Source organism: Dromaius novaehollandiae, chromosome Z (assembly GCF_036370855.1).
Source record: "Dromaius novaehollandiae isolate bDroNov1 chromosome Z, bDroNov1.hap1, whole genome shotgun sequence".
Lineage (NCBI taxonomy): Eukaryota > Metazoa > Chordata > Aves > Casuariiformes > Dromaiidae > Dromaius > Dromaius novaehollandiae.
In genome coordinates, this window is record NC_088132.1 from 71,933,189 (window position 1) to 72,005,277 (window position 72,089).

At 41.4% G+C, this 72,089-nt stretch overlaps 1 protein-coding gene across 2 annotated transcripts; it reads left to right on the top strand.

Moving 5' to 3' along the window:
* The first annotated feature begins 8,925 nt into the window (after positions 1-8,925).
* On the top strand, positions 8,926-58,067 carry LOC135324755 (atrial natriuretic peptide receptor 3-like). Of its 2 annotated transcripts, none has more exons than XM_064501633.1 (8): positions 8,926-9,720; positions 15,201-15,323; positions 19,993-20,159; positions 38,510-38,645; positions 42,586-42,680; positions 45,395-45,530; positions 47,109-47,193; positions 50,244-58,067. In XM_064501633.1, exons 1-8 carry the CDS (start codon positions 9,009-9,011, stop codon positions 50,353-50,355), a joined length of 1,566 nt encoding a protein of 521 aa, XP_064357703.1. In that variant the 5' UTR covers positions 8,926-9,008; the 3' UTR covers positions 50,356-58,067. The 2 variants fall into 2 exon arrangements, with proteins under 2 accessions (XP_064357703.1, XP_064357702.1); XM_064501632.1 differs by having other exon boundaries at positions 8,927-9,720; positions 47,106-47,193.
* The last annotated feature ends 14,022 nt before the right edge of the window (positions 58,068-72,089 follow it).

Sequence of the window (72,089 nt, forward strand, 5' to 3'; positions counted from 1 at the left end):
TTTTTGTTTTGTTACATCCTCCTCTGCTGAAGCGAGTTTGCAGCAGAGCTAATGTTGTTTTGTCCCTTCAGTTATGATAGGAGCTGTGACTGATTTGGGAGTATCAGTAAAGCAGTAAGGCTCTGACAGCACGATGGGATTTCCGTGAGTGAACAGAGCACCTCTGAGTTGTCCAGAGAAGGGACATCCATCCATGCACAAGGCTTGCAGCAGCTTGGTGAAAAACTTGGCTAGCTGTCATCTCTGGGACAGCAGATATAAACCGGACTCAAACTACTAATTTTCAGCAGTTGTGGTGGCAGAAAAGGTAGCGTTGCTTAAGTGAAAGAGGTGGCCAAAGGAAAACAGAAGAATACCAAGCAGCTTTCTTCAGGAACTGGAGGAATCAGAGGAAATATGAACCTCTGTGAGAGGGAAAAAAGGAAAGAATGCATAGGAGAGATGTTGAAATAGAGAAGAAAGGAGTATGGATCTTTCCAAGGGGGATGTGGAAAGAAACATAAAGCAATTAATCAGACTTACATGATAACTGGTTAGGCATTTGCAAGGGAGAACTATGCTGATCTATAAAAGCACTTGATGTGTGAAAAGCACAGAAGAGGAGGAATTAATTATGTTTTTTTCTCAGAGACAGGGGTAAGGAATGGTATCTAGCAACAGTAAAACTCAGACCTACTGTTAGAATAATCTTTTTGACTGAGATAAATGAATGAAGCATCTCAAGGAAAGTAATAGCTGACCAGTTGCTAAAGCCTGTTGAAACTACCTTGAATTATAGCAGATAGGGCCTTCTTCAGATCCAGCCTGCACTGTCCGGAAGAGTATCTGGATGTTTGAAATATGCCTGTTCCATTTATAGTTTCTATTTCTGTATGAATTCAGTTTAGATCTTAGCAGAAGCAGTTACACTGCACATCTGAGCTGTAGGTGGCTAACGATGACTTGAAAAAGTCACTTACAGTCATCTCTGATGTCAATTCTGAGTTGTATGCCTTTTGTAGGAAAGAAGATATATGTAAACATAAATACAATGTCAATAAGCAGTAAGAAAAAAAGATGAAAAATAAATATATAAACCTCAGTGACTTGGGGTTTTTTTTACATAATTTAGTCAGGAACTCACCAAATTAAAAATCGTCTGAGATTTATGTTGTCCTTCATGATGTCTAAGCCTGTAATGTATTCTGCTGCTATAATCTTCAAAATTGAGTTAGTAGTTTATCTAGGCAATAAATTAAATAGGAAGTTAAATTAGGGAAAATCCTTTAAATAGGAAACATTTTTTATAGTGTTAGCACTTTAATAAACTGGAAATGACAAAACTCCTACAGCACATATTTTTATTTAATTAAATATTTGGAATCAGTATTTGTTGTTTTAGAAGAAAACTTTACTTCTGACAATGCAAGCTATTTTATTTCATGCTTTCATGCCTAGGTAGTAATAGTATCCAAATCTTGGGTGCAAATTTCTGAATTAGAATTTGGATGCTTTCATGGAGATTTTTCAAGTATTTTCCATTCATTGAACAGGGCTCTGACCAGACAGTGGACCACTGCATGGCTATCTGTTGGACCCAGATCTTAACACGTTTTAAATAAGTCCTTCATCTGAGTCTTATATCATAGCTGACAGTAGCACAAGAGCAGTCTCATCTGCCTAGCTTCAGCTCTTCAAGCTGCCAACCTGGCTAGAAACCAGAGTCTGACTGTTTCACTAAGTTGTGCTACTAATAACAGTGGTAGACACCATGAAGCTTTCCTTATCCTGACTCAGTTTGGTGTTCCCACATTAATCTGTTGAAACTTTACAGAAAAAAAGGCCAAACAACTGCTACCCCTTCCCACATAGAGGTATATGAAATGACTTCTTACTGTGTCTGGATTGATATCTGATAAAATATTCTACAGCACATGTACCCAACAATTAAGGAGGTATTTTTCAGCTGTAGGGTGAAAAGTGACCTGGTTCCTTTTTCATTTTCTTATGAATTGAATTTAAGGACTGTCCCTAGTGCTCTACTACAGAACACCCTTCCAAAAGAAGAAAGGGGTGGTCAACACTGGAACTAGTTTTAAAACAGAGTGATATCCATCTGTAAAAGCATTGATTACTGCATTTTTTCCAGATAGGAGCATATGACTGCTGCTGATAGCAAAGAATGAGCTTGGAGAACTTTTTCAAATCTATGTTCCCAAAAAAGACTCTGACTCATTCATTCATTCATTCTCTCTCTCTCTCTCTCTCTCTCCCTCTCCCTCTCCCTCTCCCTCTCCCCCCGCACCTCCTTTCTCATTTTGGGAAGGGACAACATAAGTAAAGGGTGCTTTATAAGATTATACTTTTTAAAATAATGGAATTTAATGTTTGCTTTCTAAATACTTCTCTCATCTCTGAAAGTACTTGGAAAATCAAAAGAAGTGTAGGGATGCTTTGCTTGAATTGAAAAAATACAAAAACTTTTTATTCTTAGAAGTAGAAGGTATATCTGAGGTCCTGCTGTCAACTTGTGAGCAGTACTTTCTGCCACAGAGCTTGGTGGAACCATGCATGTGCTGTAAAGAAAAATGAGTAATGTAAGTAATATCTACTGTGTTTAAAGTTGCATTTCACCCCATGTTATACGTTGTCTAGGATAGCGGGCAGAGGACAAGAAGTATTATTCTTTGCACTCCTTGAACAGCCATCACAGCAAGTTTAATCTTTATGGAAGAGAAAGGAAAGATAGCTTTTGCTCCGTGAAAATCCAGTGCTTCTGAGGAGTAAACTTGTAGAGCTCAAGTAAAGTCAGTGGAGTCTGGCAATCTGACCTCTTTTATCTGTGTAGCTACAGTTTGTTTACTGGAGGCACCTCTTCCAGCTGTTTAGGATATGGGTCCCCTTCTTATAGAAAAACAATGAGAGTGCGGTTGTCCACTTGTGACGTGGGTTATGATCAGCCAGTCCTTCATTACAGATTTCCTTTTGGTCTTTGAGTGGAGCTTGCAAGCATTGAACTGCTTCTAAGTGCTCGTCCACGTTGTCTGGCTGGACGTTGGCACCGGTTCAACACTGTGCAATCTCTTCTGTAGCGCAGCACCGACACACCAGAGCCACATGCCAAATTTTGTGGTGAGAATTCAGTGAGTCGCGTCTGAATGGCGTTCCTGCCTTTTATTGGCAGCTAATTACCTTCCAAGTCAATGCTGACAACCGAAGCTCAGCTGGTTCTTTTTAATAAGGACATGTTAACAAATCAGTCTGTGTTTTCAAGCTGGCCTCTGAACTCTTACACCTTTATTTGCTCTGCTACATATTGTCAGTATAATTTCTGAGCCTATAGTTTGTGGATGTTGGAATGAGATTATCTGACCTCAATAGTTATACATATAAATCTTATAATAAGACTAAATTCTCCCTAGCACAGTCTTATAATTTAAATACCATGCAAGCATAGCATACTTTCTTATTATTAATCATAAAATATTAATCATTTAAAATATTAATCATTTTAAAAAATTGTCCAGGGTTTTTTTTTCAGTGAAGCAAGTGAAATGCTTTTGGAAATCTATGGTCGGGCACGGACAAGAATCACAATGCCCAGCTGACTCTGGAGCATGTCTCGGAGAACTGCCAGCACCATGATGTCTCAGGAGGAGGCAGAAGAATCCGTCCAGCTTTCCTCTGGGCTATACAGAGAAAACAAAAGGATCAGACTTTCCAGTGTTATTTCCGATGCCTTCACCCAGCACAGTCTGGAGCAGCTGGAGTCCCTCAAAGTCCAGGGCTGAAGCAAGTACCTTCATCCCTGTGAAGCTGCGTACGTGCAGCTGGGTCACAGCTAAGCTAGAGGGTCAGAGTGGAAATAAGGCTTGGTCGCTCTGGGTGGACCGTGCAGGTACCAGGTGATAAGCAAGCTGCAAGGGGATGGCGCATACACAGGGCAGATGAAATCTTCTTGGATGTAAGCTGTTATCCTTTTGCAGGCCTTTGCTCTGCTTGTAGGAACATCAGTCTTCCAAACCTTAGAATTTGCATCTGGTTAAATGCAAACACATTTTCATGTGCCTGTCCCTCACGCACAGGTGACCCTGCTGCCCACACACACCTATTTGAAGGGCTGAATTCAAAACAAAGTTGCCAAGATTTTTTGTGTGGGTAAAACAATGACTGTTTCCTTAATCTCTTGAGAAATGGCCAAGATTTTCTGCCTAAATTTAGAAGAACAAAAAGCAGCCTAGGGTAGACCCACATCATGGAAACTTGAGCCCAAAGAGTTAATATTCGGCTAAAATTACAAGCAACTGAAAACAGTGTCATTTTATGCATAATGATCATACATAATGCTATTACATAACTGGCAATATCAAACAGGCTGATTGACGGGTAGAGCTAACACCACTATAACAGCTAAGGTATGTTATACTTATTGCTGCATTTGTTGAACACTATGGCCTTTTTTGTAGTAACGTCTCTTCTAATCTTCCTTCATTTTGGAGATGAAAGGTGTAGGTGTGGCAAAGTTACTGCTGCAGCTGCAGACATGCCTTGACTGCAGAAGTATGGGACATTATTTTTCTCATGAATATTAGTCATAAGAGGGAAAAGAAAAATGTGCTTTGCAATAATCCCTAAAGCAACTATTTCAGTTTGGAACTACTGAAGAGAAATTAACTTCAAGTAGAATTGTGTGCACATTGTTCTCTCTTATTTCAAAATGCTCGAAAAGATGATTTGGTCTATTCCTCTTTGAATTGGCAGTGTTTCTTCCTGCATTTAGTAGACGATAACCTTCCTGAGACAGGTGATGAGTTATTGGAAACTGAAAAATACTATGTAGAATTCCTGGCAATTTTAGTAGCATCATAGAAATGAAAAACTATTTCCCCATCTTTTAAAATTGACATGACTCTTTCTGAGCTAGGCCTACAGTACCTTGGCAATGTATCATGTATTTAGATGCATTTAGGCAGACAATTTATTGTCCACACAGACTAGGGTAGTGATTGGAAAGGCAACACAGAATATAATTCAGATATGTCTTGATGTCTACTAGTGTAAAATAAAGTTACTCTCGTAACTTCAGCAACCGCAAGCTATTGCATATCTTCACAATTCTTTTATATGAAATATGTCAGGGCTGATTCATCCCTGCCATAATGTCAGATGGTTCGATGTGAAAAGGAAGGGGAGAAGAAATGAGGCCACTGAAAAGTGTTTCATGGAAGTGCTAAGGACACATCTCCAGTTTAAGGTCGTTAGAGCTGTTCCCGCGTGCAGCGAGGGGCAACGCATCAGGGAGTCTCCAAAGTCTTCGGACGGAAACGAAGACACAGATCTGGTTCCTGTGCTGCAGCTGCACAGGGCACAGAACTGAGCCTGTCACAAGACACACTTGTGGACTAGGATTTATACCCAAGGTCAGTCACAAGGGATTATTTAGGACCATCCTGAAGCTGCTGTAACTCATACTAGTTGCCAATAATCAAATTTTGATAAATTCGGATACGTCCCTAACATGCATATAAAAAATACACAATCTTGTCTCTGTAATAATTCTCCTAAGCACAGAGCAGAGCCTCCTAAGACAACTCTGAGAGCAGGGTTTTTCCCTAAGCCATGGCAGCTCTCCAGCATTTTGCCTTGAATGTCAAATCTCTGCAAAGATTTCTTGATTTATTGTCTTTCACCGTATTGCCTCACATTCAATATTACCCTGTAGGTGTGAGGAAACACAGCAAGTACCAATGTTTGGGTTTAACCTCCTAATTTTTATGCCGTAGAAGAGTGTGTGCTTTTGAAATACTCCTCAGAAACACAAGCACAATCTGGGAGAACATCAACTAGATGAGTTGGGCAGTCTCCAGCTGTGAAGATAGCAAGCAAAATGTGTTCTGCAAACTTTCTAGAATCTGCATAGTATTACTACTGCACGCTCATGTTTTCTGTGTGCATTTTTAATCTGTCATTTTCTAGTTCTTAGAAACATATCTACACAGAAGGTGGTGTCAATTAAAAAACAGAACGAATAAATAGATTTTATATGACCCCTTCCCATTCACTTTTTTGAGGATCAGATCTGCCCATCTTGAGTTTTCATGCTGCGGTATTTTCACCTAAAAGCTGTGCAGCATTTTAGTGGAACATGAGAAAGATAAGACCACAAAATGCAAAAAGAGACAGCAAGATGTGTCACGTAGCAGTAAGAACTCCATTATGTGTGCTCCAGAAAAATAGAGATTTCTTGAAATGAAAACAGAATACATTTCTAGAAAAACAAGGAAAGATTTTGAAAGTCTGAATGGCAGGATATATTTGCAGTCCAGATGATATTAAAATATTTCACCTTTTCCACCTCTAGGGGGGACTATGTTTTCAGCAAACCTGTCTGTGAAGAATTTTCTTAATCTACAGCAGGCAGTTCAGACTGTTAATGCTCGTTGGAGCGAGTCAAGTGATTCTGGCTTTGTGCATGTGTTATTTCGGAGGGGGAAACAGCCGATGTCTGAAATGACCTTAGCCCTAAAGGGCCAGTCTGGGATCTTTGCTCTCGCTGCAGTCCACAGGCAGTCTGCCTGCTACTGATTCAGGACTGCAGGATTTGCTCCTATTAAAAAGCATTTATGTAGCTGGAAAAAAAAAAAAAAAAAAGGTCTGTGGAGAAATGTTGGATTTATAGCTATGGAAAATCCTGCAACTGAACTAATGATGAGGTGGATTAAGAGATATTTTGAATTGGGATTAACAAGTCCATTTTCATACATAATTTTTTGGCTCAGAAGAACGAATGAATCACAGGCTGGAGTTATTCTTTATAAAATCTCTTTAAGGTGAAGGAGAACAACTGAGAAGTTCATGATGCCTCGGGGCCTGCAGAGGCAGGGTTACTCCCGGGAGGCTGAATGCAACTGCTCATGCAGGTGAGGGCCACATACTGTGGGCCAGATCCTTTTCTAAAAGCATCAAAATCACTCTTTACACTTCTACTGCTAAATGATGCTGGCTCAATGCCCTTTCCCCGTGTGCTGGCCCTGCTGCTCCCACTCCCATGCGGTCCCGCAGTGCTTCACCTCGCAAGGAGCAGCCAGCGTGAAGGACGGCAGCCTCGCGGTTCCTGCGCTTGCTATCTCTGCCTCGGTGCTTACACAGCTTACACGCCAGCGAGACAGCGAGGACAGCATGGAGCTCACACGTAAAATGAAGAAGATCCTCTGGTGGGGGAAGGAGGGAATCAAAAGAGATGTTTCCAGATTTCAGTGTTGTAAACATCTGTAGGGTCACCATAAAGCAGTGACTGCAAAGGTCAGCATTTCAAAACGTGTCTTAAGAAAATGTTTTTGCAAGCTCTGTGGTGAAGATGGCTGACGCGTTGTATATGGTAACATTCTGCTTAATCTCGACTATGTTATACGCAGTCATTTACAGCAAAAAATGCCTGACATAACTTACAGTACAGGAACACACAAAACGAGCTGCACCAGGGTGGATGTTTATGTGATCTCCAAGAACACTCTGAAGTTCAATTCAGTAAGCAAATAAAAGTACTTTGAAGGCACATTTCTTAGAGAAGCTACCCATCTCTGAATTTCTGAGCTTTATTATTTTACTGAGCTGTATCAGATAAATGATCCCCCCGCCCCAAAAAAAGACTTTTTTGATGCTTATTTTTGCACACAGTATTATCCGGTGTTTTCATTCCACTTTGCAGCTGTAATTGCAGCTTCCAGCTTGCTTTTCCTTTCAATCAAGCGATGGCAAAGGTGAGCAGACAGGTCGCCCCGGGAGCCCAGGTTCCCCTCTCCGAGGCTGCTCGGCGAAGGCAGCAACAAATTAAGTTTACGCACAGCTGCCCTGACAGCGACCTCGGCGCTGAAGGAAACAAACCCCCTCTGTAAGGCGAGGAGCAGCTCACTCACCTCCCTAACTCAAACCTGGGGCACCGAGTAATCGCAGAACGTGCAGCGAGCCGCCCTGCCCGGTGCGAGGATGCCGCCGTTACGGGACGCAGAGGCATCCACTGAGGGATGCCCCTCAGGATCGCACCGTCAGAGCCATCGGACATCCAGAGGCTCTTTCACAAAGCGTTTCACGTGTTTCATGCTGGCACTGCTCCTTATTCCAAGAAACGAGCGTCCGTTTTCAATGGATAAAACCAAAATCTAAGCGTAGGAGTTTTACAACTGGTGAAGAGAGCGGATCGGGGATGCAGTTAACACGCTGCTGCCAGGCAGCGTTGTCAGGGTAATTTAAAAAGTTATTTTCCTTTTTTTTTTTTTCTCCCCCCCCCCCCCCCCCCCGGAAAGCATCCCAGAGCAGCACTTGTCTCCCCCTTTCCCCGGGAAGCCTTTGCTCCTGGCGGCACGGCGAGCAGGGGAAGGGGCGGGAGCGGCGGCCGCGGGGGGCTGCGGGCAGCGGGGGCGCCCCCGAGGGCTGCGCGGCCGCGGGGCGGCTGCGGTCGCCCCCTTCGCCCGCGATGAAGGTAAAAAAATCGCAGTAAAAGGCAGCGGGTCCCTTTACCGCCGGCGCGGTCCCGCGGCTCAGCAAGGCAGCAGCCGAGCGGGGATAAACCCCACGTAGGTACAACGCGCGTATGAAGACATACATCAGCGCTACCCCCGGGTTCCGCCCGGCGCGGGGGTGCGCGGGGGCCGGGCCGGGGCGGCCGGGGCGGCTCCGCCCTGCGCGCAAGCCCGGCCTCGCCGCGCCGTGTGCGCCCGCGCTCCCACACTATTTAAACGGGCGGGCGGCCGCCGCGGAGCGGCACGGGGCACCCCGGGGGGGCGGCGGGGGCGATGCTCCGGCCGTAGCGCCAGCCGGCGGGGGCAGGTTGTTAATTTAATTCTAAAAATATTTAAAATTTTTAAAATTTTTTAATTTTTTTTGCGAAGCACCTGAGCAATAAAAGCACGAAGGGGCGACTCGAGAGGGGAGGGAGGGAGGGGGCACCCGCGGCGCTCGGCCCCCGCCGCACCGCACCGCACCGCACCGCACCGCGTGGCCGTGGGGGCTCGCGGCCGGGGGGGGCCGCGATGCCGCCCTGGCTGCTCGGCGGGCTCTGGTGCGTGCTGGCGGCGCTGGGCGGCGGCCCCGCGGGCGCGGAGCCGGCGGCGGCGGAGGAGGCGGCGGAGGAGAAGCTGATCCGGGTGCTGGTGCTGCTGCCGCAGGACGACGCCTACCTCTTCTCGCTGGCGCGGGTGCGGCCGGCCATCGAGTACGCGGTGCGCAGCCTGCGCGAGAGCGGCTCGGGGCTGCCGCCGGGCTACGCCTTCCAGCTCACCTACGAGGACTCGGCGTGCGGCAACCGCGCGCTCTTCAGCCTGGTCGACATGGTGGCCCTGCAGCGCCGCCGCCCCGACCTGCTGCTGGGCCCCGTCTGCGAGTACGCGGCGGCGCCGGTGGCGCGGCTGGCGGCGCACTGGGACGTGCCCATGCTGTCGGCGGGCGCCCTGGCGGCCGGCTTCGGCGCCAAGGGCGGCGAGTACTCGCACCTCACCCGCGTGGCGCCCGCCTACGCCAAGATGGGCGAGATGCTGCTGGCCCTCTTCCGGCACCACCAGTGGAGCCGCGCCACGCTGCTCTACAGCGACAGCAACCCCGAGCGCAGCTGCTACTTCGCCATGGAGGGCGTCCACGTGGTCTTCCAGGAGGAGGCCTTCCACATGGCCGTGCACAGCTTCGACGAGGGCAGCCGCCACCTCGACCTCGACGACGTGGTCCGCACCCTGCAGGCCGGCGAGCGGGGTGAGTCCGCGGGGGCGGCGTGGGCATGGGGGGGGCCTCGCCCCCGATCCCGCTTCGCGTTGGCGAGAGGCCGGCTGCGCTCTGGTCTGCTCCCACCCGCTTCACGTTGGCGAGAGGCCGGCTGCGCTCTGGTCTGCTCCCACCCGCGGGTCTCCTGGGGCAGTGCCAGGGCATGCCGAGCTCGGCCTTGTGCCCAAAAAGAGTTCCCACCACCGGTCTGGATCGATGCTGGGACACCGGGCAGGGAGGGATGTCACTTCTCCACCTGTTGGAGAAGGTGGCCGCCAGCGCAAGACCAGCCACACATGAGCTCGGCCCCCAAAATCTTGCCCTTGCGGATGGGGAGGGAGTTGCCCTTGGTGGTTTTTATTAGGATGGTTTCATCGCCATCACAGCTCGCCAGGGGAAAGCTGATTTCTTGTGATACCACAAGGCTGAAATCGCATGCGTCCACCCGCAGATGCGGAGCAGCAAATCTGTTGCTCGTTCTGCGAGATTTTTTTAAGTGACTCCGTGTAAGTTCAAAGGCTGAGCGGAGATGTTTTCCTCTCACCCTGCTGTGTCTTGCCGTGGCGATCTCTTTCCCCACTCCTGCCATTAGGAGCCCCGTCGAGTGCTTCATAAATAACAAATGCGTTTTGTGAAGCGGTCATATCGGGGAATGTGCGAACTCTAAACCCTCAAGTGCGTGCAGTAATATTGCCACCAACTGTTAGCAAAACACTGTGGAGATAAATGGCTTGTAAAACATGTTGGAAAATCACCCCTGGGCTGGATGCATAAAGTAGTAAAAGGCTTGAAGTACTTTGGAACGTTTAAAATACATTTAATTACAAATTTGAAATGAGATCTTGCCAACTGATGCACAGATATTGGGGGGGTCATCAAAAAGGTATGTTCCGTTAGAGGCTTTACCAGCCATAGATTTCTTTAAGTTGTTGCAAAGAAAGAAAAGGTGTATTTTGTCAGCGGACTCTTAGGAATCAAGTTAGAGAAAGTTCTTAGCTGTGTTTCAGTAGAGACACAAACGCTGAAAATATTTTATGCTATTTTTACATCCTCAGTTGTAGCATCTTACAATAGTATAAAAATTGAGCAGATATAAATCCTGCTCTATGTGGCTGACACAACCTATGTCACCGTGCTGTAGGCTGGAGTGCTTTAACAGTCCAGCCTTGCACTAGTGATGTAGTTAATGTTGGTGTGAAATTCCTTAATATGCACAAGACCATATTTGTCTAATAACAAATGGACCTTTAATCTTCTTTTTGTGAAAATACCTAAGCAGGTGCTTGAAATGGAGCTTTCCTGTAAGTACTGTTTGGGACAATGTAGTGAATGAAGACAAAGAAACTTGTAAGTGCTAGAGGAAACTGCTAAGTATGGAAAGATTTTTCTTTTTCAAATCAACCTAAGTTATGTGCATATTTGCCTTTCCTCATGCTAAGAGCATAAAAATAAGATTACGTCAAGAAAAGATAAGTGTTAACCCTTAGGCAAAGGGAGCTCTGGCTGTGCTGTTGGATCGTGAGCAATGGCTAAAGGCAAGCTCTGCTCTCTATCCCCGTGCCAAGAGCCAGGGCAGAGAGGCTTGCTTTTTACTAAACTTAAATGCTTTGTTGAGCTGGGACCTTGTTGAGCTTGGTCTTGCGTTTCAGTTTCATTCTTTAACTTGCTAATAACTGGGTTAAAGCAGCCCTCTGTGTTACTTCTTTGTGCGTGTGGGATCCTCTCCCTCTGTCTCACCTGTTTCCATTTGTCCTTTGCTCCATGCGGCTACTGCTCAATGCAGTAGGTGCGACCCTTCCGCCTCCGTTTGTGCATTTCTGACTTTACGGGCTGACCGCATGGCTTGCCTTGTATGTCCCTTTTGTCCTAAGTCGTGTTTCTGCTGCCCACAATGCTAAGACCATCAAAATATATTTGAAGTCGTTTATCATGAAAGGATTCACCATGCACCTTAGCTTACCAGCTGAGGTCTTCATTTCTCCTTGGGACTCCTTGGAGGTCGCCTGATGGGGTAGCGTGGCTGGTGGGCAAGGTATTTGGGTGGTACTGTCCAAATCACTTCCTCTCTACTTCTTTTAACCAGCTTTTAGGGGCTACTGTATCACACCTATGACAAGATCGTCCCACGCTCTTGACTCTACACCCTCTCCCTTGCCTGTACAAATGCACAGGGAAGATGTCACCTCATATCCCTGCTGGTGGTGATCCCACCTGGACGGTGGCTTTTCCTTTAGCAGCAAGGAGTAGGAGCAGGCTTTAAAACGGATATGGGGTGCATGCTAGAAACTATCTTACGGCTGAAAAAGAAGTTGCACCATCAAATACGAATCTTGCAGCTTTGCTAGCCATCTTCTAGGGTGTCTGACTGGAAGAGTCTTAAGGTGTTACGTGCTCAGTGTGGCCTGCCATCAACCCTGGCTGGAGCTGCCAGGTCTGCGAGTGGCCCAGGCTGGCCCAGGAGGTTAAATCCCCACCAGACGGGGCTTTGCACTGAGCTATTGGGGCTGGAGCCCAGGATTGGGAGCTAGGGCCGCACCTGGCCGCACAAAGTGTTTGCTAGCAGATACCTGTCTGGACCCTGGAGCCTTTTCAAGAGCCTTGAGCCTTGGAGGCTCAACAAAATTGTGATGAAAAATATGGTGATAAAAGTTCACCGCCTGTCTTTAATGGATGTCATTAGTAGCTGAAGCTCACTTTTGAAGGCTCAGGCTAGCCATGATGGTCATGAACCCCATACTGCACTTAAACACACTTACACTTTGTGTAAGGAGGCAGGTGTGTAGCCAAAGGGACGCTTACTCCTTTAAGACTCTTTTCTTACTGGAATTAAACACTAAATATTTGCAGAACCAGTCGATCTTTGTCAATAAATTCAAAATATTAGTATTAGAATTACTTTGTGTATACTATACCAGAGGGAAAACATTTTGTGTGTGTGTGCATGTGTACATTTGTGTGTTTACAGCAGTAATGTACAGATGCAGATTAAGTAAACATAACCTACATTTTTGGAACATTGCAAGAGATCTGCCCAGAGCTAATTTGCCTCAAAATCTTGAAATATATAATCTTCGCTCTCCTGCTAGGTTAAAAACCACATCCAAATAGCTAATATCAATTTCCTTACATTCCTTTAGAGGTTTACAAAATATGACTTGGTGTATTTTAAAGCAGATTTTTTTCCTCCACTTTTCTTTATTCCTTTTTGCTCAAGATCTTTTACTGGTGTTATGGGAATTGCTTTGATTTCCATCTACAGATTATAATTTTATGATAGGTATGAATTATAAAGGCAAAGTCAAAGGAGAATTGGGAGGACAGCAAGGAAACATTTCAAAAGGAAATCTCTCACCTATACTGAAACTAGGAACAGGGAGACAAATCCATTCCTGATGTGAGTTTGGAAAAATTTTGATCCAAATTTTATTGTAAGAATTATTTTTTTCTTCCTTCGTGTTGATACCTCACAACAGTCATGAAATATGCCTTGCTCTGTTGCTCTGGAAATTATTATTATTACTCTGCAATAATCAGTTGGACAGAGGTATGCATGGTATAACTCTCCTGAAGTGTGTGGATTTAGCAGAATGTGATTTACACCAGGGCTGCATCTGGAACTTTAAGCCTATGATGGCATAAAACCAGAAGAGTAATGGGAGAAGATTCATTGTGTGAGAAGATTTGGCCTGTTTGGCCTTTTCTTTTTTCTTTTTCTTTTTTTATAATAACAAACACTTCTAACCAGAGAAGCTGAATGTGGTTTTGATTGAGTTTTATTGTTTGGGTGAAAATATTTGCGTACATTATTGTAGTTTTTAAGTCCTGCCATGCATGACAGCGTTCCTGGAAATGTGTGCGCAGTTGGTTTTGAATTGCTGTTCTGACGAGCTCTCTTATGACGAGGCTGTAGGATATAGTCACATGCATCGATACAATACTTCACTGCGCTCTCTGATGTTAGTAGCTTCATACGCATAGTCCTGTGAATGCACATAAAAGTTTATGATGTAGGGTGTTCAGTGTAGGAGGTATCTACCCACTGCTGAAGGTCTAGCTTGAGACTCTCCTTTCTCCTTGCAGAGGGAAGAGGTAACACGAGGTAGCTTGTCATGCCCAGCACACTGGGGAAGTGACGTCTCAAAGTACATCCTTAGATTAATGTGGAAGAACACATTAGAGGTCTGCTGCCTTGTGGAGGGGTCTTGCACAGACCAGCTTGCTGGAGTGGATGTGGTAGGGCAGCAGTGGGATGCTGGGCTGTGCAGAGCCCTCAGCCTTTGCGTGGCAGAGAGCAGACCATCCCGACTTCCCGAGTCCCCGCTGTAGCATCTTTCGGGATAGGACATGGTGAATTTGGCTTGCATGCTTGAGACTCATGGCTCAGGTGCCAGGCAGGCTTTTCTAGTTGGGTTGTCTGAAGCTCTTTGCACCCCTGAGAATCACTGGTGGCTGTTTGAGCACCTCATAACAATATGTAGGGCTGTGACTGCATGGTCTCCTCTCTCCTGCCAGGCAGAAAGTGAGCTGGGCTGCTGTGCTAGAGATCTGCAGTGACGTGGAAGCTGCTGGGAGGGTATCTGGAGGCTTTGTCACCTAAGCTTTGAGTTGTCATCGTGTGGATCACACTCCTGCACAGAGCACATCTGCAGGCTTGTAGATCCCATTGCAAGACCAAAGCCCCTGTTTAGTGTTTGGTCCATGACAAACAAAGCCCTGTGGCATTTAATCTTCTAACCATGTTTTGTTGTCTTGCATGAAAGGTGGCACTCTTCTCCCCTCCCCCCCCCCCCCCCCCCCCCCATTTGTAGCTACCGGACAAGCGTCCAGTCAAAGGTAGTTGCCTAAGCTCATCGTATTGTTGGAGAGAAAGTCATCTGCTGGAGAGATTCATATCATTGACCTTATACAATTGCCTTAGGATGGAGTAAATAAATTGCAGAGAGATTGCTTTCCATTGACTGTGGGGGACTCCGGACAAGAAATTTTACACTAGATGTCTACACTTCAGGCAGCTAAGGTGTAGGTGAGATGAATCAACACCAAACTGCTCAATGGACTGGGAATTACAATGGTAGTATCATTTTATCATCTTCATTCCTCATCTTCAGATTGTCTTATCTTCACTATGAAGCCACCAGTGGCTTATTGTTGCAGTTAACTTCATGAATATATGCAGCTGAACAAATTCAAAGCCAGAAATTCATTGCATGTTGCAGGAGTAAGATATTATATCTTTTTTTCTTTTTTAAAAAACTCCTTTTTGGAGGAGATAAGGGAATATGAAGTCGCTCTGTTTGGTACCTGTCTTCCATGGACTCTTCAGGAAATCAGTTTTATTTGCTAGCTGAGTCGTTTGTTGCAACATTAGGAGGACGGTTTGGGTCACTGTCTCTGGCAGAGTACACGCTTAAGACTGTTCTCAAAAGTTCTTGAACTGCTTCTTATCTGTGTTTTCCATTTTTCTCCACCAGTTGTAATCATGTGTGCCAGCGGTGACACAATCAGGAACATCATGTTAGCTGCTCATCGACAAGGAATGACCAATGGGGACTATGCTTTCTTCAATATTGAGCTCTTCAACAGCTCATCATATGGTAATGTTTTTCCTTCTGGAGTATGTTGCAAGGTCTTCTGTAAATCTGGTAATATTTTTAGATCTGTTAGCCTCAAAATATGCGCTACTGAATCTCAGAATACACTACCATCTCTCCCTGTTATTGTAATTACCTTCCACTTGGGTTATGATATTGCAGGAAAGAAAATAGACGTTAGTTTTTGTTTAGCTATAGTTACCACTGGGTGGATCACAAGATGTAGTATGACTACGGTATGGGCTAGTTAGTTCTGGTCTATGCTGGGGATTCACCCATCTCATTTCTTTTAGCTTTTGATCGCCAACTGTTTCTGCAAAAATATTCAGCATTGAAAGAGAGATTCTGGATGGTACATGGGCAGTCCAAATATCTTAGAGTAGGCTGGGTGGATAAAAGTGGCTGACTTCACCCCTCATTTTCTAAGGAAAAATGATCAGATTTGTGAAGTTAAAACGGGACTTTAAAAATGTAAATTAAATTCATTTGATTTTTGAACTCTACCCACATTTGATATTATGGCAGTATGTGGCAGAGACTAAACCTGCTGTCAGCTGTTAACAGCTGTCTCAGTTAATTTAAAGTTAGTACTTGAACAACGTGTTTGCTGACAGCTTTAAACAATGTCAGACTGCTGAAGCTGAGGGAAGTGCCTGCCTGAGAACTGGATTTTACTGAAGTGCCAAAATGGCTTTTGAAAGAGCAGTCTCTTTTGCAGGTGCAGGGAAAATAACTTCCCCCCTGCAGGCTGCCTTAACTAATCCAGTACAATAACAAATTCATTTAAAATTGAAGACCAAGTGGGAGTTGAAAAAGAAAGAAAACTTGTTTTCTTCTTTTAAGCCTTAAAAAACTTGAACAGAAATAATTGAATTCACAAAAGGATGACGTGTTTTGTTTAACAGATAAGTTATTCTTAAGTGAAAATCTTTTAAATAAACTTTTGATTATCCATCTAGGACCTCTGAGATTGTTTTACAATAAATAGCCCGCTTTGTTGACAAGCTCTATGATAAACATCCGTTGTTTAAATTCAGAGGTACAGATACATACAGAAGTACAGATACAGCTATATATCTCTTCCAGGTTAGCTAAAGAAGTGCCAAGTTCCACTAGCTAATAAGGAAATTACTGAAATAACTAAAAGGTAAAATTACAGAACAAGATCAAAACCAATAGTTCAAATCAAGGTTTTGTGTTTGCTGATTTAAATTTGCAGTGATTTCATCCCTTGTGACATAAAGTGAAACCGTTTGGTATTGCAACCCTAATCAGGACCAGGGTAAAAGCTGAAGGTTTTATCCATGTCATCAGTCACAACACCCTGAAGTTTCAGCCCTTCTGTAGAGTATGTATGGGAGTTTGGCAGACTTGATTTTTACCTGTGCCACTGATCAAATAACTGCTTCAGTTTCTGGGGTGTCTCATTACAGCTGAGCTACTGCCGCGTTTCATCCCATGGAATGAAAATGTCAGATGTGATTCATCTGACCTCAGATACAAGTCTGCCTCTGAGCTGGGCTCCCTTTAGAGTCACAGGAGAGAAACAGGCACTCCTGTACAGTGATTCACCTCAACCTTAGATGTCTGAAATGGCTCAGATGAATCATTCCCTGAAGCTCACTGCTTCCTTGCCTTGGCTGTGAGCAGAGCCTGAAATGACTAGCTCAGCTCTGGAGCTCTACCAGGGAAGTGCCGAAGCTGGCTGGGACAGATGTTACCCAAAGTTGTCTTTGAGCACGGAGATGCTCAATGAGTGCAGGGGCTGCAGGAGGTGGGACACTGCATTTTGCAATCCATTCACATTTCAGGACGGTATTTGCTAGGAGGCAGTGGTGGTTGCAGGAGGCAGTGTTGCACTGGGATGAGTGTCTGCAGTGACGCAGCCACTGGTGGACGGCACTTGTTCAGCCATTTACTGGGCAGTGCTGTGCTGCCCTGGTGGGGGACCTCCACACGGTGCTGTGCTGGGCGGTGGTACCCGTTTGGCGTGTGGTTGTGTGGGGATCTCAGCATTGTCCTCCTTGGGTCATGGGAAGTCCAATCTACTTGTAGTTTTTCCAAGTAAATAGTTAAAACTGTCTACCCTCTGATGTTAAATTGTGGCATTTCCTAACACTTAAAATTCTTTAGAAACAGTTTTTCTGTTTCTTTTTTAATGTGTTTTCTGTGAGGAGCAAAATGACTTTCTCTCAGAAGCTGACTTCTTTGCAGATGGTCATCACATGCAAAAAGCAAGCATATAGAGAAACACAGAGAAATCCTTTCCCCCCCCCCCCCCAAAAAAACCCTTCCTCTTCCCAGTGCCTTGAGATTTTGAAATTACAAAAGGTACAAAATCTAAGACTGGATGCGATTGACAAATTAACATTCCCCCAAGCCAAGTCCATATGACTGTGTTTTGTTATTGCCCTCTGTTCTGAATGCTTTTAATTTTTCAGAAGAGCAGACTTACTAAATGTCAAGGCCGCAACAACTGCAGTTAAGTACTGGAGCAGGACTACATCCTGTAAGATTATCCATGGATGAATTTAAATATGTAAATTATTTTAGGAACTTTGTTATGCAAGTTTAGCTACCCTGTTCCCACTGTCAGTTTGTTTAAAAAAATAAGTACGTACAGTGTACAGGACAGAAATTCATTCATGTTCTGAGCTTCAGCGCTCTGGCAAGGCTTGTGTCCTCTCGAAAGGAAGCCACCCCTAGTTACACTGCTAGCTCGGGGGCCTTCCTTCTGTTTCCATGCACAGACTGAGCTCTTCAGGTGTTAGCTCTGTCTCTTGAGCTAGGAAACTGTTGCTGGACGTGCATGTCTGTCTTTTGGAAAGCAGGAACAAGGACAGAGTGCACGTATTGAAAAGAAGAGTGCTACTGCTGACTGCAGTCATGTTAGCGTGTTAGGCTGCGGGATGTTGTCCAGTGTCAGGTCTGATGAGTGGAGTCCCAGCATAAGTATTTCTTGACCAGTTTATCTTTGAATTGGGAAAGAAATCCCTAGATCAAGGCAGAAGTATGTAGAATTTCATCATAAGAGAGCAAAAGAGCTCCAAAAATAGCTGGCAAAAAAAAAAAAAAAAAAAAAAAAAGAATGACTAAGGTCATGTATGCATTTTGTAAAGATTGCAATCCTTGCCAGTGCTGACCTATGGTAAATAAGGTTTTCTTGGTGAGGGGAAAGAGAGCTAAAGGGAGTTTCCATTTAACAGGAATCTTTTTCAGGGCTTAACTGGGACTCTGCCTTACTCCTTGTGTTGAGAGTGACAGGAGCTGCCATAGAGGCAAAAGCAGCATGAGGAAAGTGTTTCTCCCTTGAAGAGCACAGTTCCTTCTGTATTTCTGCTGTGCTCTCTGAGGAAGGGAAGCAATTCCCTAATTGTCTTTGGTATCCAAAAAAAAAAAAAAAAGTCCTATCAGCACTGTCTGGGTACCAGAGGGGGTGAAACAAAGGCTCTGTATTCTGCTTTGGGAGGGCTTGGGGGTCTGTCCATGAAGTCTTGCTCTCACAGACACCCAGGTGCAGCCTGGAGTCCAGTGCAAGGAGCACTGAAGGTTTGGTGCCTGGGCTCTGTTTCCATTAGCATCTCCTCCCCTAAACCATTCACTTTTTTTGGTCCAGACAGCGATATGATTAAGGTCCTTTAACCAAGAAGGGTAGCCACATCCTCCCTCATCTCTTAGTCCTGCAGGTCACCCTTCAGAATTGAGCATATTCCACAGTCTTCACTTTTGCACACTTAGCCATGAATTTTTGTTGTTGTTGTTCCAAAAATAAAACAACTGTCTAGCTTTTAATTGTTTGTAAGTATTTAAAAGCACACTGTTTAGGGCTACTACTTTTCTACTCCTACTCTAGGCTCCTCTACTTATCATTTAAATAGAATAGCACAAAACCTGATCCAGGTCGATGCGTATCTTTCCACTGATCTCATGAAGCATTGGATCAGGGTCTCAGGACCTGTTAGGGTCAGGCCTTGTTAGGCAGAAGGGCTTCTTCTATCAATTAACAACCAGTCAGCTGTTCTGCTTTTTCAAAATCTGATTACTCTATTGGTGTTTTGAGTTGAATCACTTCCCTGCTGTGACGCAGAACACATGTAAATACAGCATAGGCAGAATCTCACTTATTTGTAAGTGTTTCTTTTCCATTGGGAGCAGGCCTCATCTGGCAGCCACTGCACATGTGGCTTTCTACTTGACTGCTATGGGAGAAGTAGCTGTACCATCTGCCTCTCACGCAGGATGATGATCATGCTATTGTATTTTCTGAAGCCTTTCTGACTGCTGAAGACTGAGAAGAGGGTCACTGATGGGGGCGATATGGAGAAAAAGCTTTGTGGTCAGACCCTCCCTCACTTGTTCTAAGTTAAATATCTCTGTGTCTGAGATCTGGCGTGTTTTTTGCTGAGAGATATCTTCTCATGCTTAGACTTGAATCCAACCTTTAAAAATAAGCAAGCACAGCATGGGAGTAAAGTTGTCTTTCTGTTTGCACATTTACTTGACAGCTGTCACGTCAGCTGTTCCTTCCTGCCCTTCCTCAAGTGGGTTCAGTTCTCCTCATACTTTTCTGTCTCCCCTAGGCAAAAGAGAGGGGACTTTCTGATGGAAAAGGGAAGATGGTCCTTTAATGGTGCCTGATTTGATGTTGGAAATATGTTTGTTTTCCCCCTAGGAAATGGCTCTTGGAAAAGAGGAGACAAACATGACCTTGAAGCCAAGAAGGCGTACTCATACCTCCAGACCGTCACCCTGCTAAGGACAGTGAAACCTGAGTTTGAGAAGTTTTCCTTGGAGGTGAAAAGTTCTGTTCAGAAGCAAGGGCTGCATGAGGATGATTACGTAAGTACTTGTTTACAGGCTTTAGGTTTTAGCATCTTTAAAAACACTCTGCTAATTAAAGCAAAAACAGCTCTCAGCCCTTCTCAGGTCAGAAACACCTGGTTTCATTTACGAAAACTTACCATTGCCCATGTAATCTCCTTTTGCTTTGTTTGGCAATATGTAGTGCTTTTTTTGGTTTGGTTTTTCTGTGGGTAAAGCAAATACCAGCTAGAATAGACGTATGCACAGTCATCTATGACCAGTTGTCCTGTGTTCAGGACAACCTTTTTTGTCTTCTCCCAATACTCTTCTTCAGTAAAAAGACATCTCAGAAAATACACAGGCTGTGTATTGCATCTGATGATGAAGTTTTTCTTAAACGTAGTGAGAAATATGGTCTTGTTTCCCTAGTAAGCATATTTAACTTGTTATTGTTGTTTATTTTAAACTGTCCAATTATATCACTATAGTCCTTGCAAGCCCTTTTAAACCTAGGGGAGTTCCAGTGTCTTCCAGAGGTGGATGTGGGAAAGTGTACGTCTTTATCTTTTTATCTATCTAAATGTAGGAGGAAGATGCCTCTGAAAATTGGTTTTGAGCTACAGCAAAGCTAGTTCTTCAGGCATATTCATAGAAAAGTTTTCTGTGAAAGCAAGAATTTATAGCACATACCTATTGGGATTTCTGCATGCTGATACAAGTACTTCCCTGATAGTCGGCCCTCCCCAGAATGGAGAGTAAACTTTCCAAATGCACTTAAAGAAAAGAGCTCTGAAAGGGGTTTGGTCACTACTTAGCTGTAGGAAACGAGAGCTGAAATACAAACAATTCCATAATAAAAAGGACAGTCAGGGGGAAAAACTTGAATTTGTTGCAGTTAAGTGTGGCACAAAACTGCTTTTACTATCATACATGCCTACCAATAGAGGAAACAATGAACTAGTGAAGACAGAAGATATTTTGGCTTCATAAAATAAGGTAGTATATTACATTATTTTTTCAAGCTAATTCAAATATTGCTGTGAAATGTATTCTGTGAAATTAAGATGCTGCAGCAAGGGTAGATGTGCTTTGAAAGCTGGCTCTTGGGTGAAAGGACAAGAACTGAGGCAGCCAGAGCACCTGCTTTCTCACCTGAAGTGAGATTTGAGGGGAATTTAGGTCCTAAACTCAAAAAAGCAACCTGAACCCCTGATTTGCCAGCTGCCACTCAGGCACCTACCTCAGCTCTTAGCTTTAAGCATTGTGTCCCCCCAGGTGGAGGCATTGTCTTTGATTCAAAGCAAAAGCCCATGAACTTGAAGGCTGTGCTAATAAGTGACCCCTCCTGCAGTTTATCACATAACCTCAGCTGTCTTCAGAAAACCTGTGCTAGTTAGAACTTTGATATATTTTATTTAAAATGTAATGTTGAATCACATCAGTGGCTTGCATTTTTACTGTAAAGCTTCCAGAGTCTAAGCAGGCAGAAGCAATCTTTTGTTGGCATTCTTTGCCTCAGGCAAGTAGAGACACTCCAACTGACAAGTTCAAGGTGCTGCTCTCTGAAGAACCTGCTAAATGGGTTTTGAACAAGGCAAGGGACTGTGATTTGTGCTGTTTTTCCCCTTTCCCTTTGTGTGCCTCTTTGCAGATGTTACCTTGAAAACCTGCCACCTGCTCTTGACTGTGATTGTTGAAAAAAGTAATTTTGAATATTTAAGATCCAGTCACCCCCAAAGACTTCCAGCTGTAGGGTTTTGTAGCATTTCTGGTTCAGGCAGTGCGAAACTTTCCTGAATGAGGAGCACTGTTAAACTGGCCAAGTGCTCAGGATCCTGTGCACCCAGCTCATGGGTGACGGGCTGTGTTAGGGCAGTTTGAAGCAGGGGGGAGGGATGCTTTGGTCTTCTGTAGGATGCAGACCCACCTCAGACCATGTGCCAATTCAGCATTGGTGCATGCTGAGATACAGCAGTGTCACTGGGTAAATATGAGCCCTGTTATGTTCAAGCAGAATTGGATCTGCGAGAGATCAAATCCCCTGGTGCTGGCAGGGGAAGGTTTTGCTAGCTAACGTGTTTGCTGGGGACATTCCTTGCAAGTCTGTGCACCTGCTGCCAGAAGTCCTCTATTCTCTGTTCAGAGCATGGTTGCTTGTGCAATCAGACTTCTGTGCTGGCAGCGCTCCTGACTGTCCCAGTGTGGCTTCATGGGCGCCTGGCTCCCCGCCGCCTTCCCTTCTTCCCTGGCTGCAAATGCCTCATCCTTTTCCTGCCTGGCTCTGCAGGCTGCTTCCTCCATCTTCCCTTCTACCTGGCTGGGCACCTTTTCTTGCTCCAGAGCTTTTTACCTTGCTCCAAGCACTGCCTCCCTCTAAAAAAGGCTGACATTTCAGGGCCAGGCAGTGACGCTGGATTCCTGCTGGCATTGCCACTGACTTCTGTGCCTGTCACCACTCTTACTTTCCCATCTAGCTTTCTGCACCCTTCTTGGTCTCTTCTCATTGCCTTGGGGCAGAGAGAGAACTTGTGATATATCTATGCCTGCTGTAGTTTCCAGCCATTTGAAAAGGCAGTTCTTGGCTCATGAGATCTTGAATAACTCATGGTGGAGCCCTCAGGGATCTGGGGCTCCCCATTTGGGAACTATAGATCTCAGCTGTTGGGAAAAGAGATTTGGTTTCAAATACAGAATTTCCTGGTATTGCACTGATGCTTAATGCGTATAGGTCTCAGCAGACCCTCCCATACCTGCTTTCTTATAGCCTCCTAACACAATGGGAGTAAAAACCTTTTTTAGAAAGCATATTCTTGGGTTGAGTATAGCAAAATAACTATGTTACTTCATTAACAAAGTGTGATTTTTTTGTTTTGTTTTGTGTAATTTGGCCTGCTTTTCACCGTTTATGATGAATGTTGCATTTCCTCACTTTGGACAATGAGAAAGAGATGGAGCAAATTCCCTTAACTGATTGTCTTGCTGCCACATTCAGAGGAGAAACATTTTGGGGAAGTCTTGAGGCTTAATCTAGCGAGGAGAAATAAAAAGCCAAACTGAGGTCCAGTCCCTTCCTCTGTGAAAGCTGTATGCATAGTGGGCATCTCATTAACAGTACTTCTTTTGGCAGCATGGAAAGAAAGTGGCAATGTTAGCCTCATGGCATGCTGACCATGGCTGTTTTCTCCGGGAGAAGCTTGCTAGGCAGAGGCCGTTCAGCTGAGTGGGCTGGGAAGTGAAAGAGACTGATTTTTCTCTGCTGGATTCTGCTCCTAAAAACAAAACCTATGGGGGAAGACAGTCTTTGGTACAGTCTATCTCAAATCCTGTCTGCGGGTGTTGAAACAATCCTTATCCTTTTCTGCAAGCCATGTCCCTGGAGGACAGAGTCAGAGAAATTTGGATTTGAAGTGTTCAGTGTTTCTGCTACTCTGTGTGGATTTTTCCAGTGTTACGGGAAAATGAGGCCCTGGATGTATGGCCTAAATTATCTCACAGTGACCCTAACTGAAAGAAAAGCAGTTAGTGCTGCCATTTTGTCCTGCCCTCTTGCCAACATTAATCCTAAAGGCATTATTATCTACCAAAAAAAAACATCATAAAGATGGAAAATAACCAGATGACAGAAGAAAAGATAAGAAAGACAAAGGGCAAAGTCCTAAAAGAGCAGCTGTCAAATTGCTGGACTGAAGAGCATGTATGGCCCTTGGAGAAATAACGGGTCAAACAGTGTTGGCCATCTTTGTTTCCAGCTGTGAAATTACACAAAGAAGTGAAATTTGGAGAACATATTCTGGATACTTCTTTCCCAGGTCAGAAATAGCTTTTGTTTCGATAGGGATGTCATATTATGGTGATGGGGAAGGCAGAAGAACCTGCCCCTTGTGAGTGGATAGGAAGGTGTTGGAGAGGCAATTTCTCTGATTTCTCAAGGAATCTCTGCTCTGAAAGAATAAATGTCCTTAAACACCTTTTAAATAACCACCAGCGAGAATAAGAGTGTAAAGGGGTTCAGAGGAGTTCTAAGATGCCTTCTCAGAAGTATTTGGGTAGGCAGTATCTGCACAAGATAGGGCTAAAAAGGATGATGTTCCCTGCCTGCAACATCCCATTGCAACAGTTGCTTGACAGTCAGCAGTGCTGTTAGTAAACACTATTAGTTTGCTTTCTTATCACTTTCCAAGTCTGAAAGTGGTTACTGTCATGTTAATATAAGCCAAAGAACTGGGCTGAAGCATCAGATCTGCTCAGCTCTCACTTCAGTATTTAATAATGACCCGATTACTTTTTCAATAAACATTGTTGTTCTGTAGAAGGTCTGGCCATTTTTTGTACCTTCCTGGAGGCTGACCTCTGATAAAATAGCCCAATGTGGAATTCTTTCCAGAAATCCCTTTAGATTGGGTGTTCAGGCATCGGGACAGTAAAATCACTTTAATGTTGTTACAGAAATTACAGCATTTTTCTTTCCTCTGTAATGTTAATACAGTACTAAGATATTAACAGCAACAGGTCCTGGAATTTACAAAGCAATTGAGATCCTCAGTCTAATAGCAACATACAGGACAAACTCTGCTCACAGATCTATAGCAGAGGTCAGGCAGACAGCAATGGGAATTGCATGCATTTGCTTGAAGGAAGGATCTGAAACTCTCTGAACTGGTGTGTGAATAGATCCCAACAGATGCTCTAGTTAAAAATGTTTATGAATAAATAGCATTTCAGTTAAAGTATATGCATAACGCATTTTTATTAAATAATGCCGAACACTAGATGAATTGGTGGTAGGCTGCAGTTTGAAAGTTCTTAATGCACCTTCTGTTCCTGACTCAGGTCTAGAATTCAATAAATGCTTTTTTTATGTCTGACCCGGTATTCTGAGCGGAGATGATTTTATAGCCCAGGATATTTGCTCTTCTGAGGTTACAGACCACCCATGGCTTGTTTTTTTCTTCTCATTTAAAAACTGAAAATCTAACTAATTAAACAAATATCTCTGCTGTGTTAACTACATGTCAGCATTGTTTGCTAAAGTAGATGCATCGGTTTTATCCTATTCACAGCCTTTTACACAACACTGAAAATGAACAGGAGGAAAAGGGAACTGGAGTCCAATTTGCCTGTGAAGTTATCTCAGTGAAAGAATGTGTGCAGAGTCACAGCTGCACAGATTAATTAGATAGTGAGATGCTATTACCTATTAAAAAGGGCAAGTCTGTTACTTTTAATATTTTCAGCCCTCCTAAATGAGAAATGGCCAGCATAAGAGCAACTGTTCGTGCTCCAACAGTTAACTACAAAAGCTACGTGGGAGGTAGCTGTACTCATAAACTTTATCATCTCATCCATAACATCCGTGCCAGACTCTTCCCTATGTGTATTCCTTACGTCAGCCTTTTAATTAGGATTGTACACCAGCTAAGATAAGGGTTGGGAGAAGCGAGCAATTCAGTAATGTCACTGAGAGAGATGGTAAAAATGTAACATATTCAGCAGCGTATGTCCCACTTGTCTTTTTCAGGCACAGCCTGGCAAGATTAATGACAGTCAGGCTTTTGTGTCTCTTCTAACTACACCAGAATGAGAGAGTTTTCTTGGAGTTTTTTTTTTTTTTAAACTTTGCCAGGGAATAATTTGTTCAAATGAATAGATCTATTCAGCTGCTGGAGTGCTTTGCTAATTGTGTTCGAAAGAATAAAAGCAAACCACAAGCTGCTTTCAGCAGCAGGAAAAAATGGGTTCACATGCCAGCTTATTAATAAGATGAATTCTATTATTAAAACATATTTAGGATTTTTGAGCCCAGCTCCTCACCCTCTGGAATTAATGAGAGTTTATTTAATTTCTGTAAGAGCAAAGTTGAACTCTGGATTGCTGAATTTGGTGAATATAGCAGACATTTGCTAAAGTTAATGCTTTCTCAGTGATATGAAAGACTAGTGTCTTCCACATTGGGGTCTTAGGCAAAAAATATGGAGTAATAGTATGTTATTTGCAGTTAACAGATGTCATAAAAGACAGGAAAAGAAAGAAATTATTCTTCTCTCTTTCAGTGTGTTTCTGTTTAGTTTTTCTACCCTAAGCATATTTTTGAAGGTTTCTTAAACCATGAACGAGATAATATAAAACTGTAGGTATATCTGAAAATAGTAACATCTGAACTCCATGGGAATGTAAAAGTTTAGAACTGATCTTCGTATATATGTTGTATATTTTCCATAGCTCCGTGTTTTTACTTTGGTTTCACAGATATTCACATTCCACTTTAACTAAAACCGACACAGATATTTATGGGCAAGGTACTCTCCCTTTGAAGTTCTTGCTAGAAATACACCTTATTTTCCACTAAAAAAGTGTGAAAAATGTGTCTTCCAGTGAAGTTCATAATCTGTTTGTAATGTCTCTCAATGCTATTTGCATTGCTAAGCTAACGAGCATAAAAGTAATGTGTCCAGTCGAGGTCTTGTTTTTATTTAAATTCACAGGAATTTTGCTGTGGATTTTAAATGATCCTTAGGTTTGGCTCTGTGGTGTTTGAATGAAGGCAAGAAAAGGCTATGTACCTCATTCTGCACAAAATTACACTTAAAAGATGGAAGACATTTGCAAACTGACTTTCCAGCAGCTAGTACCTTTCTCTACAAGCCATGTTCCCTGTAACTTGTAGAAATAGCACTCAGTTGGCAGTTTCTTTCTTAACTGAAAAAGATTCTAAACTAAGCAGGGCATAAAGTAGGAGGCTTGGGTGAGACTGGCCTGTGTCAGGAGGCTGTTGGTAGCAAGCAGCAGGGCACAAGCAGAGTCCTGCACCAGCAGCTGGAAGTCTTGTTCTTGCTTGGAAGGTAGATTGGCTACTCAGCATTTCAATCACTGCAGAGGATTACCTCTGTTGGTAGCCTAAAGCTGCAGTAAAATATACTGAGTTAAGATTTCAGTATTTGAAATTTGCTGGAACTGAACAATTTAATCAGAATTTGATTAGGAGGGTGACAGGCATTGGAAGAAAGGATTCTCATCTTGTTTCCTTTAAGGACATGGATGAAGGGCGGGTAATATTTCCAGGCCAGAACTGCATATACATTGGTTTGAGAATTCACGGGGAGAAGACATGTTGCCTCCACAGAGACGATTTGGCTTGATCCCACATGGAGATTGTTCAGGAAAGGTTTCCTGTACTTGTTTTAGCTATAACTTTGGAGAAGGCTATCCTGAATAACAGCAGGAGAAAGTCTGACTTTGACATTCAAGTGATAGGGTTCCTGAAAGAATAATACAGGTGGAAATCAGTAATACCCCAAGTCTGATCTTCTGCCATATTGACACATTCATTTCTTATTGCTGAGTGCCAGAAGGTTAAACAACCCGAATATATCACTGACAAAGACCCACTCTGCAGAGTTGCAGATCAGATATGAGGACACATCAGGCCCTGTGTGTGGGTGAGTGAAGTTACCCAGGTGTACGACTTTGCAGAGAAAAGGCAGGCAGCAGAACTTGGATCTGGTCAGTCTGGGATGTGAAATAAGATCAGCATACAGCTCTGCCAGCTTTTTTTCTTCTTCCTTTCCAGTGGATATTTTTCAAGTTCTCTAATGTGGAGGGGTTAATATATGAGGATGGACTGTGTGAATAAAGGCAGTGGTGTCCTTATGTACAGAAGGAGCCATAGGAATCCACTTGAGGAGACTCCCAATTTTCCTTCTCTCTTCAGTAGAACTCCTTTTCATCAGGAAGAGAAGTCTGAAACAAAATCAAAAGGTTTAGTCTATTCCAAGAAGAACTAATATATCAAGGAGGATTGGAAAGACAAGAATTGTCTATGTCCCAGAGCAAATGAATAAGAGGGGGCATGAGAAAGGCATGCAGGACAATGGGAGGAGGGTAGGTGAGAACCTCTGGTCGCCCTTTGCTCAGAACACAAGAACAAGGAGACATTCAGTAGGCAGGATATTTGCATTTGGTGGGACATGCGTTTTCACAATGCGTCCGGTTAGCCCACCAGACTTCAGACCACGGGATACCTTAGGAAGTAAAATCTAGTGGGAGCTCAGGGATTGGGCAGTTTAGGCTAAAACAGAGCAAGGATTTATAAGCCTTTTGGAAGGGCTGTAAATCCTCAGATTTTTAGGAATAAACATCTTGCTGCTGGACGTTGGGAGGACATATTCCAGGTGCATAGCTGGTACCTCACTGCCTGCTGACTGGTACACATGAACGTCTTTTGAGGTAGCTGCTGTATCTTTCCTTTTGCATGCTAGTGAATTCCTTGCAGGTATGCCGGCAGAGGGGTGGTTAAGCAGCCAGCTGGACACCTTGCATCAGGTGTCCAGTATCTGAAAGAAAATAACAAAAACAAGTCATCAATTTTTAAAATATTTGGAATGGAAACATGATTAACAGCAGCCTGAGGGTTTGCATTAGTTCCATGCCATTAAGGTTTACAAGCTAGTATGCCCATTTACCCTGGTATTTAATAAAAGGATCATTTGTCCTAGCAACCTCAGCCTCAGGTGGGCTCTTCTGGCAAATGATTTACTTCTAGCAGTGAGGTACCCACAGGTGTTCACAAATCCTCCTGCTCCCTGAGCACCTAGGTTTCCACTCCAGGACACGCACATCCCAGGATGCCCTGCAGCCAGATGGTTGGTGCCAGGCAGGGTGGAGTTCACATTCTCTCAAAAAAAGGATTTCATCCTGAATTTCTCTCATGCTGGCATAATAGTCTTGGCCCTGGGGCGTTTAAGATGAAAGGGGGCAGGTGGTGATGCTTTCTTTCAGAGAATTTGAAAAGATTGGCTCCTTGTGGGGTTTTTGTACCAAAAAAATAAAAATAAAAACAAAAAACAACCAAAAAACCTCATGTGTCTCCATCCAGCAATGTAGTTCATTACCCTAGTGTATGAGTAACAGGGTAAAATCAGTCCCTCATTCTCCACCTTCTCTGCTGGCAAGGGTGAGGCAACGTGTTGGTGCTTTTGAATCCTGTTTTTATGTGCCTAAATTTCTCCCACTATTCAATAAGAAGCTTAGATGACTAATCCTGGCTTCAAGGGTACTTTAGAGCCAAGCACGATGTTTGGCAGTGCCTGAATCATCTGTGTTTATCCAGTCCTTAAGACTGTGTTTAAAGCAAACGCTCTGCTGGACAGCTTTTGCTAACCTATTACAAAGTAGAAATACTATGGTCCTTCCACAACACTGTGAGCAGACGCTCGTGATAACCCTGTGTGGCTTTTTATCCTACCTACTGAAGATGTCACTAGCCTGCACTTACCGTATTTATTCAGAAGCTAGTATAGCATAGTTAAATTCAGTTTGAATGCGTGATTTTCCACAACAGTAATTTTTCTGAGTTTTGCATGAGAACTGCTGTAATCTCAAGAGTTTTCAGTGGAGAAAATAAAGTATTTCCATGATTGTTGTTGTGTGGTGATAAAGTTAGAAATCCAGAGTCCAAAACAATCACGCATGAATGCCCTTCCTGTTTGTCCTAGCTCTGTATTTATTTAAACCAGTTAGCTTATTTTAGCAAGTGGAATTGATTTTTTTCAGATGAGTGACTCTGTCATCCTGCAAAACTGAAATATGTTCCTGTTGCAAAACAAACTTGCTTGCTGACATTTTAAACTTAAAGTTTAATGAAAGTACTGTTTTTGGTTACAAGATACTAATCTGCAATTAAAATGTTCTAACTGTTGCATAATGCTCACTTTAAAATGTAAGCATTTGTTCCAACGGTAGAATAGGTTATCATCAGACTACCAATGGGGTCCCTAGAAAAATCTATGTAAAACAGAAGTACTTAATATTTTGTGTGTGTTCAGCTTGTTATTCAGTTAACTTACTAAATATCCCTCCTCTTTTGCCATTGTGAATAGAGGTATGACTTCTAAGCATGGTTTTGTAACTTATCACAAGAATACCTAAGTAGTTAGCCACAAGACATGAAAACTTACATGTAGAATGCTTAGCTATAGCTTTTACAGTTAAAATCCCTTCAGTGGTCAAGCCATGATGATATAATACTGTTTACTGGAGACTCTTTGCATTGGTCATTTATCTCAAGTTGGAGATTTATTATAAATATGATGAAGCATATTTCACCTTAGCTGCAGGAATGTATTAGTGCATTCTCTGCTTCTTTTTCCTTAATATCTGGCCTAGGGTCCTTACAGCTGAATTACAGATATGAATATTATGTATGTAAAGTATGCATACAGGAAAAATTCCTCTAAATGGTTATTCTCAGGGTGGTTCAGTTCGGGTACGAAGCAGTGCTACTCATTAGCTACATTGATTGCAATCCTTTGAGGCTAGTGTTACATATGTTCTATGTATGTATATATGTTGAGACCAGTTTAATATATACTCTATCTTTCTATGATAGAATATATTATTATAGAATAATATAGAAACCAAAGCACAGAGGTGTAAAATGGCCTGTCTCAACTTGCACGAGAAATCAGTGAGTGGATTTGACAAAGCTAGGAATAAAACCCATACAGGTTTGCAGGAAGGAAATCTGGTTCCAGTGAAGTTCCCAGTCCCTGGAATGGGGACTGCACTTTGGGCACACAGTTGGAGGTCCGAGGGGAGTTTGAGGCCTGGTGATGTCAAGCCATGAGTTTGGTCCAAAGTTTATGCAAATCAGCAGCAGGAAGAGTCCCTTGATGTGAGCTGACTGCGGCTTAGGCTTTAAACCTGCTGAGGTTGAGGTTCCCATTTCTGTGTTTGTTGGAACTAACAATTTTTGGCTATATCTAGAAGGCTTTCTGCGTGGCCTGTTGACAGCAGACTCTAGAGATCTAAGGCTGTTTTCTGGATAATCATACAAGAGGGCTGCAAGCAACAAATAAATGAGCAACGGGGGATGCTCACCAGTAGTGTGTTGGAGTGGTTCTTCCGTGGACTTGTGTATCAGCTGTCGCTGTGCTATTTTAGCTGGTATGTTACAGTGCAGCTCCCCTGCAGCCTAGGACTGAATAGGTTTGGACTTCAATTCACAGCTGAGACAAAAGAGCAACTTGTAGCTGCCCCAGCTGGATGATACTGAGTAAATCTACTCGTTTTTCAAGAACTGGGTATGAAGAAAAATAAAGAAGAGAGCATGAAGAATAGGTAGGAGGTACAAGTGTGTGTGTGTGGTGGGGGGGAGCAGGCTTTGCATTTGGTTTTCTTTCCCTAGCAAGAAAATAACTAATTGACAAAATCCCAGAGCTCCTTGAAATTGGCAGCTTTTTAAAAATAAATTCCAGACATTTGTTGTTAAATTCTTTTTATTTCAGCATAACTTTTTGTGGAACAAAGGTCAGCTTCTGGTGCACATCTGATTTTAAAGCAGATAAGGAGTTTGTTACGGTATTTGTTGTAGGCAGTATTTCAGTCCTGTTGGATTAAGCATCCTTTTGCCTAGGTGTAACAAGGCTAGCAATGGCCTGGGGTGCACATCAGCCTGGGTACCAGCTTTGCCAGACGCACAGGTAAACAGCACAGGAAGGGAAAGGCACAGTCGCTTCCTGAAGGAAAAGGGCTTAGCCACAGAAGAGTATCTTTGTGTCCAGATCGCACAAAGGCAGTGCCGGGAGAGGAGCTCTCTTGGATCTCCTGGCCATCCTCTTCCCATAGTTAGTGCTGTCGACTTCTGGGGAGCTGCGTGTGCTCCAGCGCGTTGGTAAACCCCGTTGCAAAGGAGCTCCTACAACCAAGAGCCTGCAGCACGTCCAGCTTTCTCTGCTTTATGCTACAGCTGCTGGCAGCCACAGGGAAGGAGGCGTAACTGCTGTGTCCAACCTCGGGGACTGCCTGGGAGCACAAGATACCTGTGGTGTGACAGGCCACCCCCAATTGATCTTGCATGCTGAAAAATGCAACAGCATTTGAATAAATCTTTCTAAAATGTGCATGATCTTTTACTGTTACATAATATCCCCCTTCCCATTGCCATTCCTGCAATCTCTTTCTAGGTAAATGCTTACCCTAATGAATGCTCATCCTCTTTGCCTAAGGAGTGATGCAGGATCCAGCCCCAGATATCAAATGAGACTTGGGACAGTTACTTGTCCTATAGAAAACGAAGTGCCGAACTTGGGCCTAATGTGTTCTTGAACAGGCACCAGTTAATTTATGTATTTATACAGAGCTGGTATCAGGGAATACACTGGGTAAGAGACTGTCCTTGGTTACATCTGTGTTGCCCTGAATTTGGTGTAATGCTGTATATTTCTTCTCAGTGGTGAACTAAATATTGAGGAAGTGGCCTTCTCCGGAGAAGTTTTTCTGTTATTTTTCTCTTTCCCTTCCTGTTTCTTTGAACCTCTAAGGTCTAGCTCCATTAGAGGAGGAGTCTGGTTGCCCAGGAGAACAGGCTGTATTTTTAGCATGTAGGAATTTAAACATACAGCTCTGATTAACTGTTTTGTAGCTTTATCCTCCTTTCCAGTGCCGGAGTGGTTTCAGTGACATGATTGCTGTGGGAGCAGGTCCGACCCCTGGTTGTGTGTCCATGTCTGTGGGCACCACCCTGCAAGACATGACAGCTGTTTATGACAGCTGGATGGATGAATCCTATGGCTTTGCCTTATGCTTGGGAGTCCTTGAAATCTCAATCCAGATATATAGAGCTAACTGTTACCTGTAGGTCAGATTAGGAACTCTGCAAGTGTCTGCTGCATGGCAGCATTAAGAAATAATGTGAGGATGTGAGGAGCTGGACAGTGACTTAATGAGGCAGGCATGCAGGACAATCTATGATAGTGGTAGTCGTGGTAGGACTAATGTGTTACTCCAGAAATGAAATGGGATATGGCATTAATGCTTTGAAATACGCTTCACGTACTTGCAGGTAATACTCAGATGTAAGAACATTCTTCCCTCAGCTTCCAAGTCTCAGTCTGCATCCCACTTCCATCCAGAGTTTCTTGTTAAGTTTATGCAAACCAAAAATGTAATGGAAAAATATTTTGTAACAACTATATTTTATCTTTTAAAAAAATGAAGTTATTAAAACCAAATCAGTTATATCTGCCAGTTGTCTGCTGTATGGAGATCATGAGCACTTCTGTTCTGGGTTTGGGCAGCTCAAAGCAGGAGTAGAGCAACTGATCAAGGAGCTGCTGAGGGCCTCCGAGCATCCCAGGAGCAAAAGGAGCACTTGGCTCAATGACGACAGCGGTAGCAGGGTGTTGAATGGGAACATGTGATGTCAGCAAATGGCATCAAAGATAAAATGAGGAGTATATTGCTAGGTAGTGTGTCATTCAACAGTAAATGACCGAAGGTTTGTGTTCAGAAATGGATGAAAAAAGTTACTCTGTGAGTTTCTTGCAAAAGCTCATAAGCAAAGGACAATAATTGACTTGTTGAAGAAGGAGAAGAGAGACCTGAGAGTTAAATTGCAGCTGCTTACAAAAAGACTATTCCACTGACATACATTAAAACAGAACGAGGTAGTAGAAAAAACGTCACCCTAAAACGTAAGATGTGTTGCCATGCCACAGAAATCCATGGTCAAATAAAGTGGATGAACCAACTTGGCAGGAGACTAGTTTGAAATATGATGTATGTATAATTGAAGTACAGTTGCTATATTTGAACTCTGTTGCTATTATTTTTGCTAAGTCATGCTATAGTTATATAGCATGATACAGTATTGTTGAAATTCACAAGGGTTCATTTACAGTATTCATAGTTCTGAAGTTTTACATGGTTATAGCATGAAACTTCCAAATTTGTTTGCTTTTTAAGTTTCATCCCTGTGGACTAATCCAAAAGACTGAGCATTAGCTCACCTGAGCATTACCTCAAACTGTGGTATCCATGTCAGGTATGTAACTTGGTAAAACGTTTGCAAAAAATTGGGGTAGACCCCATGCAATCCCCCAGAGTCCTCAAGGATTTTGGCTGGGACTATAGTTTGACAAGACCTGAAAGTCACTGTGGACCTACTGGGATGTACGTTCAGCCAGCCAGTTTGAGGGACATTTGTTTTTGCTGTCTGACTTTGCAGTAGGAAAAAAAGTAAAGATCCCCCCTGCCTAGCACTGAAGTGGTATGGATTGCTGTAATCGCTGTGATTCAGAGCTGGGCAGTTCCAGATGGAAGAGAGTAACGTTACTTAACAGTCAGTGGGCAGGATACAGAAAATTATGGGGCCTGTGTAGCTGTAGCTTGGCTGTCTTCCATGTCGGTAGTATTTTGCATTGCTGTGTATGCTGTTAACACCTTGGTATATATGAATAGTGTGGTCACACTATAGCTGCTTGGGGAGCTATAATTTTGAACTGTGTAAGATTTATTCATGTGATTTCCACGGAGAGGGTTTTTCTCTAATGGATGATGGTTAATTAGAGTAGAAAGGCAGGAAAATAAAAAGAACAAATGTGTGTTTATCTCATTCAGTTTTCCAGCTATGCAGTTAGCTTATCTGCTTTTAGTTATACTGTAGCTTGAGCGGGATGTGAGTGTGATGTGGAAGGTATTGCAGGCTGGGGAGTTCCACATATTTGTATTGCAGCCTCCAAAGAGGTTCAGCAAAGTGGCAGCTTCTCTGCTGCTAGTCATATTGCTCATGACACATGTTGGTGTGGTGGCTGTGCTGTGGAGCCAGCAAGATTTTAATAGACCTGACTTGCTGATGGTAGTCACAGCATTTGGAATTAATCTCTCACTTGTAATTTAAAAATCGGCATAAAACAAATTGGAAAATACTGTCATCAAAAATGTCTGCTTTTATTCAAGCTCAACTAAAAGAATTACTAATTACCTACAAGATTAGGGGATCTTTAAAATCTTGAGCTGTGTAGTGTCTTCCTGGGGGCTGAGGTTGAACCACACGTCATTAGCTACCATGCAGACCTTTGAGCAACAGGTAAAGACATCTTCAGTTATTCTCGTCCCCACTTGACACATTCCTGGAACGTCCACTTCTTCTAGCCCTTTAAACCTTTCATTCCCACAATAGTATATTTCTTGCAGCAAGGGAAGAATATATTATTTTTTACAAGTGTGATCTGCTTTTACTGACAGATATTCTAAAACCTAAATAAACATAGACCAAAAAAATTGCGGAGAAGAGTTTGGTGTCAATCTGGTCATTTTTGATAGGTTGGAAAGATTTTCTAAAGATATCAGTCATTCGGGTACTTCAGTTTTAGGATATGCATCTTGAGAAGTTTTGGTGTCCTGATAGAGTGATGTCACTGTCCACAATTCAGGCCTCTCTAAGTTATTTCATGAAGCACACTCAAAGTCTCAAGTTTCTTTTGAAAATACTGGCTGTTTTTTTTATTTTTATTCATGCACACGCACATGCACACGCTCACACGCAGATTTAATGTTTAGATACCTACAAAATGCTAGACAGAAATTACATGAAACTTCTCAAGTATATGTAGGCTGAAAACTGGCACAAAAATATTTTGAATTGATTGTAGAACAGAAGCTACGTTTAAAAAAAAGGGCGGGGGGGAAATAAAGATTTAAGTCTTCTTACCCACGAGATACATGAGGTACAGTAGTATTCAGAGCTAATGTTGTCCAAAAGGGAAGTCCTGGGACACCGTTCTAGTAAGTCAGGAATGGTATCAGATGCATCATCTGGCACAAATTTTACATTCATTTTATTCAGCAGGTTTGTTGTAGACGATCTTAGTCGCAGCAACAGGCCTGCAAAATGGACCTGAATAAGCTCTAGGCAAGTAGAAAATGAAACAAAGAAATAGAAACAACCACCCCTTCAAAATTATCCCAAGTTGTTAAATAGCTATTTAATACTTGCATATTCCTCCTGTCCCAAATGTTCTCTCCTTTCCAGCTCAGAGCAGTCCTGAGCTCTGCTGATTACACATTATGCAACCCATTCTCTGTGCAGGACTGTGCAACTTCTGAATGACCCAGCAAGGTGATAGGCAGGAAAACTTTACGCCCTTCATGGTATCCTGTATCCCTCTTCAAAAACTGGTGCTGGAGAAGTCTGAAAAGTAGCCAGTGTGCCCAGCATTTGCTTGGCTTTCCAGCTGCAATTTGTAAATATCACTCTTTTAGGAAAAGATTTGAAATAGCATGAATTACCAGTAGTTTCACCTTCCTTGACAATGTAAGGAAAAATGCTGAATTTTGTACTGGAGGAACTGCGAGGTGGCACAGATGATTTTATGATGATTTGCCTATGCAATGTCAGGACTCCTGGCCAAGGGGCAAGGCAGGAGGCTGCAGCAATACCCTCCCAAGCTGCCAGGCGAGTTTTGCCAAGACTCATCTGGCAAATCTTCTGTAACGTCTACGGGAGGGTTTTCTGGCTGGTTGCATGGGTAGATTTGAGATTGAGCAAGTTAGCTGACAAAACAGATTTTGATGGTTGCTGTGTTACACTGAGAGGTCTTTGCCATGGACAAAGGAAGCGACAAATAGCTTTCCTTGAAACTCATGCCAACCACAAGCCCTAAATCAGTCAGCAGGCAACCAGAGAGACTCATTCCTTCTCCTCCCGAGAGAATGAGTGTCACATCATGAAAGCCCATGTTTGATCATCCACAGGCCACTTGGATTCTAAGGCTGGCACATAAAGCGGTGGTCCAGCTTTGTGAGGTGCTTTTTTGTCTGTTTGTTTGTTTTTTGTCTTGAAAAATTAAATCCCCCACTGGCAAAGCCTGTCCTAGAGTGCACTGTCTCCATCAGCTCTTGCTATTCCGCCAAAAGGTTGACTTTCACCTTTTCTTTTGTGCTTTCTCTTTAGGTCAAAATAACTTCAGCTGCCTTTTAGTCTTTGGCTGTCATACTGAACTGAGCTGTTCAGCGCCTTCTGTTATACTGGCTTTTTTTCCCCTAAATTAGCGGTGCATTTTCTTTATGAAACAGGTCAAAGTTATCTAAAAGTCCAATTTTAAATGCCAGAGAAATGTAAGCTTTCATATTTTCAGTGAACGGGTTTAATTCTCCTTACTGTTGGCAACCAGTTTAAGAGTGAAAGAATGTCTTGTATGTAATTACATAACCGGGAGCTTGGTTAATTCAGCTTGGCCAATCAACTATGTAATACTTTTTATCTATGGAGCAGTTATTTACTTAACTGGCTACATCTTTTAGCTCTTTTAATGTCCAGCTAAAACTGTGGGATTTTGAGCAGTGCTTTATTTACCAACATTTTTTAGTTGTTTAGATACACTGAAATTGAAGATAAGCTAAATATTGTTTTTAACCAGGAGAATATTTATAAGAAGAGTGTTGTTCACTGGAAACAACAATAAGAGGCCCCATGATGTGCTACAACCTTTGCTTACACCTTTGCTGGTTTCAGCACATCAGGCACTTTTCCAGCGTAACTAAAGTGTGAGTGAACGGGAACATCCTTCTTTCAGCTGAAAAGATAATTAATTCTGAATTATTGTGCATCAAGCCAGGATGTGCATCAAGCAGGACAGAGATGTGAGTTGTTGCTTAGAGGAGAGGAATACCTGTGCTGTTCAAGCCACTTGTGTGTCTGCTTCTTGGTGATGGGCCCGGCTCTGAACTCAGCTCCTGATATAGTTCCTTGCTTCATCGCTGAGGTGCACCTGGCTTGGGTGAACAAACCTGTAATGTTTGTGCAGCACTCTGCTTTTAACTATTGCTGATACTCTGAGTGTTGCAGGACAAAAGCTGCAGGCTGTCTGTGTTGACTCATGGAGGACATGGCCAGTTTGCAGCAGTCTTCTTATATTAGTGTTAGAAAGCAACATTTTGTTTAGTTCATACCATTTACTGAAAAAACTATAAAAGATAGGAAACTGTTTTGCTGGCAGTCCCAGGGAACGCATTACTGTACAGGGTAAGCAGTTTCCCCCATTGCTCATTCGCTAGTGGAGAGATGCTCAGCTGAGCAAGGGCCAGAAGTGTAAGCGGTAATCATTAAACAAGCAAATCCACCAGTCAGAAAAACTTGTGCGCTCCAAAAAAATCATGGCAAAACATACTTCCCAATCCTGACAGGTGCTAAGTCCTTTGTGCAGAGGGAGGAGGACATTTTCGGCGCTGTGGGATGAGGGTGCTCAGCACCTTACAGAACCTCACACTATCGGCAGCAGAATTTGTGCAGCTTGGCATGGGAACTGTGATCAGCAAATTTCTCCCCTATCTGCAGAACTATTCAGACACAACATTAAAGTGCGATTTGAGTGTTCAGAATAGCAGATAGTAGTTAACTGTTTTTAGAAGTGGGTCAAAAGTTACCCTTTTGCTCTTGCTTTTTCTTCGAGACACATTCCTTTGTGTTCCAGCAGTTGAGAAAATAACCCTCTAAATTGGTTATTTTGATTAATCTGGAGATTCTCTCCAGTTAAGCAGTTCCATAGGGAAGACAGATGTTTCTCATGTGTCAATTGCCATTGCTTTTTTTTTTTTTTTTTTCTTTTTAGGTGAACATGTTTGTGGAAGGATTCCATGATGCTATTCTTCTTTATGCTCTAGCTTTACAGGAAGTCCTGAAGTATGGCTTCAGTAAGAAAGATGGGGAAAAAATTGTTCAGCAAACGCGGAACAGAACATATGAAGGTAAGAATTAATGTGGAATTCCAGCTTTCAGAGTAAAAAAAAAAAAAAATCAGGTCTTTACTGTGTGCAGAATAAGGACCACTGCCTATCTAACTCTTAAATGAGAAGCAAATATCCATATGAAACCATTTACATCTTTAAGGCTGTCTCACATACCAGTCTGAACTTTTCTTGCACCATCCCTTGAGGTGTTATTCAGCTCAAAGAACTAACAATTTAATGACCCTCACTGATGTTGTAAAGAAATACCAATAATTTTCTCAGGCTCCTTTGTTTTTGAAAAGATTATAGCTGCTCACTTTACTCAAGTGCATCTATTAGCTCTCAGATTGCCTCATTCTTTCCATTTGACTTTTTTATCTTAAAAGGCTGGGAATGGATCGAAGCAAGCAGGTGCCAATTTTTTTGTTTCTTGACAGGCTCTTTTGGGCCCTGGAAGGATTTCCTCCCAACCTCTTTCAGGACTTTTGCATGTTATCTCAGAGGCAGCAGCTGAATAGTACTGTGACTTTCTGTGCCTAATCCTGAAGGCTGTGATTCTGCAGTGCAACTGGCACATGTTTGTCACCTTACTGATGTAAAGCTATGTGAGTGCTCTTGCCAGGCAGGGATATTAATAAAGAAACTGAGTTCTGATGTTGTTGGATTCATCTGTCATCTCTTACGATGGTCCAGTCTTTTGGAATACCATTGATGAGATTTCCAATGGAAATGCCTAACAGAAAGAAACATTTTCCCTTGATAAGAAGCCAGTTATTAATTTAAGCATGTAAGGAAAAGTTAGTGGCCAGATTCTCTGCTCTGAGAACACACACTGGACATAGTGGAGGAAGGCAAGAAGGACAGTTGCTGAAAACCTCTTATGTTCTTAAACTATGACTGAACAGGAGGCAAAAAGCCCACAGCGTGGCTTTAGACAACCTTGGGATTGCTTTAAATGATGCTGACTCCAGTCATCCCGTAAGGATGCCTGCAGACTGTGCTCAGTGCTAAATGCCCTGTTTTCTCCTTTCTCATCTATGGCTTCCCAAAACACGCTCCTTTAACAGAGGTAACTTGCTGTCTAAAGAGTTGCCTCACTGTTTGGCCATCCTATGTATGAACAGATGCTCCAGCACAGCCTGTCTGTGTTTTCTTGCCTAATTTTCTGCTCCAGAAAGCCACCAGATGATGTGCCCATGCAAGTCTTTTATAGTGCCATGTGCTCCATGCAGAGGAGACCACAGGTTACACAATAGGTTCTCACACCTTACTTGTAAAACCAGCCAGGAAGAAAAAAATGTTCCCTTTCCTCACTTGTGAAAACCAGTTTGTTTTTGCTGGGTGACCTGTCATAGCTATTCTGAAAATGCAACTGCCAAGTTGAGCTGTGAGGGCACAGCTTGCAAGGTCAAAATGCCATGTAAGTTATATGCCATCTCCTCCCTGTGACAGTACTTTGCTGAGCTTAATTTTAAAAGGATAGGCCTGATTTAAAAAGAAGCCTTCAACTTGGCTTCTTACAATCCAGTCCTGGTAGGAAAATCACGTCCCTTTATCCTGTTTGTAAGCACCTCTCTAAAATAAATACAGCATACAGTCCGTCCATACAGTTACCAGGTCTGTTGCAGGCCTGAGGCTTTATAATTCACTTAAACTTTTGCAGGTCTCAATAATCAGAAATATAATTGTTGCCATTAATTTGTAATTGCTGACATACAGATCTCTAATTGCCTGTGCACCTGATCTTACAGGTGGCTCTGAGTAGGTGACCCATCAGAAACCTAACTGGATGTGGATGCCATTTCATGCAGCATTCACAGACAGTCCCAACTGCCAGCCGCAACTGCACAGACAACAACATGTACTTCAGAAGAGAAGGCTGAAGTGATCAAAATATTTCTTGGGTTTACCAAATTTGGGAAATACCATTATTTCTGGGTTGTTAGAGACACTTTGATATGACTGAAGTGAACATTCTGTGGGCAGTATTTTTTTCATTAAGGTTTCCTCTGAAACAGTTGCAACATTTTTTGGTATGTAAATATCTAGCATAATATAACAAAAAGATAGTCCAGATAAAATTCTTCTAGGTTCATCCAAATGTAGTACTTCTTTGAGGTTGTTGTAAAATTTCCTAAATATGCTTCTTCGGGAGGAACGTCTTAGGAAATATTGAAATTTCAACTCTTTCTTTTAATTCATATTGCAAGTCAAAAAATTAGTGTTTCCCATTAAAAAAATCCCATAGGAAATCTGAGTTTTAGCAAGTTCTAGTACCTACTTCCAATAATTCAGTTTTGGCTTTCTTAGGCTGGGAAGGTGTCTGTTCCATATAAAGCCTCCTGCCAGATCCAGCAACCTGACTGCCATGTAGGCAAGGACATTGCAGCTCTTTATAGCAGCCTCTTTCGAAGCTTTTGTAGCCAACTGGTTATGCCCATTCTGTCCTCCTGCAATAATCAAATTCACAGTTGTTTGGTTACTGTACTGTTATACTTAAAACTCAATGTTTGACAGTAAATCTTTTGATTAACAGTGCATATGCTGAAAATCACAATAGGCTTAAACATTGCTGATATCACTATGTTAAAGTGGGAACAGAGAACAGATAAATGTAGGTGTGTTAATCTGTTGAAGGTTTACTATTCTTAGGTATGCTGAGGGGAATTTGGACTCTGGCTGAATAGCTGACATCTCTTTTCTGATTTGCAGTCACTGTCAGCCTGATTCTCTACTGCTTTGTGCCTGGCATAACCTGTGTAACATGGATATGAAGTGATGCTTGTTTGACTTGCACTGGCTTTGCACAGGTGTAAATTGCTACATTTGGTGTCAGGCAGTGGAAGATCACATTTCAGCAGCCTCTCAGCGTGAGGACAGTTAAGCATTGAAACCGAGGTTGTATAGTCTCTCAGCTTTGAGATTTCCAAGACCATATAAATCCCTGAGCAGCCTATTCTGAACTCCCAGCTGACCCTGCTTGAGCAGGAGGTTGGACTGGAGACCCTCTGTTTTCCCTTCCCACTTGAATTATGCTTGACTATAAGTTTTCCCAAAGTTTCCTAGAATATTAGTAGGAGTTACAGATAGAGATGTTGTCTAAGACATGCACAATACATACCAGATGTTTAATTTATTCCTCATTATTAAAAACAAATTCTCAAATCATCAGGAATCAGACATGATTTAATATATAGAATTTTTAATGCGACTGCATTGTATGAAGGGCTGCTAAGATGAAGCCATGATCTGTCAGAATGGCCTTTAGGAGTCTAAATTTTGTTAAAGTATGTGAAACAAGACTGGCAGCTGCTTTAAGGGAATGTCAGATTCTACCCTCAGACGTGTAAAGGAAGGAAGTGAGCTGGGGTCAAAAATGTAAAATGAACAGCACCATATTATGCAGTTAATCATATGTAAATGAATGCAGGATTTAATGTACATTTAATATATGTGGTTCCTCTTTTCTCTCCCCCTCTCCCCGCCTCCAGTATCCCATCAGATAGGATTCAATGCTGGATTAGCTGCATGGGTGCCCCAAGCTCCATCAGGCTGTGGTGCTCCTGGCTGTGCCCTGGAGGTCTCTGCAGCACGTGAACTGGACTCTCTTTACTGAGGCATCGTTAGCTATTTTGGGGCTGAGCTCTCTATAAATAATTTGCATTAGAAGTATTTTTGTTTTATTCTGGCTCAGTGGCTTTCTGGGTAAGGTTTTTCTCACATATTCCCGAGTCTCACACATTTAATATTTGAAAAGGAGAAATGTTAAGAATTCAGGAATGCAGACACCGAGCTGAAATTACAATTTCTTTTGGAATGTCAACAAAAATGCTGGGAGACTGATGAGATTTCCTGTCATATCAGTCTGTAAAACCTGTCCACTGTTTTCTTGTTTTCCTTGGAAAGGCTCAGTATTTTAACTAATTAATTTTCTAATTCCTCACATGCCATTCTTTAGGCATTGCAGGGCAGGTGTCCATTGATGCCAATGGAGACAGATATGGGGATTTCTCTGTGATTGCAATGACGGACCCAGAGGCAGGCACACAAGAGGTAAGGAAACAAACACTATTTCAACTGGCCACTGATGAGTTAATGAGCTTGGTGTAACATCGTATCATCTGTTTAGTTAGTGGGCATCTGTTTATTAAATATACACACTAAAATGGTATTGCCGAGTTTATTAATACATACATTGCCCTAACTCCAGCTGAAGCATATGGGTACATTACCATTGCACTGTTAGCTGCAATGTCAGCATCAACCTGAGCTTTGCTAGCCTTCCCCACTTTGTCAGAGGCCAGCAAGCTCAAATGCAAAGCTGCAGTATACCTGAGCTGGACATTTTTATGTGTGGATTTGAATCTAATGAAGGGAACTCTCAAAGTACTGTTCATGTCAATGCTGCAGTAAATACAAACTCAGGAAGTCTTTTTAAATGCCTGTGATCACTAGTGCATTTTGGTGGGTGAAAATGACTGAAAAAGTCCAGCAGTGAATTACAGACACTCCCACGGGTAGGAGTAATCATCATTACTTAAAGTTAGTAGGACAAATTGATTGGGATAAGTTTGATAGGAACAGAGTATATCTCCTCTTTTTGCGCAGTGTGTTAGCTTTTTATCATGTTTATCAATTTAGTCTAATTCTTCCAGCTTTCCCTCCTTTGCTTTCCTTCATTTCCAATTCAGACTGTCTTTCATTTCTTTGATGTTGCATTCCTCTTCCCCTTTAGCATACTTCTCATCTTAATTTCTCTCTGCTTTATGATGATGATACATATAAATATACATACAAATTACATATTCAATATGCAATTATTTATTACTTGTTTCTGCTACTTTCATTTCTGCCCTCATGCTTCACTCTGACTAATAACATGGTTTCTTTGATGTCTTTGTTTTATTCATTCTGCCAATTCCTTCCATGTCGGCATGAAAACTTTTGTTTCTTCGTGGAACTGAGCCAGACAAACCCGTGTTTGGTCAGAGATGTTTTCCTAAATTCATTCATAGAGTTTAAAGCTAGAGGAAAACATCAGATTACCTAGTCTGACCTCTGCTGCATCACAGGCAGGCACAGTCTCTTACCCTTGTTTGGAGCCTGGCAGTTTACATGTGACCAAAGCTCACCCTCTCGGAGGCATTCATTTTTCGTTTGAAGACACTGAAAAACAGGGACTGTCTCACTTGCTCCCTCAGTGTTTGTTCCAGTGTTTAACCACTCCTGCTCTTTAAAAATGTTATTTCTCATATGAATCAGTTTGCTGCTACCTATTTGTTCTTGTTAAGCCTTTCTGCATCCCTTCATATTTAGTAAGTCCTCTTGGTAGAGAAGAGTTACACTGTAATAAAGACACCTCTCCCACTCCTGCTCAATAAGTGAAACAGTCTCTCAGTGAATTGTGTGCTGCCTGCAAATGGTCTCCAAGGTTTTTTTCTGTACTTTTTCCAATTTACTGAATTTGCCTGTATTTTTGAACTAATATAAAAAAGTCTTAACCAGCACTTGCAATACTGGGAGAGAAATCTGCTCCCTTATTTACTGTGAAATCTACCTTTGTGTAGCTAACCAAGGCAAATGTTATGTGCCTTCTAAATCTTTCTCTTCAAAATGGAGTTCAGGTGTAAGATTTGAACTGGCTATCAGTAGCCTGAATAAAAGAAGTGTTACTCTAATATCTAAACCCAATGTACTTATAGATGTATCTTATACATAATTGGAAACTTAGGCCTTTTGATGTGCTTCTGCCATCCCTGCTGACTCCTTCAGTGGCTGTGTATCGTATATGGCCTTTTACCTTTATTAGAGTGTATAGATTTTTGGGAACTGCTTTCAGATGAGTGACCTACTACTGTTACCACAATTTAGTCCTGCAACTTTGCAGTAGATCCAGTGTATCTTATCTTGAATAAAGCCTTGATTTACTTTTGAGGACAGGACGTAAATTCTAAAGCATCTTGATGAATTGGTCTGAAATGATAGCACATGTTACCAGAATGATAAACCCAAAATGCCTTTTCTATGTAAATATTAACAACTGCAGAATTACAAGGTAGAGAATGACTGACTGTAGTAATTCTGCAGAAGATGTGGAAGTTTTAGCTGAACCTCAAGTACTTCCAGGTCTGTGCTAAAAAGAAAAGTCCATTCAGGAATGTGCTGTCAGGAACATCAGAACTTTCAGTTGTCCAGGTGTCCTGAAGACCTCCACTGCAGTACCTCCAGTCGTGAGCACTCAGTCCATAGTGCAGCAATTGAAGAAAGTCCAGGGAGAGCAGTAGGATTATTCAGAGAGCTAAACACTTGTGTGAATCAGGTTTATAAAGAGGAGAAGCCTGGGGGGAGACATTATAGTAGTCTATCAATATGTAAACAGATGTTTCAGAAAGGAAAAGCTTCTGTGTCCACTGGCAGTAGAATAAGTAGTGATGGATAATTACAACAAGGGAGATCTAGGTTACATGTTAGGGAAAACCACTAACAGTGAAGATAGCTAAACTCCAGAATAATTGCCTACAGGAGCTGTCAAGACTCCATCTCTGGAGGGTTGTAAAAGCAGGTTAGATAAGCATCTGCCAGGAATGCTTTTGTTCAGCTGGTCCTGCCTTGAGGCAGGGCATGGACTACATGACCTCCCAAAGACCCCTTCAGCCCTATTCTCAGTCATTCAGCATCCTGCCACAAAAGTTCAAGTGATGCACCTCTCCTGTTTGTTTTCTGTAGTTAACAGGAAAATGTTTTCATTCCTTTCTTTTTTTGCATAGGTGATCGGGGACTACTACGGAAAGCAGGGACGTTTTGAAATTCGATCAAATGTGAAATATCCTTGGAGTCACGGCAGGCTGAGATTAGATGAAAGCCGTGTTTCAGAGCACACAAACAATACACCGTGTAAATCATGTAAGTTTAGTGATATAATGCTTGCATCCAGGCTGTCACAGAGAGGAATCCATGTGGTGATGCAGCATAATGGCCCATATTAGATTGCTTAGCACAGTTGTCCAACTGAGACATCCTGACTATGTGTCTCTGCCGACCATTCAGAAGGCAAGAGTCTGCCAGCCCTCGATAGTACGTGATCTGAATCACTCTCCTGAACTTAAATATGATAGTAATCATGATGTCTGCATGAGGCACTGGCCCAGTGCCCTGGAGGCTCTGGGACCTTCCAGGTGCTAAAAGGTAAAATCTCTTTTAGTCAGAAAGAAGCAAAGGATATAACTGAACCTTGTAGTTGAGAATAACCGTACTGATAGTTAGAAGTTGGGGAGCTCAGTCTGACAGGAGCAGTGTTTGCTCTTCCAGTGCAGAACGGTTTTTCAGTGCTGAGAGAAGATACTGTGAGGAGTCCAGTAAGGTGAGAAGAAATGAAGTAGGTTGAACAGGCTAACCACTGCAAATCCAGAAAGTTGGGACTACTCTCCACAGAGCAGATGTCCGTGTTTTCCAGCATACTGAGTCTGCAGACCATGTCATACTGAGCAGGGCACTGCAAGGAGATAAGGGTAGGAAGATGGGGGTGCCTGAATGGCGAAGTGTGGTCTTAGGTCTTCACAGGAAACAAATTGCTAGCCCAGCAGTGAAAAGGTATTTGCAGCTTGTTAATTCATCAATCCTTGAAAAACCCTATGCATATAAACACCGGAGAGACTACTTCTAGCCCATGCCCTCCATGCTCAGCACAGGTACACAGTATAGCTATGCACCTTGTTCCTTCCACACATCTTGGTGTACAGAGACAATCCCCTCAAAGGGTCAAGGATAAACGAAGAGGAGGGAGCTGTTTGATTTGCTTATTTCTTCTCTGTTCCTTTCCACGAATTCAGATTAAGGCATGGAGAAAGAGAGCAGGCTGCGCCCCCCTGAAAATGATATTGTTGTTTAGCTGCCCTGTGCTTCCTAGAATGACAGTCCCTGTTGGGCTCCCCTTTAGCCACTGTGTCCCCGCTGTGCCCCTGTGCAGACTTGGGGCAAGGCAAAGCTCATGTGGCTTTAACTCGAAACAGCATAGGTTCAGAAGAAGTCTGTGGAGCTGTTGAGTAATCATACGGTCATTTTAGTAAACCTGGCTGATAGTTGGTTATGATGCTAAACCAGGTGAAATAAGATTGTTTCTTAGGTGATATTCAGTGCTGATTCCTATTATATGACTTGTTATAATCACAGTCCAGGTGTTATGATTCAGACCACGCTGTCCAGACCAGTTTCTTAACAACATCCCTGCATATCACATCTTTCTGACTTTGTTTGGCACTGACCTTAGGGACTTGTTTAACCTCAAGGAAAGCAGGGACAAAAAATAAACATGCAGGAACTGAAACTGAAGAAAAGGTTCCCACGGAGTCCTGAACTCTGAATGGCTTTCGTTATTGTCTGATGCTGGTCATTCATTTCCTAGTCCTGTGTATTTTCGAATATGTGAATGCAAATAGTTCTCAATGTGAACCCTGATCGTTTATTTTTCCCTTTTTCAAGCAGGTGGTCTAGGAGAATCAGCAGTTACAGGAATAGTTGTGGGCGCTCTGCTCGGAGCAGGATTGCTAATGGCTTTTTACTTTTTCAGGTCAGTCCAATTAACTGCAAGTTTCTTAAATTCTTTACTCTTCATCTAAACCTCTCAGATCTTGGCAGCACACCCTTGATGTGAGGAAGGTGGGAGACAGAGAGGCACCATAATCATCTGTGGTAAAATTCCCACCAAAGACTGTGAACACACTTTGACTGTCCTTATCTTCTGTGCATATCCAAATCATTTTATGGATTCAGAGCCTTGTCCTGTAAAAGCTTACATCTCTGAGTAACTTTACTCGAGGAAATAATTCCAGTGTGTTCTGTTCATTCACAACTCCCTTGATAAAATGTCTTGGCTTTGAAAGCCACCTTTGTTTGGTATTCCTTGCCAGCTTAATTGTGCAGTCTGTGATCATGTGAGAGATTTATATCACTTGCCTGGTATCATGCTTAGTTTTGATTATTGAGCAGAATTCTACTGGAAGCTAGAAAGAGATTTCTGTTTGGTTTAAGAGAATATTTGGATTTCAAAGCTGTATGTTTAACTTAATAAACTGGTGTCAGTGCTGGGTGATTGATGTTTCATGCCTCTTTAAGAAAAATAATGCTTACACTGTTGGTCAGCAAATTTAAAGTGTTAAGAGTTGATCCTGCACTGACACACCAAATTATTTTAACACCTGTTCAGCATCCTATATGTGGTGTGGTTTATCCTCTTATGGCATGGAAGAGAAAAGACAAGCAGGAGAATAGATTTAACCTCTGCATATAACAATCAAATCATTTTCTTCAATGAAAGTAATTACCTATAAAACACTTTAACAAAATGAAACAAGCAAAACCCACTTTAGTTCACCAGCCTGCATCCAAGGTTTCAAAATATCTCAGAGCCCAAGGTTATTCATCAAGTACTTATAACTGAAATTTCATAGGATGACTGATACTAGTTGCATGGCCAATTAATCCACCGTTATGAGAGGAGAGGACCTTTGCTGTCCATGTTATAGAAACTCTATGGTTAGAGAAAAAGGGTTTTTTGCATGTGTTTAGTGCTTACGTAATGTATTATTTGTGTCTAAGACAAGGCAAGATAGTTGGGACTGACTTTTTTGTCTTTAAGAAACCAAAAAAAGATAAAATACAAGTATGTCCATATTGTATGTCATCATAGGCTCTTGCATTTTTTATACCTTCCCAATCTGAGATGGTAACTTTTAGGTGTTTTTTTTTTTTAGCATAGCTGATACTGAGAGGAAGTTCATGGGTAGGCACAGGAAATGTGGCAAAAGACTCATCCTTAGCTGGTATAAAACTATATGGAGTGTTCAGTGTAGGAACAGCTCTTAAACTCTTAAGCATCTGACAGTAAGATTTGGGGTGGAAATTTATGTGAGCAGAGCTGGGTGTCTGTAAAAGTGGATATCTACACTTGAGCTCAACACCTAGTCTTCTTATTTATGGTCAAAGGGGAGAAATAGGCACATTTTTGGTGCAGTTCATGTCATCTTCATGTAAAATAGGTCAGAAGAATGCCTCCTAGAAAGGCCTATTTCTCTCTGTTGACTATTAAGGAAGGTGCAGGTAACTCAGATGGACCTGCACTTTGGAGACATCTGAAAGCACGCAGGTGAATTTTACCCTGAAGATCTGATTGCACCCATTGAAAGCAGGAGTACGGTCAAGCCCCTAATTTCTCTTTTAGAATAAATACATGAAATGTGGCATATCAGGATGTATGGCTCAGATTTTCAGAAAATGCAGGTCTGGGAACTGTGTGCCTGGAAGCGATTTGTACCTGCAGCTTCTACAACATTTGTACTGCATATGCACCTTCTGATTGCATCTCTCTGATCATTTGGATCTGTAATCACCACAAAGGGACATGCAAATACTGTTTTGAGTGTGCATATGAACTCTGATGAAGAATCTGTGTTGTAGTTCTGATATGTAGCTTTGAAAGGATTTAAAGAAGAGCTGCATTCCTAAAATATGAGCCTGTTCTTGTGCATGAGCTACTTCTGTGCATTCTCTGACCTGTGAAAGGACTGACTTGAATAAGCATAAATGAAGAATATAGATTTTTAAAGTTTTTTGGTCAGATACAGACACAGATGTCTAGGGGAGTTTTTCAGGATGTGTAGGTACCCACTTTCTATTGAACCACCTTATCTGGCTAGAACACCTTTTTAAAAATCTTGGTGTCTTGAAAAGCCTTCTTTCATCACTGTATGTCTGGCTCTGACTCCTGCTACGCAGGCAGATGAAAGAGAGATATCCTTGGCATACAAATATTTTGTCATGCATCTGCATAAGCAGTTCTGTATACAGAGGGGCTGGACTCTAAGGCCCTTTGGAAAAATTGGTCCTGAAACCCAGTAGATGCCTAAATGCATAAAATATAAATGTGGGGAGTCTAATGATTCTTTTTTTTGGAGATCTTGGTACTAAGGGGAACAGAAAAACAATCTGAAGGCTTCTGTTTGACATATAAATTAGCATTAACACAATTCTTCAAAAGGACCTGGAGGAAGATGCACAGGAAAAACTGTCTGATGCATGAGCAGTTGTATTTATTCCTTATCTATCCTCTACAGCCCACTTCTTAATTCATCTTACTACCTCCACTGACATTATAAACATAGTAGCTTTCCTCAGAGGGAGATGGGAGGGTTAGTTAGTTAATGTATAGTTTCAGTGAGAAATGCAACTGAATAGTCAGCTCCATTGTTTGAACTCTGCAGAAAGTGCCCCTGTATACAGGAAAGAAGTTTGGCTTTGATCAGTATAAAGCAGTGATGTGACACAGTTCACATGCTGCTTCACAAAAACTTCCTAATCACTTAGATCAGAAATTTTCAAAGAAACAAATGTCTGTGTCTTGGTGCTTTGAGACTGCTGTGTAGAAATTAACAGGCATTCTTGGGCTAGGGTAAAATGTTTCAAGGCAAACTACTTTAATCTTTGACCAGGGTTTCACATTCTGTCGCATTTCATTTTTCAACTGGAACCCAGCTGTCCCCTACAGGCATTCTTTATAAGGGAAGTCCTGTTATGCTATAGCAGGAGAAGGTTTTCTCACTCTGTTCTTCCCCTTTCATGCAGAAAGAAATACAGAATCACTATTGAAAGACGAACTCAACAGGAGGACTGTAACATGGGGAAACATCGGCAGTTACGTGAAGACTCCATTAGATCTCATTTTTCTGCTGCATAAAGAAGAAGAAAAATAATCCCATTCTTCCTGGAAAAAGAAATTAGGGAAATGGACACAACCAAAGACATCAGTGTAAAAAGAAGAGGCTCTCGAAGAACTTACTCTTTTAAGCAGTAATTTTATCTTAATTTCTTTCAGAAGCTCAGGAATGATTTACTAATCACATTATACCACATGGCCTTTCATCTCATGAAAAAAGAAAATGACAAAGTTTGATCTTATAAGATGTACTTAATGTGTAAAGACAATATTTCTTAAGGCATATGCTAAGGGCAGCAGATTTGGGCTTGGTTGATGGGGATGCCTCTTTTGGTTCCCTTTTTTTTTAGCTCCTACTGCCTTCTTCCTTAATGAAATCTCACTTGTGGGTATCGAATGTGGTTTCACAGACACAGGTGCTGCTTTGCTGTCAAAATGAAAAAAGGGCTTCATTTGGGGTGTGATCCTGCATCGCTGAATGATTGCCGTTGATTACAGGGGATGCAGGACTGGATATATAGAGCTCACTCCTGGGAGGGAACTGGCGCTTGGGTGTAATTAACTCCACTGAGAAAGTCAGGCAGGTGGAAACACACACAAGTCATCCCTGCCTTGTGTGTACAGTAGCGCACTGAAAAGCACTGGTTCTCCCTTGTACACACTGGGAGTCAGGAACAGCTCCAGTGAAGGACGTGGAGTTTCACTGGTATAAAATAGCATGGGAGAAGACAATCAAGCCTCCGGAGAGGACTGGCTAATTCTTCAGTCTTACGTGTGTTTTATCATGCTCTTTTCTCCCCACTGCCATCACCTTTCAGAGAGGCAAATATAGTCTATGAAGAGCCTCTTCCTGTTCCCAGTGAAGTCAATGGCAAAGTCCCATTAACTTCAGTGAGTACAGGATTACATCCAAAATATGTAAATATGAAAGATACAGAAGTGTTTGTATAGCAGAGGCAATTCAAAAGAGGGTCTTTTGTGTAAAAACAACATTTCATGCTAACATTTTATTTTTAGGATAATTTTTATCTTGTATTTTTCTATTAAAATATCTATTTTTTGCTTTGGTAGGATTAAAAATTAAGGGGAGTGAACGTTTGAAGACATATTTTTTATGACAGGAGTAACATGCAGGGAAAGTCAATAGATGTAAATACATTTTAAAAATCAGTATGTGGGGAAGAGAAGGGAGTTTATGGATAATAACAATTATGGATAATAACAAGCTTTCTGCCCCACTCTGTTCTCCAAGCATGTGCAACATGCAAATAGTTATTTAACCAATATAAATGTGCTTATACAATTGTCCATATGATGGCCCTGATCCTGAAAATAATTAACTTTTCCTATGTTGGGTAGTCTCATGTTAGTCAGTGAGACTAATCATTCATGTATGTACAATTAAACACACTACCTCCATGACTGGGGTGGTAAAACACTACTGTAGGGCTGATTTTAATATTTCTGCCATCAGTAGTCCTAGGAATTTTGCCATTAATTTTATTGGGAGCAAGACTAAATCTGTGATGAATTAGCTACTGATAGGTTATTTTATATTAGAGGAGAGCTCTATGCTTTCTAATCAACAAATGGAAGTGAACAGTATGTATTATAAACATGATGAATAAGACCCATAAAAACATTGTCTGAGAAAACCCAACTATGACCATGATTCTAATGTGGTAAATCTTTTGGTTTATCCTATTCTGATTTCAGAAGCAGAACTTTTGGGTCCCATAGTTATACTTTACATGAAAGTTATCCTCAAAACTGGCACTGAAGCCCATGTTCTACAAAACTTTCACACTCTGAGAAGCTCAAGGGCAAATTCAGAGAAACCATTTTGGGGTAGCTGGAAGTGAGTGAAGAGCAAAAGTTGGCTTTATCTTCTTTCTGCTGTCTTTTATCAGTTAATGTTATATGTGCAGGTCACATGGGATATTTCCCTGGGCTGGTTTTACTGTTTCTTACATTGCACTGTCTCTTAACATATGTGGTGGTTCCTTGCCTGCCCTTTTGAAATATCATCCAATGTCCCAGGGCAAGGCTTCTCAAATCTCAGGGCTGCTCCAGAGTAGATGATGGCTGTAGAGCAGGTAGATGTGGCATCTTTAGGCCTCACAGTTACTGAGCTGTCATTCACATGGTAGATTCACATCATCCCATTTCCCTTTCTGGACCTACAGCGTATGACTTCTACGAAGGTGCCTTGGCCAAAGTAACAGGCCAATGGACACTGTTTTCTGGAGTGGCCTCCTTAGCCCATGGGCAGCAGAGAAGGACATAGGCTAGAGCAGCAGTTATACTGCTGTAGTGTTGGAGTGGAAAAAAAGAATTTCTAATTGTTTTTTGGAATTTTTTTCAAGCAGTTGACTTTATTTAGCTTGGGGGAGGGAGGGGTGTGATTAATTTTTTTTTAGCTAATTTCAAAGAGAGTTTTATGTTTTGATTTGGAAATATACCTTTCAGTATTCTTTCTTTCTTTTATCCATTTGATTACTTTGCCACTGAAAAAGGGAAGAAAACTTTTTAAAAATGTAGAGGAAGGGTGGGTATGATCTCAAGGATAAACTTTTTAAGAAATGTTTGCTCTGACTTGCCTTGCAGACTGAACTCATACTCCCTCAGTCCCTAGTTAGGGAGCACCGTAGTAGTGTAGATCTGCTTTTTTTCCTGTGCCAAGCACTGTTAAGTCAAACAGGAAGATCTGGGCCAGGACAGATCTGGCTGGGACAACAAATTGTTAGGACAATTTTTTTATTGTGCCATTTTACTCTAAATTAAAAATAAAAAACAAACAGAAAAAGTATAATTAAAGGTCACTCTTAAATTAAAAATGTAATAATTCTGATCCCCAATTATGTGAAGCGTTTTTAATCACGTCCTCAGGAAGTGTTGTCATGAGATATCTGCTGGTGGGATGCTGATGGAGGTCTGGCCACATTTTACATCCCAGCATCTCCCACCATCCTCCATAGGTGAACCATTCTTGCATATTAGAACATTTTAGATCAACGGGTTGTAATCTTTCTGAATTTGGGAACACGTGTACATTTTTGCCATGGAGATGTAGAGATCATTTAAGACATTTCACATAAGTAGATTCCTGCATAGCATAAATAAACTTGCTCTTCTTAGCTGCCTTTCACAGGCCTCTTGCTAATAGTTCCCAGATCTTCCAAGGACTATAGATCACAAACTGCTTTGAGTTTAGATTATTCAGCAGAGAGATTCTTTACCATCTAATGCACTTTTCCTTTCTGGCTCATCTGCATTAGCTCAATGCCACAATGTTTAGGCTTCAACCTCTGTAAGAGAATGTCTAATCAAAATAATAATAATGGATTCCCAAAAGAGTTTTCAAAACCTACATTTTTGGCTGCAACAAATTGCCCGTATTACAAACATACATCTGTATTACAGAGCAGCACAAGGAGGGCCTTGACTCAACCCAGTACTTTAGAACACACTTAAAATATGCTCGACTTCAGCTTCTAAGTGCTTTGCTCACATGGGACCAAAGGGTACGATCCTGGTCCTGGTTGAACCAAAGGGAATCTTGCCATGTACTTAAACCAGAAAAAGGTTGGCCCCATAGTCCATATGTTTTTTGCTACGTCTTACAGCTGTGGCTGTTAACTTGAAACTATACTTGTGGCTTTGGGTTTTTTGTCTGTTTGTTTGTCAAAGATCTTCTGCTAATTTAGCATTTCTTTAAATTACTTAATATTATTCAGCTTAATAGGGTCTCTTCTTGAGGATTCTAGGGACAAGTTATCTGGCTTCCAGCTCCTTATCTTCAACATGCAGACTTCCACTGCAAGCTGGCTATTGCAGACTACTCTCCAAAGACAAAGGTGAAGCAAAGCTTTCAACAGTACCTCTGATTTAGTATGCTGAGACCCACAGCTTTAGAGTCAGATGTCTAGATACCTTAGTCTTGGCCATAGGTACTTCTGGAAATTTTGCTTGTGGATGGTTTTTTTGTTCTGAGTTGTCTCAGAAGTTTGTAAGCAGTTCCTTCTGTGATGTGCTTCACTGAAGACCAAATCCAGCCAAGTTCTGAGAATATGGAGCCATTGCTAAAAATTAGGATTGAGGGTGCTGTGCACCTTGCAGGATTGTGTCCAGAATTCAGTTTAATAAAGAGGTGTATTCATTCACTTCTGAAAATAAATGTTAATGATCTATTTTCAGATTGTTTTTAAGAAATGCTTTCTTGCATTTTTGAAAGCCTTTTGTTATTTTTTAATGGATAATTATTAAGATGTGGCTAATGCTTTGAAAATGCTGGGAGGAGAGAGTTGTGCAGGACAAAATAAGTATGTTCTCTGACAGGGTGTTTTACTGAGAGGTTAATTTCTGATTCATTTTTTGACTTGGAGATCCAATCCCACTCCTATTAAGCTGATGAAAAAAACCTCTCATTGACTCAATGGAAGCAAGCGCAGGCCCTTTGTGAAGTGTCTGCAGGCTTTAAACTCGGCATCTTGAAGCAGTTCAGAGTGAATTTCTCAGCTTTGCAATAGAACAGGCTGCATCAGCCTTAGCTGACCTTGGCTCTGGAGCGATTTTCACCTCATGAATGCCATAATGCTCCTGGAAAGCCAAGAATAGACATCAAAGACAGGAAGCTAATAGTCCTGGTCATAAATTTCTTTGGCAATTCAGTCCACCTTTTCCGGAGCTTAAGACAGTTCCACATCCTTCACTACCCTCCTTTACGCTTCACAGTAGCCATGTAACCATTCTGTTTCTATAAATAATGCAGATGAGATTTTTTTCTCAATTTCTCCCAGGGTAGAATGAAAACTGTTGAATTCCCTGGTTTTTCATGCCTTTTTCTCTAGCTTCAGAAGTACTCTGAAGAGACACAGCCATTTTCCATCATTTATTCAGAAATGCTTCCTCTTCACTGAGATGTGGCTTTTATATAGCTTCAGCCTTCGCTTGTGGCTGCCATGCTGTTGAGCTGTGGACGCAGGTCACGTTGGCCCTCTTCCATACCAGCCATTATCTGAGATCTAGAGCCAGAATTGTCAGATGTTACCTGTCTTTGTAACTGACTAAGTGAAGTTGAAAGATTGGCTTGACCAAAAACTTTATGAAGTTTAATCTGAAGTTTGCAGCTGGTGTCCTTTCCTCTTAAGAACACCCAAGACTAGTACTGCATATTGTGAGTATTGGAGCAGTCCCATTAAAGCCAGTATGATTACTGGGCATGACTGGGCTGCAGAACTAGGTTGTAGTTCAGCCATGGTTGGATGATGTCTGTTTGTGTGGTGATGTCAGGCAGTGTCTTTTGTTTTTGCCCTAATCGTTGATGCTACGTAATGACACCAAATTTAGTGACCCTCAAAGCAGGACAGATAGGAACAGATAGGTAAGTTCTAATGGTGCATGACTTATTTTATTGGTCAGGGACATGTCCTAATAACTTCTGTCACAGCAATGAACAATCAAGGGACAAATTTCAGCAATGTGCATGTATTGTAGGAGGCAACTTTAGTCTTTTTCAGAAACAAAGACATATAAAAGTTACTTTTTGGAATATACTTTTAAAGAAATGCTGGAAAAAGTTTTGCCTTCAGGTATGTGCTGCACATGCCTCTAATCCTTCCCTCCTTTCTTTCTTGCCATTGAAAGCACAAGAAGATTTGTGGATATGTGAAACCTTTCAAATGGAAGAATCAAGTGTTTGCACTGTGCATATCCCTACTTAGAGTCAGAAATGAGTTCAGATGGCAAAAGACCTGTATTTTTTCCACTCTCAGATACCTTCTAACATTGTAACTCTGAGTCTGATGGAAAATGATTGTTGAAATTAAAACAAATAGCTACTTGTGATAGACCTCAGACCTGGCTGTCTACGGGATCAGCAAGCTGTGCAGTAGACTTTGATAGTGTGTTTTTTCCTCTAGAGAATGACAGGAAGCCTAAGGACTTTGATTTGCCCCAGTAAAGTCTTAAATCTGGCATAGATGCAGCTCTCCCTTTTTCTCACCCATAGAAGAAGAAAGGATGATGGTTATGGCTGCTGTTCTTACAAGGATATTGCTGATTTTGATCAAGAAGATAATGCTGCCATGGCTTTGAGGCTTCCTTGGACTAGTGTTTAATTATGTCCAGTATATCATTACATAGTTTTTTTTATTATGCTATTACTTCTTCCAGAATTTACATTTCAGAGTGCCTCTTAACTGACATACACAAGATTTACAGCATACAAAACTGGCTTTCAAAAGATGAGGCTTAGAGTTCATTCAAAATCTCTTACTAACCACTAAGTTAATATTCTACATCAAAGCCAAAATATTCTAAATTATCTGACACTGTTAAAGTTTGTATGTTAAGCTATAGTACTTCTGAAATCTTACATGGATTCATTAGGTGTTAAATCTTTGAAAGGTTAAAATCCACTCTCTGTGAACTGTTGCTTGGTGTTTTTGTCATGTGAATGTTTCTAGAAGACACTTGAGCAAACAAAGGAAATGTACCAAAAAGGGTTTAAAAAAAATCATTTTAAGGTTTCTTTTGTAATTTTAACTGGTATGCACAAGGAACGCACAATTCTCTCCCCAAACTCTGATCAGAGGTTTTGCTAATGTTACACTAAGCCTTCAGCTGATATAATCAGCACAGCTACGCTGATTCGTACTAGCTGATGATCTGGACGTTTCTTTCTCTGCGAACTGCAAATGCAGTGTGACATAGGAGTGAGCCACCACTGAAACGCCAATATCACAGTTACTAATCTGTGGACAGTTATTTTGGTGCCATGTGAGATGATTAATGTTTCCTCTCATATTTAGTACCTCCCTATTGCAGCTTTGTGGCAGATGTTGTAATGACTTCTGCAGCAAAGGATGCAAGAAATGAAAAGATCTGTTGAAAATATAGGGAAAGTATCTGTGCAGTTGAGTTAGGGAGAAGGAAGAGGGAAAATACTCAGGGACTGATTATACTCCCATGAAGATACTGTTGACTCTGGTGAGGGTGGGATCAAACTCTTTCTGTACAGTACACTGTCTTTATTGTTCCATACCTAATTTCTTAAAGACTCAGCAGAAAGCGTATTCACCTTTTAAATCCCACATAGTCCCCTTACATAAAGTTTAAATGGGATTTAAGTGGTGCATAGGACCTGGCCAGGGTGCACTAGACCAAAAGTTGTGGTATTACCTAGTAACAATGTCTCCTTGACTGCACAGATCTAAAAGTGCTGAGGACACGTGGGTAGAGTGGCGGGATGAAGGCGATGGGTAGAATTGGCTGTGTTTCTTGTGCATAGGCTGTAATTATCACAAAACTAAAAGGACTCAGGATAGACACTGTGGACATTAACTCTGTCCCCTTTTTTGGGTGATACTGTCCATTATTAATGTAAAAATACTGGACAACAGAAAAACCTATTATCAGTCTAGCAGAAAATGAATGGAAAGCTGCACAGTATATTGTACTGATGTAAGTAGAACTATCTGCATATAATGTGATTTTATTTATTGTTGTTTTTGTGTAGAGGAGAGTGAGTATTCATGACTGTGGATATAACCTTTGTTTATTTGTGTAATGTATTTTATTTCTGTTATGACTTGGTCATTTAAAATATCTACAGTCATTGGTGTCCTTTGACTTTTTATTATGTACATTTTCTTTTAAACATTTAAAAAATGCAAGAATATCACATACCCAAATTGTAGCAACATGTTTCCATTAAAGAAATAGGAATCTGATACCTCCTGTTTTCCTGGTGTCTTTTGTCACCTGTTCACTGCGTTCTTGGTCTGTGATGTGTGTTTTGTATAGAGAGTACTATCAGATTGTAAGAAGTTAATAACAGGAGGATTCATCTGGGTCTAAGACACCATATAAAACCCTGACTTTAATGATGACTAGCAATTAATTAAATCAGGAATCAATCTGACCTTTCTTTGGGAAGAAAAATCCCCCTAATGTTTCAGGGCCTGGGAAAGGTTTAGTCAGTATAAACATGCATAGAATATTTTTATATCTATTCACAGTCCTCCAGAAATACAATTAAATAGTAACAGAATTATTTAAATGCACTGGAACCTTAAGTAGTAAGCATTAATTCTTACAGCCTGTACAGATGCAAAACTCACAAATTTTACCAACCTACAAGTTCATTTCTTCGCAGCAATCTTATCAAATTGGGGACATTTCATTCTGTTTCTTTCCTGCTCTTTTAAATACAGTCTTTATTATCCTGTTTTGTCTAGCCTTCTGCTTTCTTTAAGCATGTGTCTGTTGTAGCGATGTTGCCAAATTTAAGATTTGTGCCTGAGAGTATGCCAGGCCTTTAAAATCTAAAATAACTTGGAAATGGGTATGAGGAAGAAATATCTGATCACACTTATATCAAAACTAAAAGTACCAAAAATTCACCGGAGAGTTGATGCAGAGATGGAAACATCCTCTGATTTATCCACCAATCTAAAATCTCTCTGCCCCCAAGGAAAGGATAACGCAAAGGCTAGAAATACAGACTTGCAGAGGCCCATTCAGTTAGGAGAGGGTTGAACTACTTTTCTAGCTGCAGTTCCTTTCACTTGTAAGTCTCCAGATATGTCACTAAATTAATTAACTCCATACTACCAGCAAGTAAATGAATATTGCTGGTTTGTACAGCTGATCAAACCATAAGATGCAAAAATATTACCCTTCCTAAATTTGTGTAACATTCCTGATAAATGTTAGAATTCAGATCATTTTAAATTTGCATCCTCAGAGATACACCTGTATTTGTATGGACATTTTATAGACAGATATTACTATTTCTCCTGATTTTGTTTGTTGGCTTTTGTTTTGTTTTTTAGTGGTCATATATCTTTATTCCATTATAAACAGGAATTCTCTGGGACTACCTAGGGATTTTCCAATGTTTCTTTATAAAGAACTGTAGAATAAAACTATGGAAGTATGGTTTTGTGTTCTGAATAACTGCTGCAACCATTAGAGATCTTCAGTGAGCCCTTTAAAAGTGTACACTTTACATGACTCCTCTGCAGTTAATTTAAGACCCTAGTTAGGATAATCTAAAGATTAGTTTATTAGTGTTTACTAATGCAGTTTGCTAGAACTGAGATTAGTAACCATACAAGCTTTACTACTGTTATATTTCAGGGATACACTGTCAAGGATGACAACAGAAGCTGAACTTTTGACATCTGGCTTTCATTGATGGCAATGAAAAAAAAGCTCCTTGTCCTCAATGAAATCAGATGTTCACTCAGGCTTGGGAGTATGGCATGAGACACTATTGACTGGATTTATTGCATGAGACATTATTGACTGAATTTATGTTCAGTGTATAACCCCGAGGCTATTACTGAATGCCCAACATTTAATTACCTCCATACTGGAAGGACTTCTACTGTTATGGTGATTTTTTTTTTTACTTTTTTAATAGTTAAATGAATGCTTGAGAGTCGTGTTATGAATTGTGTATGCATATACATACATCACTATTTATGCAACAGTTCACTCCTATGTGTTAAGAATCTTTTTGTCTGAGAGTATCAGCCAGTCTGCCAGGTAAAAATTTCATTTGCTGAAATTACCTATGGCAATTGATCTTCAAGGAAAGCAACTTCTGGATATCATTCTAGATATCCTGTAACCTGGACACATTTTTGTGGCTTTATGAGGAAACTATTTCTTGAGGAACATTCATCACATTTCTCAAAAATTATGGTGGCTGTTGAGCCAAATCTTGGTCTTGAACTTCAGCCAGTGTTTTCTTGACTTGAAAGAGTACTGCCAATAAAATTTAATTGTACAGCTGACAGAACCTCTTTTGTTACCTCCTAGGAATAACCATAATTTACAGCCCGTGATGCCAAAAGGGTCTCCCTGTGTACATATGCTACTCTTGGTAAATTTTCCTGAGTCATTTTAGGGCTGGTTTGATGGCCTTCAGTCATCTGTCTCAGAAAAAATATTTTATATTTCCCTGTCTATAAGTAATTATGCTGTCCACTACAGCTATTTGTTCTAGCTGTATACTGCTTTATTACCATTCTCCACTACTTCTTGACAATGCCATTCAATTCACACAATATGCCTCTGCTTTCAAATTATATATATACACATTTAGGTGCTGGCTGATGGTGAAAACTGTCACCATGGGGTATATGTTTGTCCAAGCTCAGGGGACACAAGAAATTCATATCCTTGGGAGCCCTATTCTTCGCCCACCTATATCCCCACAGTATCAAAGCAGCAAATTTCCCCAGCCTGATCTATTCCTAGCACATGCTACATGAACTACCAAAGACCTAATGCTACCGCATTGTCTATAAGCCAACAGGCTTCACAGCTGGTTATTTCTCCATCACCCCAGCTGTGCTGGTCCGTCTTCCTCCTGCCTCTTGCCTAGTGTTAGATTAGTAGTGGCATGACGAGGGAAAACCAGTGACAGTTTTCTCTTCTACTGGACTTGGATCAGGGACAGGACCCCAGTTCTGCTTCCTAAGGGATTGCCCTAAACATGAATGCTATTTGTGAACTGGTGTCTTGCTGAACTCATATACTGTTACATAAAAAATGAAAACGCCTTAGTAAAAGCATTTTAAAATAATTTTCCCATAACCTAAACGCATGCCTAGACTACCAGACCACAGCAGGGATGTCTCACTTCTTATTTCTCTTTCTGTAGCAGAACATTTCTTTTATTGTTTAGCCTTCAAAAGGAAAGAGTGAGAAGACAGACTATATACCATAGCCTAGAGGCCTTTCTGCCAGGAATGTGGATTCCTGGACTTAAACTGCTGTTCAAATCAAGCAGAAGAAAGATTTGATCTGAGGCTTCCTACAACCCTGGTAAGTATTACTGATTGAAAGGACATCAGTGAGAACAGTCCCTCTCAGTGTGATTTATATGTACTGGCCAAATCAGATGCCCGAATCCAGGAATGGACTAATGGCTGTGAAGCCTCAAGAAAGAGAAAGCTGCTCTCACTATGAAGAATCAGCTAGAGAGACAGAGCCCTAACAGCACTGTCTGTCACTGAATTTGTGTAGATGCATAATATGCCCTTGCTGAAAAGGAAAGATTGCCAGTAAGAAACAATTATGTTGAACTATTGCTTGGACAGCCTTAGAGTGTGGATTTTATTGGGAATCCTAAGCAGTACATTTCTCCTGGGAAGTCAAAAGGAAACGTTCACAGCCCCTGACTGATTCCTTTCATGCAAAATCTCTTCATGGTAAGAGAGGAAAGGATCCCACTTGCTCCCATTTGACTACCAGAGTGTTTTATGGGATATCAACTGGAACAACAGCTTAAGAAGTACCTGTGTATTCCTTGGGCATCAAAAGGTATATTATAGATAGAGGAGATCAGGGCTTTGGTGTCTGTTCTCAGAAGAGATTTACCAGAGCAGGGGACTGGCCAGTATCCAACCTCCTACCCTCCTAGGATAGAGGGAAACAAGGCTTTCTACTGGGACTTGGGCAGTTTTAAGGAAGACATAATGGAGCCTGTCAGGAAGGCACCAAAAGGTTTAATGAATGTGGACTAGTCCCTGCCCTTTTGCATGCCTACTTAAACAGAAATAAACCTCAGTACCACCTGGGATTCACCCAGCACTAGTTATAAATAGGAATAACGGAGTAAAGACATCAAACAAAGGAAAATGTAGGCTATGTATCAGGAAAAATTGCGTAAGAGTGCGATCTATTAGCTCTCAGACACCCCTCCCAAAGGGGGTGGGGGTTGAATTTCTGTTGCTCAAGGCATTAAAACCCAAAGCCCTTGGGAGTGTGCTGCAGGAACAAACCCGCACTGACTAGAGGGAGGATGAGGTGATTTAACTGGTGGTCATTTTCATCTCCAGATCCCTTTAATGTACATGCCAGGATGCCTTTAGTGACAAGCTCCAGCTCAATGCCAGAGCCGAAAGCAGCCTGGACACAGCTCGAGAGAGTGATTCAGAAAAAGTAGACAGGAAAGGAGGTATAGAAAGAGGAGTGGGAAGGAGGGGAGTTAATTTAACTGAGACAAGCCAAAGCCTATAAAAATTTTTCCAGTTCACTTTGGGATGGGAGTTGAGGTTGAAACAAAGAAAGAGCGAAGTGATCCCATCATTCCTTGAATATTTATAGATGCCTGTCACATGGCAATGGCAAGTATGTTAAGGCCTCATTAACTTTGCTTTCCTTAGTCGGAGCCTGACAAATTAATACAGATATTAAGGGCTCCTGCCTCCTCCAACACAGACACCACTGCTCTCTAAGCCCTCACCTGGGCCTGACCAGTCTGAAATTCTTCCTCTGCCAGAGTTGCAGCTGAAACAAAAGTTTCCATCAGCACCAGCACCAAACACTTAATTTCCTCCTCCCTACAGCTCCCCTTTCTCTGCCAAGGAAATAAAAATGAAGGAGAAAAAACCTTTCATAATCATGAATGCCTGTACAAGAGATCGTGTTTAATTTCACCCCTTTACATCGTCAGTCCTTTCTATAGTCCCTCCTTCCATCATCCGTTTTCACTTTGAGGTCACTTTTTTCCTCCATTTCCTCCATAGGCCTTTCTAGTCCCTCTACTCCATGCCTAACCTCCTTTCCTTCTGCCTGCCTGCCAGTTTTCCTAAGTGCTTTCTTCAAAGCTATTTTTAAAATTGTTGTTTTCTTGTTTTAAAGAGTCCACCTGGATTAGTCAGCTCTGGAGAAAAAGCCTCAGCCACGCCTGCAGCCCGAGGCAACCAAGCTCGGGCGCAGGGGCCGTTGCTTCGGGTGCAGCAGGCTGTGCCGAGGAGTGCTGCCTTCCATTTTTCTGTCCTCAACCTGCTCTTGTGTCCCTTCCCCTCTGTACTTCTCCTGTCCTCTGTCCACTCAGCTGCTGAGACTGTTAGCTGGGGAGAAATACCTTTCCCTCATGCTACGGGGCTTTCATTTTATTTCCGGCTCGCAGTGGTGATATAAATAATAACCACAAATCAACTGCATTCCTCCAGAGGACATTCCTTATGCCACCTATCAGTTAGTGAATTCCACACAGTGTCTTTTTTCTTTTTTTTTTTTCTTTTTCATAAAAGGTAACACAACTTTCATTAGGACATTTTCAACATATTTTTGTAGAAATAGCTGGCTTCTCTCTGAACTCTCATAGCTTAACCCTCTCAGCCTGGAAGAACGACTGAAATCCATAGCACTGTAATACTGCAGCCTTCAACCACATACAGACCACCTGTTGAAAACAAAGTTTATGGTCTGTCAAACAAATATTATTAGGAGTCTGTGTTCTGCTAGAACATAATGTATCTAACTTGGCAGACTAATGTTAACAGGATAGTACCATTGTAGCGGGAGGAGGCAAAGTCACACCCTTACATGCTTTGTGATGCCAGCGCAGTTCTTGCTATTCCTACAGGTCTGTAACACGCGGTGCTGGCTATATTATCTTTAGACTTGTAGCCCTGTGTTCAGGTGACAATGAGTGGTATATTGTCAGAGGAAGTCTTTGAACACTGATAATAACTGCCTCTTCCATACTTCACAAAGGTAAAAGGTCCTGTGCAAACATCAGCAAACCCACACAGCACGTCACTGACGACGAACAGTGCTGCCTCTCAAAGAATGTTTTAATGTTTTGACCGAACGCCAGCTCAATTTTCCTCGTAGAGTAACTTCTTTGACTAAAACTCTGTGTAACTGGTTATGTCCCATGACAGACTGGCCATCTGATAAAGCCCTTTCATTCTCCTGTTGATTTGGCTAAATACTGAACCTGACTATGGGACAATTCCCATAACTTAAATGAAAATGATCTTGTTGGGTTAAGACACTTCCAGATACTGCAGTCAAGACTTCGCAATAAGGACTGGGGATTTGAAATCTCTCAGTTCAGGGGTGCCTAATTTGGAATAGTTTGGAGTAATTTGACTTTGGTAAATGGTAAAACCTTGCTCTGGGAAAATCAGATCTTTAGACTGGCTCAAGCAGGTCCACCTACAAACACGGCATCCAAAATCACTACTCACTTGGAAAACAGAAGTCCAAACAAAAAAAGTCAGTCCCCAAACCCTGTTCATCAACCCTCTTCCTTCCCTACCCTAAAAATTTGACTATTGCCTCCTCTTATTGGTAAGCAGTTTCTTTCCACTGGCTGTTTTACAAGTGCACATCCATTCCATAAGAGGAATTACATGGAAACGGCAAGGAAACTGTATAGGAAAGTTTGAAATATTGGAAAAAAGAAAATTTTTTTAACCCAAATTCAATATTAATATAGAAACCCATGTGCAACTTTCATTAAAAAGTCAAGAATGATCCTAATTCATTTCCTTTATGCTGCTGTGCACTGCTGTAATTATATCCTGGAGTTCCAAAGCCCACTAACCCTGCTACAGATGTAACGAACTTCAAGTCATTATCTGACTAAATCCTGTATTCAAAAAGCAATTTGAAGCAGAGTGTTCATGCAAAACATCACCTCTCAGCTCTGCAGCTATGGTAAACTTAAATGCCCACACGTTTACTTTACATTTACATTGCTGCAGTGCTCCAGGTTTCACATGCTGCTTAGGCTCCCTTGTGGCTGCGGAGCTAACTGGATTAATTCAAGCTTCTGAAGAAAAGTTGGTTTTGCAAATGGGAGGCAGGAAGCATCACTTTGCTAACAGAGCCAAGTTTGCTATCAAGGTTACAGTGTCAAAATCAAGGGGGTAATGTTATACCAGCTAAATACCGCATTAGCTGTGACTTAACTAACCTAGCCAAATTGTATCAATGCATTCTCATGCTCAACACATTGTCATCTTTTAACTTATACCATATAATCGGAAATATTAAAAATATGCATTAACTGTACAGTGGAAACAGAGTCAGGTTGTGCATCGACGTGTCATTTTCAAAAGGTCAGGGTTAAATGCTTTTCTTTGTCGTAAGAATCATGCCTTCTATGCAGATTTACAATCTGCGCCATTTGCAGAGAAAATTAATAGTTGAGAAGCAAGTTTTTTTAATGGAAGTGATGGCTCTTTTTTCTCTTCTCTTCCCTGACCATCCTTCTTTTCACAACCCTCTTTAGGGTTTGTAGTATTCAGAAAGAGAAAATAAAGCTCTTGGAATGAAGGAAAAGCTTTAGAAATTATTCAAGACATGATTCGCCAACATAAATTCAGTAGAATTATCTCCACCATTCCATCATTGTATATGGATACAATACATATAAGATATAATACACTGGATATAGAATATATCACAATATATCACATGTATTGAGACACAAGATTGTATAAAGATGTATTAAGATGTAATACATGTGCAAGATTTCTCACAAACACTTGCATGTAATATTATCAAAGCAAAATAGATTTGAGGGTGAAAAACATATTTCTGAGGCCTATTCCTAGTTACGAAACTTCTTGATATATTTCCTATTTGTTGCCATTCTTCCTCCCAATTTGGTGATCACATAAGAAAAGCTTTATAAGTGGTGTGGATTGAAAAATGCTCACCAGTATTATTTTCAATGGAAAATTATTGGCTAAATGTTGTTTGAAAAGAACCTATTTTCTGAGGAGAAATAAAATATTTCAGTAAAAACACCTGAAAACCATTACTTCAGTTTGAGGTAGTCCCAATAGTTTAAACTGCAGGTTTTCAAATATGTTATGATGCCACCTTATAATATTTTCTTCTCAACATTAGCCTCTCAGAGCAGATGGCATCTGAAAGTTTTTCTAGGGTTTATAAACTGCACATTGTGCTTTACAGAGGGGAAAACTGAGCATCATGAGAGACAGAAGTCTGGCCTGCCCCTGCTCATAACACTCCACTTCAAAACCCTTGAAGAACTGTTACATCATCTTGAACTGGTAAATTTGTTTTCTGTTAGTCTTTTTTTTAAAAAAACAGTATTTTCTGCAGGGAAGATAGCCCCTCTTGTTTTGACCAAGTGTGTTTTCAAGCACGCAACACAAAGAAATTACTTAGAGGCAGGGTAAACATATTAGATAGTATTACCCTCACCAGGCATTTTCTGCTGAAAAACACTCAAAGCTTCAAACAAGGGTTCTGTAGCAAGGCAAAACTTTAAGGAAGGGTTTCTGTAATTAAGGGCCTCATTATGCCCTCTGCAGTGTTTGCCCAGTTTACTAAAGGAATGGAATTATGCACTGCAACAGTTTATTCATCTGTGGCAAGTTTCGAATCAGCTGGCTAATTTCAACATTATTTGACAGAAGGATGGAGGAGACTGAAAGATATTTGGGGTCCAGAAATTGCCTGCAAATGATAACTAAATAGGAGAGACCTCGAGAGAGAGTGAGCAAGAGAGAAGGACACAGCTACTCATGGAAGGAATAAAAAGGTGGGTTCAGCATTTACCTGCTCTGTTGGCCTGATGCTAGCCAATAGAAACCCATGTACTGAGTTGGTGATCAGGCATGCTGCCTATGCCCATTTCATAATAACAATTTTGAATGGTAGTATAAGCTGGAGTCATTATTTTTCATTTGGCATTGAAATAAACAGAGGAAAAGGACAAGGAAAGGGAAGGATAAATATTTTTGCAAAATACATCTTAAACACTAATGAACATTAAATCATTTCTACAGGAGTTTGCAAACCAAAGGAAACAAGGAAGAAACCCTCCTAAGTTTGTTAAGTTGAGAACAACTCCACTTATTTTTGTTTTTGTATTATTATCTGGAATTCTCCTTCTTCCTAACATTATCATTATTAACTTACATTTAAGCCTATGCTAAGTGTGATTTAACACAGGAAATAGAAAGCCACAGAGGTCTGGTTTTCAGTATCAGAGGCGTCTTTGTTGCGGAAAGTTGTCAGCTCCCAAACGTTGTCTATACCACATAGATCTGTGTACTTTGGACAGGTTTATAGCTCAAAATCTAACTCTGCAGAGACTTACTGTAACTTGTAAATCTGTAAGGAATTTTTCAGACCAGTTCTATGTCCTAATTCATTCATTTGTGAGAACAGAGCCACTATGCCATTTTTAAAGGCACTTTCAAATACCTGCTTTTCTTTTTCACACTTGCATTAGCAGTGATTTGAAACACTGAAAAAGATGTCAGGTTAGTTCTTTGGACTAGATAGCTTTCTCTTTGGGTTTCTAGGTAGAATTCCTAAAGCTTTTGGTTTATTATCTGAGCGGAGGATAAATTGAAGGGACACAATTTGTTCCTGGCTTTTTTCTTGGATTTATTTTTAAACGTACTGCTCACCCTGTAGGTCAAATGCCTGTATCAGCTATGCAGCTGGACAGAACACTTTCCAGCTGAAAAGTGGGGAAAAAATGAACAAACTAACTGTCAAATGAAGCATTTAATCTTGTGTTAACCAGTACATTTTGGGATGACCTGAAACGTTTTGGTGTTTTTGATTTTGATCTTTTGCTGGGGAAAAAAAAACCTGCTTTCATTTCATTTCAGCCTGAATCAGCTGCTGTCTCTCCAGAGTTTTCAGTTTATTTAAACAATCACTAATAAAACAAGAGCATGAGCTGGTCTGTATATTAGAGTATTATTTAATCCTATTCTTTCATTAAACATCTAAAAAGTTCCCATTTTTTTCTGGGGGAAAAACCAGCTTCTTGCATGAGAAATTATTCAGGAACTTCCAGTACTATAAAAATGTAGCTCAGTAGATTACTTCACACTTTGTCCCAGGATTATAGTTTCTTTGGCTGCATGGATTACTTGGCTTGGATCTTTACTCTTTTTTTCTCACCAATGCCTTCCAGTCTTCTCCTAATAGCCTTTCTTTCACTATTATGTCCTTTTTTCTCCATCCTTCATAACCTTTTCTTTATGCTATTAAAGCCACAGATACTGCGTCCTTTTTTGCAAGACAAAACCCCACTCCTTTCTGAATGCCAAGAGGACATTGCAGCTGATCACAGACATCACTCCAGGAGGTCCACTCAGCACTGAGATGGGCCTGCGTTCCCAGGGTAAGACGTATATCAGGGCAGAAAGCGGATGGCCAAACCCTTGCTGTACTCTAGCAGTCCCTGCCTAAGAAATGGCCCAGAGGTTCTGTTGCAACTGGAAATAGCCTTGAAGTCCTGCAAGATCCTTCAGGGTGCCTCCATCCCAGCCCTAGGTGAGAGAAGATGGAGGCAATTTGCTGATGCAGTTGAGCCTTCCATTTCCTTGCAGAGCTCCAGCACACCTGAAGTGCTCTCTCACTGGGACTGTGAGGGACTGGGAGTGACTGAAAGTAGTCTCTTGAGGATTGACCTCCAAATGATTCAAATAGCATTGTGCAAAAGCACATTTCTGATAAAGGATTTATACACCATTTTGTAGTGCTTTCATGTAACCCATATTTCCTCCTATTCTGTTCTAGTTCATTTACCCCGTCCACCACTATGGTGTATGAGAGTGTTCAGAGAGGGTGTGATTGCATCTGTTTTATCAATACGCGCCATTCTGTGGAAAAGGGACCAGCAATTAAAATTAAATTATGCTGTTTTTCCCCTTTGAAATCATTGATGAAAAAAATAATCTAAAAATATTATCTTAACCTTTTGCTAATATCACGGTGAACCTTTGGTTTAAGTTCTCTTTATTTAACTGTTTAAAAGAGGAAGTGATAACAAATGTTTCAAGTAACATTGTTTCCAAAGACATAGGAACTCTGTCTCCAAGCAAAATACTTAACCACTTCTTGTTTACAAGAGGTATTTTCTAATGTTCTTTTCTGGTCTGAAAAGGTCCAAAACTCACAAAAACGGGAGAAGCACCTTTTTTGAACTCACAAATAAAATCTCACACTTGCATCATAGCTGGTCTGACGTAGAGATGGAACAGAAGAGGTGAAAAGTACTCAGCAGTGAGTTTTCCCATAGGTCTCTTGGGGAGCACATAAGCACAAGTGAAGCTAAGGATGTCCAGTCACATCTACATTGCAGAGAAATTAGAGCCTTTTCTAACTGTGAGAAATAATTTAGCCAATTTTTCTAACAGAGACTTTAAAAACTGAATTGACATAAAGAAATTTATGCTGCAAAATATTTGATATATTGTTAACCAAAGAGAATTAAGAAAAAAATCACATATTCTCTTTCTTACTTAATTTTTGCACAGTGCTGAATGCTATTTTTATCCATGCTAGCTCCATGAAATTAATGGAGCTGACTGAGAGTAAAAGTGGCATGCAACAGGATTCATCACTTTTATTTTGATTTACTTCACAAAGCACATCTAGGTTCCCACCTGCACATTCAAGAGATTTTTGATCACAAATCTCTAGTTACAGAAGTAGTACTGCTGCAACCAGAAGAGAAGCAAGTGCCTCATGGGCTTTGCTGGCCTGTAGAGTACATGCCAAAAGGACTAAGAGCTTCTGGAAGGCATAAAGCTTATGAAACCGCTAAATATTACCGCTAAAAATTGTTGAAACAATTTTTAGGATTTATGTTGCTGACGTGGAGAGCATAACCTGGCCTGCAAAATCCAGTTGCTTCTTCAGTTTTCTGCAGCTGTCCTGGACAGTTGCTGGATCTGGTCTCTGGTGGGAGTTTTGTTTAATGCTTTCTGACAAGTGGACTGAAAGACCCTTGTTCAGTTGTTTCCCTCCTTGCAATTAAAAGACAATTCACTCTACCAGCTAGTTTGAGGAAATCTTCGGACTAAAAAAAAAAAAAGGGCGCAATTTTAAATACTTGGATATACAACATTTTTAAAGGTGAGGAAAAACCACCAGCTGAACCATCTGACCACTGGTATTCAGCATCAGAGACAAAACTAAGGAACGTTAATTTGTCTGGGGTTTTACTTCTTCCCTCCAACAAGAGTAATTACAGTGAAGTCAATAATGTTACTCAATTGACTTGAAACAGGTTTCATTTCTAAGCCTGGATGTGGATGTTGGGTTAGTATCAAAGAAGCTCTACAGCTGTAGACAGGAAAAGCAAGCAGGAAGGCTGATTCTCCCTAGCGAAGGACATAATGACTTTTATCATGTCCAGTGAGATATGTATGCATTACCCAGGAGGAGAGTAATAATAACACAGAGAAAGAAGCTAACTTTTTTGAGTAAGGTTCACTGCATTTACCCTGTGTTTTGCAGTAATCAGATAATTTAAGGAAAGCTGAGAAAAAATGCATAATGGGAAGCCCAATCTATGTTAGCTAGTGATTATTTTGTGCCTTGAAGCAATGGAGTCATATATAAACATAAATCATATTTTATATGCCTATATTAATGCCAGATTCATATTTGAATTCATGGAGTTATGTATCTGTGAAAAAAATAGTATTTTCTGTGATGGGTTTTCAGTGTATTTCTGTGTCTTGAGTATTTTTGAAAGGCAGATTAGAGGCCATTACCTAGTCAATTTGTGTAAAAGGGCCATCATACAATCAAAATATTGGCTCTCTGGACTTGCTTCCTATGCAAAAACATCACAGTAGATCTAGGCTAAGGTTGCCTGGTGCATAATACATGTAACACAAAGAGCAACAAAACAAAAATTACAGGCTGTAGCATGACATACATTATACAACTCTCCTGAGAGACAGATACTTCATCACTATAACAACCACAGTGTGAACCTGGCAATGACCACAGCCATAACTCTGTCCCAGGGCAGGTCACTGTCAACTTCCTACTGCTCCAACTCATTTGTGACTCTGCACAGTTCTGAAAAATTGTGTTTGGGGATGGGAGTAAGTCTACTGCTGTGCTGGATTTCCATTGTTGGGATATCCATATGATGTGCAAAACCTCCTGCAATTTCCTTTTCCCTTTACTGCCTTATCACAGCATGAAGTGTATGTAAAACACCTCCTGCTATTTGATTAACACAGACAGAGTAGAATAGAACCAGAGATGCAAAACCCGACTGATAAAGGCCTTGCACACTCAGATAGAAATAACTGTTTTTAAGCCAGATTTAGAGCTTTCACAAGAGTATGTGGACATGAAGCAATGCAGCTTGATTTTTGCCAGCACTTTATGTCATAAGAAGTCTTTTTCTAGGCATACCAGGAGGAATTTTGGAGGTGATTATTTCTCACATAATTTTACAGTGAGAAAATACTTCTCACTTCCACGTGAGTAGAAGGAGAATGATAGTCTGGAGAGCAGGCCATGCAACAGCAAGTTGACCCTGACTGCGCTACCCGTAATCAAACTGAAGTGCTAACCATTTCTCATAGAAATTATTTCCTGTCTGCTGGATGTATTCCCACAGCACTAATAGAGGGCTGGTATATTGCTCTAACTGGAATAGCTTCGACTGTCTAGGAGTCTTGCTTTGTATAAAATACAACCTAGAATGTTTACTATTGGATAGTAGAAAATATAGAAATTAATCCAAACTAATAGCTATTTTGCTTTCTGTTTTTTTAAAACTTCTTCCATGAGCAACAAAACTAATAAATACTGATTGCGGTATGCAGTATGCTGTGCTATCCTTTAAATAATCCTGCTTCCCTCAACCCTATTTGCCTTAAAGTATCCCATACATTTTCCAGGGTACCTCCTCTCTTTCTCACCTTTTCTAATGCCTACTCATGCAGAAAGTAATGCCTGCTGTAATGCATTCAAAGCAAAACAGGTACTGACTAGCCAGACAGTATACCTAGGCTGACTAATCAGCTGGGAGGCAAAACAGAGCAGATGACTGACAAACTGAATGCAGTATTTCTCTTGGTGGTGGCACTAATGTACAGATTTTCAGGAAATGTATAAGAATGTAATTTCTGTCCCTTTATCATAAATGGTTGAAATCAAACAACAGATTCAAAAGTTGTTAG

Coding starts and splice junctions, on each gene's coding strand:
- LOC135324755 (XM_064501632.1), top strand. CDS start 9,009: ATGCCGCCCTGGCTGCTCGGCGGGCTCTGGTGCGTGCTGGCGGCGCTG. Junction 15,324..19,992: donor CTTCAACAGCTCATCATATG/GTAATGTTTTTC, acceptor TTTTCCCCCTAG/GAAATGGCTCTTGGAAAAGA. Junction 42,681..45,394: donor CAGAGGCAGGCACACAAGAG/GTAAGGAAACAA, acceptor TTTTTTGCATAG/GTGATCGGGGACTACTACGG.